At 40.5% G+C, this 72,089-nt stretch overlaps 1 protein-coding gene across 2 annotated transcripts; it reads right to left on the bottom strand.

Moving 5' to 3' along the window:
- Window positions 1-31,233: 31,233 nt before the first annotated feature.
- usp25 (ubiquitin specific peptidase 25) lies at window positions 31,234-71,824 on the bottom strand. 2 transcript variants are annotated; one of them, XM_083927332.1, is made up of 26 exons: window positions 71,630-71,707; window positions 65,312-65,389; window positions 64,337-64,481; window positions 63,951-64,074; window positions 62,549-62,711; window positions 57,763-57,849; window positions 56,366-56,503; window positions 53,515-53,591; window positions 53,262-53,335; window positions 51,783-51,934; window positions 49,295-49,422; window positions 49,108-49,203; window positions 48,764-48,928; window positions 47,859-48,094; window positions 47,657-47,727; window positions 47,326-47,554; window positions 45,570-45,875; window positions 44,809-44,960; window positions 41,503-41,676; window positions 40,597-40,692; window positions 38,660-38,838; window positions 37,935-38,013; window positions 37,667-37,746; window positions 37,213-37,336; window positions 34,851-35,043; window positions 31,234-32,873 (listed from the first exon to the last, which is right to left on the bottom strand). In XM_083927332.1, exons 1-26 carry the CDS (start codon window positions 71,669-71,671, stop codon window positions 32,701-32,703), a joined length of 3,561 nt encoding a protein of 1,186 aa, XP_083783458.1. In that variant the 5' UTR covers window positions 71,672-71,707; the 3' UTR covers window positions 31,234-32,700. The 2 variants fall into 2 exon arrangements, with proteins under 2 accessions (XP_083783458.1, XP_083783459.1); XM_083927333.1 differs by lacking the exons at window positions 40,597-40,692; window positions 41,503-41,676 and having other exon boundaries at window positions 71,630-71,824.
- Between the last annotated feature and the right edge of the window lie 265 nt (window positions 71,825-72,089).

The following is a 72,089-nucleotide window of genomic DNA, read 5'->3' as shown; positions in this document are numbered from 1 at the left end:
TCATATGAAAATAACAGGTTTAATTGGAAATGTAGCCATGGGTATTCATTTATGACAGAAAACTCAGAAACATCTGTTTTTTTCCACATACAAGGCCCAGGACATGGCTCAAGTCATTAATAATTCAATAAAGAATCTGACTTATGATGCATATCATCTGTCATCATTATCTCAGTGTTGAATGACATATTGCATCCAGCTGTCCTTGATACTATTAATCAAAGTAACTTGTGCTAATGACATGATGTCATAAATGTCTTTCATAAAGTTGAAGTTGTTTCCAAACATTCAGTGACATCATGGTGTTGTTCAATCTTGGGTCTCTGAATGCACAGATCCATGTTGGTGTGACTCTGGGTATCACTATGGTTCTGTCTTTAGATAATCACTGGCCACTGCATGAAGAGTGAAAAATTATGTCTCTGTCTTAAGAATATCACTTGAAATCTAAATTCAAACTGCGGTGGCTTAACAGGGGTGCCACATTAACTAGGGTTTCATGCAAACCCTAGTTAACTGCAGTGGTTCCTTTATATACATATTGCAGCAGCGGCCTCTAAAATGATTGCTGCCGATACTTCAGAATTTTATGAAATGTCACATTAACGCACATCTGCGGAGCTGACAGCTCCACAAAACTCAAATGAACAGTTGTCTGTTCTCTCTCCACTTTAAGGATGAGCAACTCGAACAGTGACAGTATGTCAATCACTCGCATTCATGACAACCGACAGCTACTACAGCTTGAGTACAGCATTTTCTCCTTAGGCAGAGTGACAAACAGGGACAAATGCTTCAATGGCTGTTTCCATGGAAACAACACAGGTCCCACAAAATATGACAGCTACACTACAGACCCTTTCACACATGCGCTGCAAACCTGAAATTATCTAGGTTATTACCTAGCAGGGTAGACCAGCCATCATACCCTCTCAGCTCCCTAGTACAAAGACTGTTTAATCGCCAAGTGAGTTCACGTCTGACCAGAGCCGCTCATTCTCCGGGGTATTCATGGAGACTGAATGGGCGTGTTGATGACGTTTATATCATGCTGCAGCCAACAGCGGAGGAAAACAAACCTCTGAAATCAATAAAGAGGGTGATTTACACAAAGACGACAACGGATATTTCTAGCTGGAGAGATGATGGGATTAAGGAATTTCTGTCGGTAAAGAACAACACCAAAATCAAAAGACCGGCAAGATACTCGGTTGTTTACGATCAAACTAAGATCAAGCTCCATCGGTGAGGTGTAATCCATTTTGTGTTCTCCCTCCCGCTGATCTACCCAGGCACCAACCCTTGTCTAAACCAAACAGTATTTCCAGGAAGTGAGCATGAATCTGACATTTTGTGCTGCATGTGTGAAATAGAAACTCCGGACTATATCCGGACCTGATTCTCCTGACATTGCCCAGGGTTCGTTTGTGAAAACGGGTTAGCTTGGAAAATAGCAATATGGGGCACTTCATTTGATGAATTGACTGTTAATCAGACTATCAAATGCGACAAGAATTAGCTAGATAGCACACCCTGGGCTCCCCACTGCTGGGAGATTGATAAGTTGGGAGGAGAGTGGGTGTCAGCTCCAGAGACAGACCTTCAGTTTGCAGCAGTAGAAACTCAAATCCAGTAAGCACAATCCCCAGCGCCGGGGGTCACAGTGGACCAATAGCCAGCGACAGTGCTGGGTCTAACCTGTTAACAGTTTGCTGATCGGACAGGAAGTCTGGACAGTCCAGGATCAGCAAACTTTTTATTAACCCTACCCTTTTCCCCTGCGGCTGAAAAAATCCTAGAGGAAAACCTGAACCGTGTCATTTACTCAGAGGATGCATGTCGGATAGATCTACTGAGAATCCTTTCAGTACAGAGGCGCCCATCCTGGTGGAGTAGTCCACAACACTGTTCAGAACTGGAGGGTCTTGACAACAGAAGCTTGTAAAAGTGTCAACGAGTCAATGAAAGATAATCAAAGAAGTTCCTTACAAGCATAGTAACCAAAAAAAGGAGTGGGAGTCAATTACAGAGCTTAGCACATGCTAGAAGACCAGTTCTACTGGGCAAAAGGTGAGCAAAACTATTTTTTAAACTCACTTGTTTCTTCCACAAGTTTAAAGTATGAGGGAAAACAAGGACCACAGGGAAGATACATGGTTCACTCATGTGCCTAGTAGAACTTGCTAGAAGGAAAACCCTCCCAAGAAACATGATGTGGTCTTTGATCAATTGAACTGCGGCCTTACGTGGGGCTACTGTCAACAATCTAACCAAGAGAAGATGATTTAAACTTTCAGCAAAATGAACCCAACCTCTAATGGCACATCATGCTGATAATCTACGGCACGAATCTCCTTGGTCACTTCACTCACCTTGCCTCCTGTGAATGTGTATGACTGCTGTATGTTTGAGGAGGTGGTTGGAGGGGCTGTAGGCGTTGATTAGCTGCCACGCTTCCATCAGTCTGCCCCAGGGCAGCTGTGACTACTACGTAGTTTACCACCACCCTGTATGTCTGTGTGAATGAATGGAACCTGGACTCTGTAAAGCGCCTTGAGCTATGAGAAAGGCGTTATATAAATCAAAGCCATAATAATAATCAAAACTTTGGCTGGACCTCCTGCTTGAGCATAATCATATGGGGTATCACGTTGGTAACACCCAGCTTTGTGCAGGAGCTTGATCAACACCTGAAGAGGTCTTTGTAAGGAAGTGATGGTTGTGTCAGGGGTTGGAGGGACAAGATGTAGTCAGTCAGACTCCTGTTCTTGTGGCCTCACAGGGTTATGAACTCCTTATGCTGCATGAACAGCTGCATTGTTGCTGCACCCTGGATCAGCATGGCCATACACTGTGTGCCCACAATAGTCAGAAAAACTTAACAAGAGGCATCTTGGTCCAAGCTAAAGAGTGCAACCACTGGTCTACTGTCAGTGAGAAACTGCGGTGTGGCATTAAGAGTACCTCACCTTTTCTTCACATTCACAGCAGAAATAACCTCTCAGATAAAATACAGTTGTGGACTTAGGTAGGTCTGAGATTTGTTACGCAAAATATTTCTTGTTCAAGAGGTAAAAACTGGGCTTTACTGCTTGAATACTAATGTGTGCAACAGAAAGTGTTGTGGACAGAACAGAAGAGACAAACAGGGCTTTTACTCATTGTGTTTACATGCTCTTTAGTAATTTGATCACATCCCGAGTAAGGCAATACTTAGATTTCTGTGACTGTCATACAACATCTTAACAAAGTTATCTTACTTGCATTAAGGTTGTAATCGGAGTATGCACAACTCGATTTACAGAGATGGATTACTCTTCGATCTTTGAAATGACTCTCAACAAGTATGCACCATATAGCCTTGCTTCTTTTTGTGTGCGGGCAAAGCAGAGTCACTGAAGAAAGAGTCACCAGGCGAGCAACTGTGGAAAAATATGACATGCTTATTAGTGCAGCAACAATAAACAGATTTCTAATCGCAAGTATCACTGCAGATAAAATAGGTTGTGTTAAAGCTCAGTTTTACTTTAACATTCCTATTTCTTGTTTTCCTGCGGGTCTGCACAGGTCCTTATGGCTATCAAACACATGGGTGGGGAGTAGCACTATTAACATGCCCTCTCCACAACTAAATATTTCCTTGGAAGAAATACTAAAAAGCTAAATCATGCTTTTTTCTTCTTGGTTGAGTGGCAGAAAAGGAAACCACCTCCTATTTCCTGAAGAAGTCAGATCCTGCCTGCTTTCAGAGTTTCTGTTTTCATCCTGAATGGCACCTCTGTCCTTCGTGGCTGCAGGAGGCTAACATCTAATAAATCACTGCTACTAAGTGAGCTTTTCCTTTCACTGCATGCAAACAGCAACCGGGCTAATTTATAACCAGAAGAGGTATAAAGAGGCTAAAATTGGCTGTGGAGGTCAGGCAGGTTATTTTGTCTTCATCTGGCATGACACACTAAGATAACCTATACATACACCAGATGAGCAGTTTTAATAAATACATGAAATACCTCTGTGGTTTAAATAATCCAGGGTGAACTGCACAATACCAACTGACCAGTGACCCACAAAACACCGTAATCATTTGCTTTAAGCACCTGTACTTCTATGAATTCAGAAACATTTTAACTCACCTCAAATATTTGTTTGTAAAAGGCTCACAAATTACCATTTAACAACTGTAGTGTATGACTTATAGAAATGTAATGGATGAATATCACTCCAACTGATGCACAATAGCTAATTCTGGTGCTCTAAAAACCTATAAAATAGTTTGACACAAAAACCTCAAACCTCCGATTGCCCCTTGACTTAAATCTAGAATTTGAAAACTGTTCAACTTCTTTTCTCTGGTCAAACACAAAGTTTCGTACACAGATTTGTTCCTGAGTTCATTTAGAATATTCAGATTTATTCCTGAGCGATACGATTTGAAACTCTTGTTCAACAAGAAAGTAATCCACAAATGTATCTTCCATATCTCAGTGCTGAGCAGGCAATTTATGCTCCTATATTTTGTCATGTTATATAGCTGAAGGAGCCACCTCAACCAAGACTCTGACTTTCTGACAGTAACTTCCCGAGTCCTCGTTAAGGTGTGCAGTGCTGCTTCATTAGACTGTGACCCACATGCCCAAAATAGAGAACTAGGTTCGGCAGCAGAAACAGTTTGTGTGTACTTAAAAAAAGAGTAGTAGTGACTGAAATCCAGGAAAGCTGCCCAGCATGCTTGTTAGTTTAGACATTATACTGCAGACTAGGGCTGCTCAATTTTATTTTCAATTAGGATTTTGGCTTCGCTTATGAAAACAAGATGAGCCAATAAAATGATTAGTGTGCCGCATTCTGTTTCAGTTATGCTCTCATTTTATCTCAAATTAAAATGTGTTATAAAAGAAGAAAACATTTATCATTTAAAAAAATTATAATAATCATTTTAATACAGTCAAACAACTTAAACACACCAATGCACATGCAGCATGGTTCTGGCTGCAACAGCAATATTTAAATATCCGTAACAAATCTTTAAGATGCATTTATTCTGGGGTCCATGTTCTGCTATTCTTTGCCACTGATGGCAACCACCGGCCAAGAACTGGTTGCCAACAGCAACCTGGCAACTGTAATAGTTTACTGACAGTGGAACGTGGTTTTACTTTATTTATGTACTTAACAACAACAAACCCGCATGGTTCTTTCTCTGAAGACTGCCTGAACGCCTTCCCAACTGCTGAACTGCACATCGTGTTGACCCTGGTCATACATAAAACACTGAACAAGTATTCTTCTTCTACACACTCCTGCTCGTGAGCCTCCCACTCACTCACAGGTATCACCTGGTGGTGAAAGCCATGCAGTGCATCCACAGCATCTTAACATTAATAGCGCAGCCGAGAAAAACACACTGTACCGAAACATGCATGTAGTTTCAAAACAAATTATACTAACAATTATGATACGCACACTACTGTGGACTTAAGTCATTTATATTCTTGATTGTATCAGTCTTTGTGTCCAAACACTTGCATAAAAATGCATTTTACAAAATAAATTATAAATTGTTTATTTAGCTAATTTTCCACGTTTATTATTTTGTTTTTCAGTTGAATAATATTTAAAGTTCAAGAAAATCAAAAACTTTTATTTTATTTTATTTATTTTTATTTTCAAATTCAATAAATGCATGATGTTAAATAATCATGATCTCAATATTCTGTGATTATTATGATTTTTTTTATCTATACAGGGCAGGCACAACTAAATCCAATCATTTTTGCTTTAAATACTACCTTTCACAGGAGATATGAGACTATTAATGGCGGCCGAGACACTTCATTCCAGTGTTACTCAGATAATGAACGGAGGGAGCGAGGGAGGCACAGAGTGAGTCAGGCAGAGAGACGGCTTCTGATTTCCTCCTAGAGACGAGTGAGTGAGGTCAAAACCCCTAACTGCCAATGAACCATTAAGGTGAGACACATAAATCACAGCTCTCAAGTTCAATAGCTTCCTAAAAGGAGTTCACTCACTCAACTCAGCTCGTTTAACAGACTCACGCACACTAGTTCTTGAAGGGTATAAATACATTAAACTATGAAGACTTTTCATAGTTTCTCAGTTACTATCGTGAACTTCTGCCCCTTTAGAAAAACTGAATTTAAGAAAATTATATTTCATTTGAGGTTCAGTAAAGGACAAGTTTGTTGGGGGATTAAACTGGTTAGTTGTTTAAACAGTTTAATCTCAGGCAATGAGGCATAATTTAATAGGTATCAGGCAGTATAATACATTCTATATTATTTCTAACATGGTGAAATTAAATTTAACAGGGAACTTCACTTTCTATATAATTCCTATAATAAATGAATTCCTCATCACCAACATTACTGTAAAATCTACCATAAATATTCAAACAGAAACAAACATGTAGCTTAAACGGCTTTATGCAGCTCCCGTGCTTAACAGGTATCCCTTACATTTATCACATTATGGAGTCATTCAGTCCGCCTGCAGTAACACATCAGTTTGCACTGTCAGCGACATCTACCTGTTTCTAAGGAGATGAACTCACTGTTAAGAATCTGCAACAAGCAAACGTTCAACAACTATATTCACAAAATCTGGATTCACAAAGCAATGTATCCTGGGCTGATCAAATTTGAAGAAGACACTGTGAACTTTGAATCTTAAGTTTCTGTCTGATTGGTTTTGTGTTTCTATGGTGCCATTGCTATAGAATCAATTAGTTTAGAATACAGGACAGAGAGTGTCGGTTCCGTCAGATGGTAAGGGTGCGTCGAAACTTCCCCGCTTAATGTCTCAGAACTGCACTCCACCCAGACGTCAGAATTCCAAGCTCGTGAAAAAGACCACTGATCAATTTCATCGGCTAAATAAATGGCCTCCCCAAAGCTCCTACAAGCCAGATGAAACACGCAGCGGTTTCCAGGTTTTTAAGGCAAGCACATGTTCCGCAGTGAGAATTTCATGTTAAAAAAGTTTTCAGAGCCATTGTGCTGCCTGGGCCGGGTGCCATTCTCTTTGACCCCTACAAATTCCCTTCCCCCAGTCGGCCTCCACTCCACCTCCCTTCTCACTCTACCTTGACCCTCAAAACTTGTGCGAATTCAAATGCACAAAGCCCCTCTTATCACCAGAGCTGATAAACCCATTGTAACAATGAAACATGAACTTGAAACACATTGAAGGCAAATGGAAGAAAGATTAGTCTTCATTTGGATGGTCAAAAACAGAACTGCGAGTCCAACAAGGTAACTGTTGGCAACACATGAATCAAAAGCAATGAGGATTCAAACACAGTGAGAATCCGGGCATACGCAGATGCTACAGAAGTTCAAAAAAGTGCTAAGAGAGAGAAAGAGAGAGGCACTTACCACGTATCCCGCATATCCCGACATCCGAGCTCAAGAATGACAGATTTCTCTCTTGTCTATCTCTGATCCACTTCCATGGCACCCCCCACCCCTCTAAGAGGCAGAAAGCAGAGCGAGTGCGACAGACGGAGAGTCAAACACACAGGGAGAGAGGGAAAGAGGGAGGGGGGGCATTAGTCCTGGTGTGGAGATGGAGGGGACTGTTGCAGCTGTGCACCCCCGTCAGTATCTCCTCAAATCCAAACCTCTCCTCCATGTGTGTCTGCAGCACCGCGGAAAAAGGCAACGGAAACAAAGTGATCCTCTTACACCCAGCCCGGAGAAAGAGAGAGAGAGACACGGGGAGAGGGTGAGGGAGAACGAGAGAGGAACACAGAGAGAGAAGTGCAGGGAAAGTGAGCCAGTTAGAAGGCCGAGGCAGCTGGAGAATAGCAGGTTCAAGTTTTCAACGTTTCCCTTTCTGTGTTTTAGAAGTGGGAGGGAACAAGGAAGCCAAGGAAAGAGTGCATAATACCTTCCAGCTTCTTTCAACCCCCACTTCTCCCTCTCTCTCGCTGTCTCTCTCTCCCTTTTTCTCTCACTCTCTATCACTCTTTCTCTCTGTCTCTCTCTCTCTCAAATATGCCTGGCTGCAACCACCCCCTCCTCCGGGCGCTGGAATGCAAGGCAAGAGTTTCAAGAGGCCCAGTTAGACAACCCTCAGAGTCACTGCACCTTGACCCCCGGGTCAGTCGTGTGTGTGTGTGTGTGTGTGTTTGTGTGTGTGTGTGTGTGTGTGTGTGTGTGTGTGTGTGTGTGTGTGTGTGTGTGTGTGTGAGAAGGAAGGGGAACTTTAGTCCTGTCTGTGTATACTTAAATTTGTGGGGCCAGCTTTGCCTCACAAGATCACATAACTGTACCCAGACGGCCAGTTGACAGTGATAATACTCTGGGACATTTACACCGCTGTAGCAAGTCACAATCAGTGTAACAGTGATTGCTGTTGCGTGCACACAGTTGCTGCCTTCACTCCATAAGAGGAATTGTATAGAGCTGGATTATATGTGGAGAGGATATTACACTACTGACCCCTATTCTTCACGTTTTACATGTTGCTTCCTCTGTTCTTTTAGTTGGTTATTCATTATTGCGTGGTTGGCTAAATCAGGTGTTGTAATAAGTATAGGGGTCATACCTGAGACAGTTTTCTTAATCTTTTGTAGAAATTTAGCTACACATCAAACACCCCACGAATGATAATGCTGATATAAATGGACAGAAGGAAGACATTGTTAACATCACCTCATCAACTCATCCAAACACCACGTGCAACACGGAAATAAAAATATTTCAATGTGCTCCATTTTAGCACTCTAGAGACAGTAAAAGTAACGAAACTGGACTTGGTTTTGTTTGGCAGTCTGATGAAACAAGTTTTTGAAATCCTCCAATCAGGCAGGTTTGCATCATTTGAATGAGAGAAGCTGGTACTGTCTGCCAGTCAGGGCCCAGTATTGTGGCTGTTCTGCATGTAAAAACCTATTCTTCAAATGCATTCAAGTGTCCCAGCTAATACTGGTCTCTCCTGCCCCCCCCCCCCCCCTCCCTCTCTCTCTCTCTCTCTCTCTCTCTCTCTCTCTCTCTCTCTCTCTCTCTCTCTCTCACTCATCTGTACATACTTTCAACAAAGTAAGACATGTTCACTAACAGTTAGAAAACATAACACTCTCACTATATCTCCATATAGTCATAAAATATCATTTAAAATGAATTATGAGTAAATAACCCATATTTTTCTTTGTTACGTTTGAAATGTACGAGTTATAAACATTTTAACATTACTGAAATATGTCATGCTGCATTCTGTGACAAAAACACCAAACAATAGAGCCAGACTGATACAGTATATCGGTGCGTATCGTTGTCTGATATGTGCCCATATGAAAAGCTTTCTACAGAATATATAATGCAAAAAAAAAGATGCTTGGGGTCATTTTGCAATGGTGTCAAATAGCTATTTTCATTTATTTAAATGTTAAGCGATTGACTGATACTGAACAGGATGTTTATTTAGCTATTTGTGTGTTCATGTAGAATTGGTTGACAATGTAATACACTGTATACATAATGTAAAATAATATAGAATAATAAAAATAATAATAATATTCTTTAATGAAGTTATTCGTTTAGAGAAGCAACTCACTTTTGCAGAGTCATATCGGTGTAAAATCTTCCACATAACTGAGATCTATTTTCATGATTTTTCATTTCATCTGTGAATTGTTCCCCTCTTAAATTGGTATTGGTCCTAAAAATTGTGTATTTTAATGCTTTTTACTTCTCCCAGGGTTTAAGTGACTACTTAAGAATGTAAATAAAAAATAACAATCTGGTAATGATAATTATTATAAATCAATAGTCTACATGAAATAACCACATGTTAAAGCCTATTGTTGTATTATTTTTGTATACTTCAATGAAACACTTGAACATTGAAAAGTGTTCTCTCATTTTATCAAGAGCTTTAGTGTAAAATGAACATAACTTACAAGCATCAGAACCTAAGCATCACCCAAATTATGTAAATATTGCTGTGACGCAGTTCAGGTGCTGGTTTTTTGACACTGCGATAGAAATGTTATAGAACAATATTTACAATATACATTTTTATATTGTTTGGACGATAGCCTCATTTTGACCATGCAGTCCTAACAGTCGAAGCTTTTTGTCCTTGCTAAAACTTTGATTCCCATGCTGTCAGCAGGGGGCAACACTTACAATGCATGAATGTAAACTACAATATTAGTGACGCAAGAACAGACTTTTTAATTCTAATCTATGGGAACAGCTACTGATGAATCTTCAAGGAATAAAGATTAACTGGGATATTTTGGGTTGCCTGTTCAATTTGATCAATTTCCCAGACTTGCTATTAAGAACGCAATTAGAAACCCTGGTTGTAAACACAGTTGGCACAAGTGAAGAGTGGAACGCACAAGGTGCCATCTTGGGCCTCTTTCTGTCATTCCTCTGGGTTATTTTATTCATTCAAAAAGCATGTGTTTTTGCAGTATTGTTCTGCTGACAGCCAGCCAGCCACTTCTATTTACCTATAACCCAAAGTGACAGCCATGAACCATGGGCACTGAATGAAGGGTCAGATTTTTCATACCTGTATTAAACAAGAACAAAGCTCTCCATTCTTTTCTAGTGAAAGACTTTGGAATGTTCAGATGGAAACTTCTTTAGAAATATGTTTGCTTGATACAGCACAAATGTTCTTATTGGAAATCTAATGGGGAAAAAAGAAAGCTACTAGCTATCAGTAGTCAGTATTCCTGATTTTTCACTATGGGAGCATTTCATTGGTTAGTAAACCATGTATGCCAATCCACTGTCCATGGTGTTTCTTATCACTCTATTTTTCTACATAGATACAATTTACTATATTAATATACAGTATTAGGTCTATTTCAATGTATCTACATTGAATAGCTCAAACTCCATCCACACTACTACATTTTCATTCTAAAACAGCGTTTCAAAACAAAAACAATCTCCGTCCCCACGAGCGAGAAATAATTTACAGTAACACTACAAATATCACAAGACCATTACATTGTGCGTACATTGGGCATGCATGTGCCGGTGTAAACAGGAAGGACATTGTCTGATGTTACTCTGTAGTTGGAAACCATGGATGTATGAGATGAAAATAGAGAAAATACTTTAGAGTAAGAGCAGCAATGGTGAAAACTAAGAGGAGAGATTTATTTTCTTTGACCAACGACAAGGTCAAACTGTTGACACACTCAGTATAAATAGGTAACAGAGGTGGAAAACAGATCGGGACTTGTTGCAAAGCAAATATGGCGACGTATTTAAGCGGAACCGGGCGCATTATCGGTCGCTGGATGAAGTCATGGCAAAGGGAAAGGAGCACCCACGAAAGAAGGATGAAATCACAGAAGGAATGTCAGCCTACCTAACTGCTAAGACTGACTGAAGTGGGCGTCTGCATCATTGTTTCCAAACGTTCCTGTTTCTGTCTGACTAAAACATAACCCAGGAGTTTTCAAACTAAAACAGGCTCGGCAGCATTTCTAAAGCTCATCTGTGGGAGCAGATCAACCGGACACTGATTTTTGTTGTTGGTGTGCTTTTAACCCCGTATGACTTGTTATTAGCTTGTTGTTAGCTATAGCCACCTGGCTAACATTAATGTCATTGACCAGCAGTGCTTGGAGGCACTGGGATGAAGTGTTCCCAAGTGCCCTGACATCAACTCTGTGCCATAAAAAGACTCTTTGTGGACACACCCCAGAGTCTGTTGCGTTAGTCAAGTCACTGTGTCAAAAAAAAAGACCCATATTATCCCTAACACCTGCTACCTGTACTGCTGAAACCACTTCATAGGAATATTTGAAGGAGTTTCAGAAACAAATCAGTACTGTTTTCACAATTTTTATGCAAATTTTGCCTGCAGCGCCTGAAAAAACAAGTCCAAACACCAGCCGCAATGAACTTGAAACAACACATCAAGTTGAAGCAAGATCACTATTTTTGAGCTCAATCAATTTATCAGCCAGGCACATATCAGTCAAACTTAGCTTGTGGCAGATAAACCATTATATGTCAGCTGATAGGTAAGAAGAAATTCAAGTCCAGAAATGCCAAACTAGGTCATCATGGAATTAGGCCATCATTTGTTTTTGTGTTATCATTTACACCTGTGCTTTTCTTACTGTGACTCGTGAAAATGTCTTCTGTGAACACGTGCATACTTCCTTTCTGACATGGTTTATTGGGACACTCAGGTAGAATGGAAATATCATTAATGTTATTAGCTACACCCGTGCTCTTCCTGATATGACACGAGAACATGTCTGCTGCAAAACTGATCACCTGATATCAGCAAACATTGCATAATGGACACATTTGGTCTCATTGTTTCAAATTGTAAAATGGTCTCTAATTTAAAGTCTTATTTGTCAAGTGGCAATTGTAATACATTTAATATGCTGAGTTTATTCTAGCTTCTTGTTAACAGATTAGAAATTCACAATCATGAAATAGAATTTTGATGTAATGATCAAATGTAAGTATTTCTCATCACCCTCACCATTAGTTTTGTTGTTCTCCTTCCTACTCTTATTCTTCTTTTAACACATGCAGCCTTGGTGCATCACAAGCCTGCTGCTGCCCCCCACAGGTAATACATAGAAACACCAATTCAGTACTTGTCAGTATGAATTGGTTCATCTTCTTCGAAGTGTTTGTGTTTAGGGAGGAATTTGACTTTGTGGGAGTAATTAGACATAATATATTATCTTACATTTTAATATAGCATGATAAAAAATTGCAAGAAATGTAAGATATGCTGCATTCATGTTTGATATCTCACTGTTTCTGTCACTGCCCTGCAAGTCTACACCTCAACCCGAAGAAGTGTCACCTGTTCAGGAGGGAGACATCTTTCTTGGGCCATGTTGTCTGTGGGGGTGTCCACTGACCCTGGTGTCCAAACATCCACTGAGAGTTGACAGCCAGACATGCAGAGATCCATGCTGCTACATGGGTTTCGGACTGGGGGACATCAGCATAGCTATGGTGGGAATTCAAGTGATAACAGATCCAAGAGACTTGGTGTAAAGTGGAAAGAGAAGCGGACCCTGAGAGTTGAGTGAAGACAGCATGTTTCAGAGTTTAAGAAAGAAATGGAAGAAGTGACAGGTTGGTGATTCTTTCCGTCATTGACGAGGATAGAGAAGACAGAAAAGTCTGAGGAGAAGTGAGAGGACCGAGACAGACTGACAGAGAGAGGGGAAGAGAAGGTAGAAGGTGGACTATTGCACGCAATGTTTCTGGATGTTGATTATGTAATTTATAACTAACTCAGAGATGCTTTGTCACTTTGTGCCCATGGTATTTTCATGTAAGCTTACCTGACCCCCGGACCCATGAGTGGACCTGCACATCAAGTGCTTCTCAGTAGCGTAGTAGTGTTATGTCTGTAAAAATGTGTGTGTAAACAAAGCCAACAAGATAAGTGGCTAACAACTCAGTCTAGCTTTGAGACATCTAGGCCTCAGGTCATGATGATAGCAGAAATTATGAAAGTTGAATGTAGTTTATTGGAGACACTCTGGCTACAGTTGTCCTTTCGACTTTAAAATGAAGGTTAGTTTAAGTTAATAACTAGAGGTCACTCCCAGTAAACATGGTATGACAGGTTCCCCTTTAATCTGAGGTTTTGCTCCAATCACCCCAAAAAGTATATTTACATAATGTAAATTATAATATAGATAATAAATATATTATCATATGGATTTCTGTCATCCAAGAAGATTAGTCACCTGTTAACACCTGAGGCAAAACACAAACACACATTCCCCACTGGAGACGCCTCTACCAGCATACTTTCTTTTTAGTGTGTTCTGTCCAAAAAAACAAATGAGTGTTGTAATATCACTGGATAAAGACAGAAAAAAGAAAATAAACAGATGGAAACATTACTTGCCATTCCCTCAGTTGTAGCCTACAACAGGTAGTGACTTCTCCATTCTGATACTTAATAATTAAAGAAGCCAACAGCTACACTAGCCTCAAGAGATGTGACACATTTCCCCAGCAGAGGGAGGATAACCTTGCTTTTCTTCTGTTTGATAAGTCTTCACCAAAAAAACGTATTTTGGGTATGGCAAAAAATGAGTTTGAGTTTGGCAGAACAATGAGCAAAAATGAGGTTCAATTGCTAACGGCTGCTTGATTGGACTTACTCTTCCACTGTTGTGAGGGATGTCAGCTCCAAATGAGACGGAGGAGGGATCCCAAACTCAGTTGGCTGAGGCAGTCATTTTCCTGGCAACTTGCTTATTTCGGTTTTGTTTCATCCCGGCAGCGATAACAATGTGTACAACTGACTAATATGGCTGGTTATGGCCTACAGTTCATATCATGGTATCATTTGAAGCATGGATGGTATACTGTATATTACGATTTATTCATTTTTCTTAGAATTTGAACATAAATGCTTCTGAAGGGATAAAAATATTTGACTGTTCATTAGGTAGGTGTTCAGCTTTCAGTTTTGGGATTCAGATATTCAGGTTTTTTTTACTTCAATACTTTAGAATAATAGATTCCTTAAAGATATATATCTTAAGTGAAACTAAAATATGTGTTGTTACATAGTGTTTCCATTTCAAGTGTAAGAGTGTTTACTGCACACACACATATACACACACACACACACACACTCACATACACACACACGCACACACGCGCATGCGCACACGCACACGCACACGCACGCACGCACGCACGCACGCACGCACGCACGCACGCACGCACGCACGCACGCACACACACACACACACACACACACACACACACACACCTCCCTCAGCAGTCGGCTAACTTGTTCTCTTTCCCAAATGCTGCTGTTTCAATGATGTTAGGCTTAAAAAACCTGCATGATGACTGACATTTACCGTGGTGTTCTGTCAAGATTAAGCTATGAGCAAAATACTTTTTATTGATTATGATTTGAATGTGAACACTGAAACACTGCAGAGCTATCATGATTCAATGAAGGTAACTGCAAGATGCAGTCATGACAGGTGTGAAGCTTAGATCAAGATAAAGGTTGAGTTCAAAGATGGGTGTTAACCGAGGAAGGGCAGCAGACGTAGGGGGGTAGAAAGTTTGGAGAAGGTCTCTAGTTACAAGTTAAAGGGTATTTGCTTCTGATGCACAGTGTATACTTATACCCAGGGCTGTAAACTAACTTTTTGGCTCACCTGCCAAAGGGGCCGGTAGATGAAAGAATCTACCGGTCTAGGACATTTTTTACCGGCTAAATGAAAAATTGCCTCTTTTTGTTGCATATCCATCTGTTTCAGTCCTTTTCATTGAGTTAACAGTATTATACAGCAATACATGCTTAGAAAAGAGGCCAACGTATCATTTAGAAATACATCTTAAAATTATTAATTGAATTTCAAAACATTGCAAATTGAAAACTTTAACAATGCAAAATTTAGGTAACACTGATTAATTACTTATCAGAACTACAGATGGGACCGATCCGATCCAGTATGCAGTATCCTCTGTTTTTGCTCACTGGGAATGCACTGCCACACAGCTGCGCTCGAATCACAGTCAGTGCACCAAACTTTTAAAAAGCGGTGATGCGTACGCTACGTTTCTTCTTAGGGGAACCATTTTCTACAGCGGAGACATCGGGGGAGCTATATCAGTGTGATACACAACAAATCACTGGTTTAGCGGTAACGTTTGATACCGTCAGAATTTATCATTTTGTTGCTACAGTACTACAATGTTTTGCTATAGCATGCAGAATTTATTGCCAAGCACGACCATTTACCCGTCCTGTGGCATGTAGCTCTTCAAAATTAAGTTGCCAGGGAATATTTTAGTTGCATTTGGCGAGTGGCGACTGCTAGTTTACAGCCTTGCTTATACCAGCCTGCCATTTACAGACAAGTTTCTAAAAAAACATTATTATTGTAGTATAATTTTAAACAAATGAGAGAACAGAGGGTTTATTTTCCTGGACAGTGTTAGCTACATTAGCTTACTAGCTAATATAACTAGGTCGTTAATTAGAACCAAATGAGGTGAGTTAACTATTAGTTTTGGTATACATTGATTGCAGTTAAATTTACGGTAAATAAAACAAACCTAAGAAACATTACCTGCTGAGAGACCTGGCATAGAAGTATGTAGGAAAATGAGGAAAAGAGCAGTTGAACCCTGTAAACCTTGTGACATGTTGTAACAGGTAGCATCAGTCTGAAGGTCATGCCTGGGCTAAACACAGACACCACAAAGAGGTCAGCTAGATACCACTAGTTCCTCCCAGAATGAATTATGGGAGAGCTTTGGGGGAAAAACTCAATATGAAAACAAATATCTGTCATGTAAACCTGGTAGTTATTATCCTGACATTTTGAAGCCGACATAAACAAAGTCGTTCTCATCAAAGAGGCTGACCTCCTGCTTGTCTACCAAGCTTCCTTTTCAAGGTTAAAGCCACAGATTGATTTTCATCCTTGAGCTTTACAGACGATTCTGTTATTTTTCTTCATGCTGTTGTTTTTTTGTGGCTCCTTGTCGATGGTTGCCAGTGAAGCATTATCTTAGTAGACAGACGTCAGTATGGGAATGCTAAGAATAAGGTTTTAACAGCCACAGCAATTTTCATAGTGATACAGACATCCATGCAGACAGGTCTAACTACTCTGGCCATTATGGCAGTGGATGAGATGTTCTCAACTTTTGATTGTTTTCCATGAAAGTTGCCTTAAACTGGGCTCTTGACTGCCAAATTTCAAAGTGAGTTCCAATTTCAGTTTGAAGTTGGGGTTTTTGTCAAGTCCTCACTGAATCCAAAATTGATGCTTTTGGCCTTTATTATATTGTTTTAAATAAGTATAAGTATTGAATCACCTACAGAAGAGTGGCAGAGAAACGTATTATTATGAGAATGATAAACAGAAAGATATACATCATCTCAACAATACAGCCTAAATATTTTACTATTTGAATAAGATAATTCAATTTGCAACAAATGCCATATTCCCACTGCATGTTTCAGCTCAACTCGACTTGACTTAATGTTGAATATGTAGAATCTTGATTAAAAGCTATATGTTTTTTTTAAATTATACAGCCACAGGCGTTTTGAGGGGTACAGAATGAAAGTATTGTTTTTCCATAAAAAATATATTTAGTCTGAATTAATATTTAAGAAAAAGTTTGACGGGTTTGACAAAAACGTTCTGTTTACTTTGTAGCAGCCAATAGCGTTGGGCATTGCGGGTTGCCAGGGTTGCCTGTTGTTGGGTGCAGCTACTGTAGGCTGGCACTGGGTGAAATGGAGTTTGCCAATCCTGCAGCTGCGTTATTTGTCCCAGCAGCTGAGTGACCGGACAGACGTGCAAAAACCAGAGTCAACTCCATGGACTGAGATAAAGGAGTTCAACAACATTACGTTTCTCCTTGACTGGTAAGCTAACATTCATGTAACAGCTAACGGTAACTGTCAGTCGAACTCCTCTGCAATACTTGTTGTTATGGTAGGATTTTCCGGCGCAGGCTGATTGCTTGACACACTCGGTAACGAACCTGACAACCCGAATGCTGGGATTATTTTTTGTTGTTGCGACTACAATCTTGAGACACTAGATGGCGGTGTTCTGCTCATTCTCCATATTCAACCTTAAACTGACTTTTGGTACAATTTGTTTTCTCTTTCCACTGTAGCCATGCTGTGTGAAACTGCCATGCAATAGCACTAGTGTGTACATTTCAGAGCGCCCAGCAGCAGTGCATACAGTGACAGACAGTGAAATGATCAGTAAATGTCCAGTGCAGGTTACGGTTTGCTCATGAATAAACGCTGCAGCTCCTCCGTGTTCCTGTGTTTTCCCTCCCAGCTGCTGGACAGAAGTGAAGGGAGAGTCTGTGGGATTAAGCCGGAGCAGTGTGCTGCTCTCCGGCTCTGGCTCCAGACAGAGTACCCTCTGCTCCGCCCGCGTTGCAAAGTCTAAATAAATATATTTATTTGGCCTTTTTATTGGGCATCAACATCACCTTTATGCATGTATTTTGTCGGAAAAATAGACTTGAAGCGTCAATTAAGCCCTAGGTTGCATATACAGCCGTGAGACGCAGCTGAGACGAGAACCTGATGGAGCCGGTGCAGACAGATTAATTAAAATGAGAGCATATGTGATGTGTGAGACGAGTGAAAAACACTTATGAGTCGCCTTTAGTCTAGACACAGGGTAACTCCCTTCAATTTAATCAGCAGACAGCAAGCAAAGACAAACACACTTGCCTTTGGTCTTCAGGAGCTGTAGCATTTATTGACTGGCATTAAACTGTGACAGTGTGTGTGTGTGTGTGTGTGTGTGTGTGTGTGTGTGTGTGTGTGTGTGTGTGTGTGTGTGTGTGTGTGTGTGTGTGTGTGTGTGTGTGTGTGTGTGTGTGTGAGTGTGTGTGCGTGTGTGTGAGAAAGCTGACCACAAATGACAGCAAAACGTAGCTCAGTATAGTTTGTTTTCTCTAATGTTACATACATAAATACAAAGATTTAAAATACGTTTGAAAAAAAAAGATCCCAAATTCTTGAAGGTGCTGTATTCGAAATACTGAAGAAAAAGTTGTGCTGCCTGAATTTAAGTTGTTACAGCCACTTAGTAACCTGGTCTCCAGTCTGCTGACCACAGCTTTCCTCCCCAGCGAAATAGTCTTGCTCACTTATTAGCCTTTGCTAGCTTGCCTTTTACTGGATTACCCAGGAGCAGGCGGCGTCAAGACACTGCCAAGATTGCAATCACTGGAGCCACTTGCAGCCGCCCACTTTGAGCTTCATTTTGGCTCTTCGGAAACTTATGGGTGATGTTACGGAGACTGCGCGTATCATTTAAATCACAGTGTGTGATTACTGAATATTATTGTTCTGAATATCGAGTGCACCCACTTTAAGCCTGGCAGGGAGTCAACTTAAGCGGACTACCCACAGGATTCAAACCAGTGACACTGCAGGGATGTGGTAAGTGTCCCAGAACACTAGTCCACCAGGAAACTCCTCAAGCTTTTGAGTCTTGTTTAAGCATGTACTCGCTGCTGATATATATTAATCATCTTTAGAATTGGATGTAGGTATGTGTAAAACATTTTGGGGAATTGTATTCATAGAGACAGGTCATTTAGGTAGCTCCCAAACAGGGCGTCTTTTATGGAAATCGGCCTGTTGGAAAAGCTACTATAATTAATAGATGTGCGCTCAGCATCTATCACAAGCAACATCAGTCATACAGACAACTTCTTCATAGTTACTGCCAACATCGAGTTTACTGTCACATTTATTAGTCAAACTGTTGATATAGAGAAAGGTTATTTGAGGACAACCTCATAAATACCTTTAACACCACTTATTCCCTTTTCCTGCCAAACAGCCAGAGGGTTCTAAATAAAACTAGATATGCCAAGCGAGTTGGCAGGAGGAACAATGCTCTTAGTGAGTGCCGTCGTGATCTGGGCCATGAGGTGGGGGAGGGAGGGTAAATTAAAGAAGAAAACTGCAGGCTGGAAGGGCTTAAGGTAATGATTTATGGCCTTGGGTTTCAGTGAATGTTTCTTCATATATTAAATGCATCAGTCCTCTTCTTCATTGACTGGAAGCCAAGACACTCGTTTTGCTGATTGTGACTTTGCCTAAATGGGAAATTGCATGCTGATGTCTGGAGTGCTTTCCATGGTATTGCTTACTGCTCCTGCTTTGTGTTTGTGTTCAGGACTTTATTTCGAATTAGTTGCTTCTAAAAGAACAGTATTCAATGCCACTGAAGAGCTACCTCATCGAGACTAATTAAGAACATATTACAAAGGATTAAGCAGTAATGCATTCTATTGCAGGTGTAAAAAGACTGATAAGACTGTATAAAAGAGATGGACATAGCTTCCAAGTCTGTAAAGTGAAACCAATGGTGAAGTGCCTTAAAACTGCGTTATTTGTCCAGCAGGGGGGCGACTCCAATGGTTGCAAAAAGAAGTCAGATTGTAAAGAAGTCAATAGGAAAATGATCCTACTTCTTACTTGATCTATTACCTCAGTCAACATTTTCCTGATGAGTTAATGGTCTCAATGGCTGTAGTTTTAGGAAAGTGGCAAAGTCCGGTCTGAGAAATGAAGCCAACATGGATGTGCCAAAAACTGCAGTTTATAAAGTGGCCATTTGAGGCTGGCTCTAAAACACAGCCCGATGTTAAAATGCCCAAATTTACAACAGAAATAAACATTTTTACAGCGTGGTACAATAAAGCGGTTTTGGTCTTCATATATAATGTCACTGTTCATAACAACTGTATGGGGCAGGAATTTTAAATTACTGGGGAATTATTAATGTAAAAATTGGACTAGTAACATGTGCGTTTAGTTGGTATAAAGGACCTTTCAAGAAGCATGTGCTCCAGTTTCTTCTGTGTGAGATTCTAATATTAATTTATTTATGTGTCAATTATTATTTCTCTGTTGATAGCACTAATGTCAATGTTACACATACATTTCAGTCCCCTGCAGACTTCTATTATTGTCGGAACTATAAATATGCGATCTAATCTAAAGACTATTATCATTATCTCATTGCAGATGCATCAGTGTAATCTAAATCCAGGTGAATTGATTTGTTTCAAATAGTTCCTTAGACTTGTATTAAGTACAGTGTTTCTGAAAAAAAATCAGCGGTTTCCCCCTTTAGCATTTAGCTTAGCGTCACTGAAATAACACTTACTTAACACTCAGTTCCAGCATCTTGTCCAAATATGGTTTCAAAAAACTAGGAAAGTGATGGGCAAAATGTAGAATGCAAGGCTTCACGATTGCAGTACAGCTACTCAGTGGCACATGACGCCAAATAAACTTCCATAGTGAAAAATACCCAGATGATCCGTACTACTTCCACACAGTCGTGCCCATAGAGGGGCCGTACTAGAGACTTCCGCCGGTCGGGCCGGTTACTTCAGGATTAGCGCTCCTTCTAACTTGACTGGGGATTAAATTATATAATCATGCAGCTCTTTTAGACTTTAAAAAGTTATTGGACCGTATTAATCCAATTCTGATATAAACACAGCCATTTTGTGGGGTTTTTGACGTTTTCACAAAATCTGTCCACAGATTTACAGACGTCTCTTTCGCCATGTAAGTCAATGGTGAAAAGTATTTTTGGATTGTTGTAATTCCACTGTTTGGCTTCTGTGTGAAATTGGCTTTGAAGTCCAGAGCACCTTCTGGGGGCCTGAATGGGTATTGTCGCGTTAGCTACGCATTAAATCTATTTCTAAACAGAGCTCTTTTGGCATGTATACAGTGTTCACTGCTTCATCAAAGCCAATGCCATCTTTCTCTGTCATAGGCTCTACATTGATCAAAATATCATTCGTTCTAACCAATGGTTCTAATGTTCATCACAGGTCAAATGAAGTGACACAACAGGTTATGGTCAAACATACTACTACAATCCCATAATCCCCCGTGACCATCTTGTGATGTCATCGCTTCATCCTGTGGCAGTCTTATCAGAGCAAACACATGCCGGGACCTTCCCACATGCGCTGATTGAATGCAGATCATGAACACAGTGCCACACTGTGTTTTTGGAAAGGAGACTGGTGGCCCTTTATTCTTTTTCAGAGTCCCAGGGTCTGTGATTAGAGAGAACACATGGGAATGTTGAGAGGGATGGTATGTCGTATGACGCGACCTCATTGACTTCCTTCCACCCATCTTCAAACTCTCTGTCAATGCTGAGTCTCATGAAAGTTCACAAGTTAGGAAAATGTGTTAAAATGTTAAAACAAAACAAAAGCAAGTGATAGACAGCATGCTCAGTGTTAAGGTTGGAATTAACTTGGAGTTAAAAAGCGTACTGGCAGCAGTCTGCTGCATACAGCGAGATGCTTATTTCCCAGGCAACCAAGCCAGCCGCAACAACCCCAATCCCATGAGAAAAGATTTATGCTCAACATCACTCATTACCACTAAAAGTTGATTAGCGTTGCCCTCACTGACGGCCCAAAGAAGCAGATCTCAGCACTTTGGTGGCGGCTGCTGGGCTGCCAGTAATGAGGCAGTCACACAGCCACCTCGTCTTTTGTTTGTCCTCTGATGGAAGTCTTGTTTGGCCCAGCTGCATCTCTATGGAAGTGGCACCTTGAGAGACTCCCCCTCCTCACGCCAGACCCCTTCTTCCTCCAAGTTTCTCATCACATCACGGTGTGAGGCAGTAGCTGCTGTGAAACACCAGTCCTTGGCACAGAGCCCAGATGGCATTTTTATCCCTGCACAACTTTTATCTGAGCATTAAACACAGCCCAACAAGGGCAGGACTCTCAGAGAGCACCATGAAGAAAACAGGCAGCAATTTAAAAATCCTTTTTTTTTTTTTTTACCTACAGCTATTCTCAAACCTTACTATAAAGAGAAGCTTGTTAATTGATATTCAGATCAAGGGGGATTAAAGACCCACATGAACAAAGACGTTAAATATGTGTTCAGAATGGCTATGTGAACAAGAATTCCCTCGGCTACTTTCTATTTATGACGGCCAAAATTGCCGGCAGCATGAACTTGGAGCAGTCTGTGCTCTAAAAGACTTTTGTCTGAATCAGCCAAGCAGCTGCAGAAGGCTGACCTCCCACAACACACCTATTTTTTGCACGTTTCTAAAGTTTGAATCCTTTGACAACCACAAAATGCTGACTCAACTGAAAGGTGAGTCATTTAACCTTGGAAGGGAAGAAAAGATTGTGTAACATTTATTAGCTGCACATTTGGAAAATCATGCTCTGTTTCTTTTGCTTCCTACCAGCTTCAAATACTTCACCGACTGTCACTGCTAGAGCTATGATCAGGAAACCCGAATGACCCGACACAAGCCTAAACACGATAGTGCCCAATTACAAAACCCACATTTCAACTGCTTCTTTTATTCATGCATGTAAGGTGGATAGATATCCAGGAAATGTGTGCGCACCTGTCCTGATTCAAGCCCTGGGAAATTTTGAGAAATTCCAGCCTGGTGGGCCCAATCGTGGCGCAAGGGTGAGGGGCTGCGTGATGCTACCTGCACATGAACAGACAAACTAAAAGATCGATTGTATTCCTAATGTCTTCTTTATCCATTTCGAAATTTAGAGTTTCTTCTAGTCAGACAGAACAGCAGCTCCGAGGAAGGCTGGAGTACAGCCGAAAATGTCAACTAATAAAAGGCAAGAGGACATCCTCACTATATAACTAACTTGTCTGACTAGAAGAAACTCTAACTTAAACCAGGGTTCATACACTTTTTACCAATGATTTTCAATGACTTATCCATGACTTCTCCAGAACCTTTAACTAAATTCCCATTACTGAAAGAAATTACTATCTCAGCGGGACCACTAAAAATATATATTTATTTACTTTTTTTCAGTTTGGGCTTTCATCAGACAGCACTACATATGCCGTTTGTTGGGAGACTTCTGCCAGTAAGAGTCTATCTTTAAAATATGGAGCTAGCCCAAAGGTGTTGTCAAAGTCATACTTTCGCTAACCTTAGGAGTTTTCCCCCCAGTCACACAAACCACAATACAATATGAACACAGTTAACTTGCCATATGTAAAATAACGAAGTAATAACCTTTATAGTAACGGTAATTTAAAGAATAATGCGTTAGAGCAGTTAAAGTAGTGGAATTACTTTGAACACTGGACAGAAATATATGGTGGAAAAATGGCAGAGTAGATGTAGCTAACAGACTGAACCAGCACCTTTCTGACACAGTGGCTTTCATAAAAAATATATTAGATGAGAAGTCTGACAATCTTCTGGACAGCTTCTGTGGTGATTAAAAAACACGGAATGTGAATTAAATGAGATCACCAATACAGGATAAACCAACCTTAATTTTAACACACATGTATTTCTAACTACAACTAAACCATCTGGTGAGGTGCAAATGAACAGGGTCATCCCTATGTTCGCAGGTCGCATAAGCCTCTGCTGATTTAATTCAGCATTTTGTTAGGGTTAGGGTCAAGTGACCAGATTTCGGAGACAAAATCCGGGGACATTTTTGATTCAGAGGCATAAAAACCTTCAAAACTTGACCAGTATGAAGTCAGTTTGATATTCAGCCTTCATTTGACATTCAGAATAAAAAACTATTATGCATTCAAACCATTTCACTGAATTATGTTAAACCACTCTTGCAACATAAAGACTAATATTCCTTATGCATCACAAGGCTTGTTTTTGAATAATATATTTTGTATGATTTTCAATTATTTCTTTTTACAAAACTTAAATCTAATATGCGTCATTATGGTCTGACCTGGAGATGTCAAACCACTTTGACTTTGGCCTGTGAGTAGTAGGCTGCGCAACTTTACATGTTGTTTGGTCAAAACTTACGTATTTTCATTTTTTCCTATATTCTAGGTTTTTTCATGTTTTCTAACCCTTTTCTGATCTTTCAGTCACAGTGAAAACCGGGGACAGCAGAAGCAGGGGACAGGTCACTGTAAACGACGACTGTCCCTGGAAACCGGAGACGTCTGGGCACCCTCAGTTAGGGGTTATGGTGAGGGGCAGGGTTAGGGGTTATGGTGAGGGGCAGGGTTAGGGTCTACATAGGCCTATTTGCCATGGCATTCGGCACTGATTGTGGAAAAAAATAACAGACCGAGGAACACGGGACCCTTTCTGTGAAAAGCGGGATCTGATGTTCCCCGGTCACATACAAAGTGTGGAATATAGGTGTGTTTCCCAAAAGAACCAGTTCTGTTTCCAAGCGTTAGCACTCAGACAATACATGTAAACAAATCCACAGGAGGCAGCCTTAAAGATACATGTGTGTAGGCCTGTATATATGATATATATATGCACACGTGATGTTGTAAATGGATGTTTCCCCCTCTAACATCTGCAGGTCATGGATTGGGTCTGTGAGGTTTGGATGCAGTTGGAAAACCAGTTCAAACCACTAATTAAGCCAGTCCATCAGCATCATTGACTGTATTAAACTGTTTCTACTCTATAATCATCCCAGAACTTGGCTTCATGCCCCACTTCAAGTCAATAGAAATAATGAGCAAAATGAAGGGATGCTGCTGCCAATAATGATAGCCTAATTAATGTCCCATAAACATTTGCAACCTAACAAGGTCTACTTAGATATGTCTGTCAAAAAGCCGATGCGGAGATGGTTAGAGAGAGGGAGAGAGAGAGAGAGAGAGAGAGAGAGAGAGAGAGAGAGAGAGAGAGAGAGAGAGAGAGAGAGAGAGAGAGAGAGAGAGAGAGAGAGAGAGAGAGAGAGAGAGAGAGCAATACAAACTCATGCCATGTTATTTAAAAAAAAACTAGGGTAAGACAAGGATAACTCATACAATAGAAGAACAAATCATATAACCTATGTACCTATGAAAAGTTTTAAATACTCATAAACAGAGGGGTAGATTATTCATCCTCAGGTAGATAGCGCTGAGTCAGTGTATCAGGAGTCACAGAGAGTCAACGCTCAGACAATGAAGGATGAGTACGGAGAAGAGTATAGGACACCTGCTGCCTCAGTAATACACTATAAAGATGGGCTGAGGGGAAAGTTTCCTCATTCGTTTTTGTCGACTCTGCCTCAGTTGGGATTTGCTGAGAGGCTGGTGGGAGCTGAGGTAGAACTGAGGCCTTGAGACGGACCCAGGTTTTCACTAGGTGTAGAGAGAGTTGTGGTTAACTCAAGTGTGCACAAGGGCAACTCTCCAAATGGCAGTAATGAGAAACTGTTGAAAACACCTCGGCAGCCTGATTTCATTATATATGCTAATACCACAGGAACCAAACCTACAGAGGAGCTGCTTTGTATTTCTATGTATTGCTTAGGGTGGATGTAGACATTTAAATTTGAGATAGCAGAATGAATCTGCTGTTGTTATATATTCTGCTGCCTTTTACACTTTGGGATTAAGGTTGTTTAGATTTTTTTTTATTTTTCTCGACTAGTTAAAGTGTAATTCCGGCGCAAAATCATCGCATGGTCTTTTTCTGCACTTACATACATCAAACAAGCCATCGAGACAGTTTTTTTCCGTGTATAAACTATTAACAGAGAAATCCGGTAGAGTCGCTAACAGCTGGAATAATAAATAAAATAATAAATAAAGATCTGTGTTGCAGAATCTTTTTTTTCCCCTACAACATGAATCATCTCACAATGTATCTGATGATCCTTTGGAAGGGGCCCAACCCCTATGTTTGGAATCACTGGACAGTGAAATGCTGCTTATGCACCGATGTATGCCTACATTTCTGTACTTTTGCAGGATGTTTACTTATAATATACAAACCGGATTCCAAAAAAGTTGGGACACTATACAAATCGTGAATAAAAACTGAATGCAATGATGTGGAGGTGCCAACTTCTAATATTTTATTCAAAATAGAACATTAATCACTGAACAAAAGTTTAAACTGAGAAAATGTATCATTTTAAGGGAAAAATATGTTGATTCAAAATTTCATGGTGTCAACAAATCCCAAAAAAGTTGGGACAAGGCCATTTTCACCACTGTGTGGCATCTCCCCTTCTTCTTACAACACTCAACAGACGTCTGGGGACTGAGGAGACCAGTTTCTCAAGTTTAGAAATAGGAATGCTCTCCCATTCTTGTCTAATACAGGCCTCTAACTGATCAATCGTCTTGGGCCTCCTTTGTCGCACCTTCCTCTTTATGATGCGCCAAATGTTCTCTATAGGTGAAGGCCATTTCAGTACCCGGATCCTTCTCCTACGCAGCCATGATGTTGTGATTGATGCAGAATGTGGTCTGGCATTATCTTGTTGAAAAATGCAGGGTCTTCCCTGAAAGAGATTACGTCTGGATGGGAGCATATGTTGTTCTAGAACCTGAATATATTTTTCTGCATTGATGGTGCCTTTCCAGACATGCAAGCTGCCCATGCCACACGCACTCATGCAACCCCATACCATCAGAGATGCAGGCTTCTGAACTGAGCGTTGATAACAACTTGGGTTGTCCTTGTCCTCTTTGGTCCGGATGACATGGCGTCCCACATTTCCAAAAAGAACTTCAAATCGTGACTCGTCTGACCACAGAACAGTCTTCCATTTTGCCACACTCCATTTTAAATGATCCCTGGCCCATTTAAAACGCCTGAGCTTGTGGATCTTGCTTAGAAATGGCTTCTTCTTTGCACTGTAGAGTTTCAGCTGGCAACGGCGGATGGCACGGTGGATTGTGTTCACTGACAATGGTTTCTGGAAGTATTCCTGAGCCCATTCTGTGATTTCCTTTACAGTAGCATTCCTGTTTGTGGTGCAGTGTCGTTTAAGGGCCCGGAGATCACGGGCATCCAGTATTGGTTTACGGCCTTGACCCTTACGCACAGAGATTGTTCCAGATTCTCTGAATCTTCGGATGATATTATGCACAGTTGATGATGATAACTGCAAAGTCTTTGCAATTTTTCGCTGGGTAACACCTTTCTGATATTGCTCCACTATCTTTCTGCGCAACATTGTGGGAATTGGTGATCCTCTACCCATCTTGGCTTCTGAGAGACACTGCCACTCTGAGAAGCTCTTTTTATACCCAATCATGTTGCCAATTGACCTAATTGGTGTTAATTGGTCTTCCAGCTCTTCGTTATGCTCAAATTGACTTTTTCCAGCCTCTTATTGCTACTTGTCCCAACTTTTTTGGGATTTGTTGACACCGTGAAATTTTGAATCAACATATTTTTCCTTTAAAATGATACATTTACTCGGATTAAACTTTTGATCTGTCATCTACGTTCTATTCTGAATAAAATATTGACATTTGCCATCTCCACATCATTGCATTCAGTTTTTATTCACAATTTGTGTAGTGTCCCAACTTTTTTGGAATCCGGTTTGTATTTTATATACTAGATATGTTTAAATACCTCTACCCCCACTGTTAAGATGGGTACATCTATAACATAAAAAAGCTCTTATTCAATTCAATTCAATTGGATTTCAATTAAATTTTATTTACAGTGCCAAATCATTACAAAAGTTATCTCAGGACACTTTACAGAGCAGGTAAAGACCACACTCTATGACTTATTTATGATTTACAGAGACCCAACAATTCCCCCGTAGAGTACGGTGGCAACGAAAACCTTCACTATAACAGACAGGAACGTCAGACAGACCCAGCTCTGTGGAGGACGGACATCTGTCTTGACAAGATCAGCTTAAAAATAACAACATAGCTCAGGGCTCATAAGCCCTAGCCGTAAGCTTTATCAAAGAGGAAAGTTTAAGTTTACTCTTAAATATGGGGACAATGTCTGTATTCGAATAACACTTGGGAGTCGGTTCCACAGGAGAGGAGCTTGGTAGCTGAAGGCTCTGCCTCCCATTCTACTTTTGGAGACTCTAGGAACGACAAGTAGCCCTGCATTCTCAGAGCGCAGCGATCTAGTGCAGTGATACGGTACTATGAGCTCTTATGAAGTATCAAAATGTGTCATGGTTGACAGTAAGTGTTTTAACAAATGTTTAGGTTCTTTAATGCAGAACAGCTGAAGTGCAGCAACATCAATTCAAAACTCAAACACCCATCCAATAACATGACAGGCTTATTGATGAAAAAAGAAGGCCATAGAAGCCAGACACAATCGTAGCAGACAAGCCGTCAACTGTTGGGCCAACACTGGTACAGAAAGACGTGAAAGAATGCACAAGCTATTCTAACCAGGTCAACAACAGACACAGAGTGACTGTCAGGCAGCGTTTCAGCCTGAGCCAAAGTTATCGGAGTGTGTGCACAAGTTTGACTTAATGTGTGATGTTATGACAGCTGTTCTTCCAAACTCAAATTAACTACCGTAATCAAAACAGGCAAACCATATATGCAACGTATGGTTTTCTCTTCTTCACCCCATGTCTTTAAAAAGCACAATAATACAAGTCTAAATATTTCCATATACTTGACTGTCTCACTGTTAACAGTAGGGGGGTAAGAAATATCAATACACCGGAGATCAAAATTAGAGGACGTATAAATATTTGATTTATTCTGAAATACTGTTATTTTTTATTGTTCTGAATTAAAGATAGAATATCCACTTTGGCTATAATACTGCTGTACTGGCATTTTTTTTTTAATAACCAACCAAGGCACTTCAACAACCTTTATTTTGTGAAAAAACACTGAGTAACCTTTGTGTCAGAAGAGCAGATTTCAACAATGTTTTCTTCTCTAGGATTCAAAAATGAACAGGAAGTGTAGAGGCCACAGCTTTGAATGACTTCAGCACATCTGCACCCACAGGACATCACTAGTTTCTCACACTGCTCTGGTTTGATCTGCGTCCAGATCTAAACCCCATAGAGAATCTCTGGAAAATCCTTGGCAACAAAGTAATGTGTTAGAAACCCACTCCAGTTAGTGAACTTTGGAAGAGACTGAGTCAGAATGGGCCCAGATCAAACCAGAGCAGTGTGAGAAACTAGTGATGTCCTGTGGGCGCAGATGTGCTGAAGTCATTCAAAGCTGTGGCCTCTACACTTCCTGTTCATTTTTGAATCCTAGAGAAGAAAACATTGTTGAAATCTTCTCTTCTGACACAGTGGTTACTGTTTTTTTTTCACTAAATAAAGGTTTTTGTTGAAGTACCTCTGTTATTAAAAAAAAAAAAAACATGCTAGTAGAGCAGTGGTACAGACACAGTATTTCAGAATAAATCAAGAATTATTACTTTGTTCTCTCTAATTTTGATCTCTGGTGTACTTGGGTATCGCAATATTGTGTTTTGTGATGCTGTATCAATTCTTGATCGACGACTATGTTAAACCTGGGGGAGGAAATTTATTTTTTGGCGATGTCCATAATAATCTTTCATCATATTGTAATTCAAGTGTTAATAATAATAATCAATAATAATAATAATAATAAAAGTGTTCCGAGAGCCCCACGCCCTGACCCTGGATAAGCGGTTGAAGATGAGTGAATGAGTGAGTGAGAGAAAACTTCTCCTCCTGGTTCTATTTTCAGGCTTTAGAAAATCCAGCAAAGACTATGTCCAATCACAGGTCAGAGACAGGAAGAGTGTTCCTATTGGCTCAGGGCGGATAGGGAGAGTTGCAGGAGGTCAAATTCTGGCGTTTTCTTTTTACCTACTGCTTGTTTAATGGGGGCAGATATTTAAATATATAACATTATTACATTCAGCAGTATGTTTTCTCTTAATTGTCGGAGAGTTTAAGGTAACTTAAAGGTTACTTAAGATTTATTAGTATTATGTTAAATTACAGCTTATCTTTCTAATCTCTTTAACATTATTTTTGGACTAGTGACGCACGATTTGACCACTAGTCAACTGATGATTGGCTGATTCAGGAAGCTTCTACGCACGTTTATATACGGAGGTCATGTTGCTGCTCATATCCCCGACGACGGTTGGCAAGACCTAAACGTTGTGTGAATAAATATTTCAGCATTGAGCGGACAGTATGCAGGAGCTCCTCTCATTGTTTTTAAGACTAAACTGAATCGATTCTCAGAAACATTATGGACTTTTAATGAAGATGTATGAAATGAGGCTAAATTTTGGTGAGGGAAAATGTAAAGTCTCTTGACCTCTGACCTCAAGATATCTAAATGAAAATGGGTTCTATGAGTACCCACGAGTCTCCTTTACAGACATGTGCACTTTATGATAATCCCATGCAGTTTTGGGTAAAATAAAGGTAATTTTGCCCATTTTACAAATTGTGTATTTGGTGTATAACATTGAAATGTTATCACAGCCATTTGACTCTTCCGCTCCAACATAACGTCTACAGTATATGGTGGTGTCTTCTTTATACTTTGACAGTTACTTAGAATTTAAAAAATCATGATATATTGAATCACAAACCGTTTAATGCAAAAGCACAGATTTCCTTTCAACATTGGGAGACACATTTATCAGGGGGATAGAGTTCTACCCACCAACATTTTTAATGACAAACATTTCATTTCCTGCATTTTATGCACTGATTTATGATGGAAATGTTTTTGGTGACAATTTAAAAATATTCAAAAAATCTACTCATATGACTATTCTATATAACCTATTCTGTTATAACTGTTTTCTGACTTTTAGTTTATATATTTTTCTTGCTTGAATTTCTTGCTGTATTGGAGCAGCTTTTGCCGTGTTTATTTCATTTATCATTGATTTTGGGGTTGCATACTGCCCTCTAATTTACCAGAGCCATTGTTGCGTCCGAGTCAGCGGTTCTCCAAAATAAAAGTCCTCTGTTACTTTCATGTTTTTATTGTGGGGAACAGATGCACATGCTCTAAATGTTGAGCGGGACTTGTCAGAACAGTTTGTGATGAGCATACTGAAGAGAAACATCAGCTGGTGTCATGACAGAATAATGGACGGGTACAGAGCAGGGACGTACGCACGTAAACAGAGCTGTGCAATATACCGGAGATAAAACTAGAGATGATGAAAAAGTTGCCTTTCCCAGAGTGATTTGTTTTCATGGTTCTGAGCGATAGCCAAACATGGCACTGCACATTCAAAACCACTTAAATAGATGATTAGGATCTATGATGTGATGACACTGCTGGTAGCAACATCTTGGAAAGGCTTTTCTGAAAATTCTTGGGTCGTTTGTGGCGATCAGCGATCCTGAAATTAGTAATACTGCATGAAATTAAAAATTACATCACTAAAATCAAAAATCTTTCTAAGCATCTCAAATTGAGTATTTTCTTATTATTTTGGCCACATGCTGTATGCTTTACAGTTTGGATCCCCATGTTAATGAAAGTCTAATTCTAACCAGCTGAATTAGCAGCAGGATCAGAGAGAGTTCTGCGACTGTTCCCTGACCAGAGCCCAGCTCAGCACCACTTTAGGGACACTCCTTACTATGCTGCCAGTAGCTCTGCCCATCACCTAAATGTCTCCTTCTAACAATGATGTGCAATGTAAATAATAATAATGTCAGTGTAAGTTATTGTTGTGTGAGAAAAGGACAAATCAACATCAGGCAAAACATGTGTTTATTTGGCCTAAAAGGGCCATAAATAAAACTTTATTCTCTCGATTTATTAACAAGCCACAGGAAGTCCATGGCTGTCTACCACAGCACTTAAAACATCTCATTCTGGCACAGTCCACAAAGACATGAGACCCATTTGAGATACTCTGAGCTGCTGATAAATCTGAAGGCTCTCTTCTTTACTTTCTTAGAAAAATAAAACAAAACGTGGTAATACTGTACCAAACTGGAGGCAGAGCAGCCAGGTGATCCTTTTCAGGGTGCTTTAGAAAGGGCTATGAGTGCGGTCGGGGAAGCTTGAATCAAACAGCAACAACAACAACAATAATAATAATAATAAACTATGAAAAACCCTCAAACATGTTTTTTTTTGTTTTGTTTTTGCAAAGCTGAAGCAGAATGTGCTTGGCTTTCAACCACTGCAGGATTGCCACTGTTTTTCCATCAACTTCTTTTCTCTGATTCCTTTCTTCCATACCGACAGCCCATCCCCCTTCCTCTGTTGTGTTTTGCTTAAATAAAAAATGAAATAATATTTAGAATGATAAAACCTATAGCAGCAAAAGAGTAACAGAGGAATAACAGCTAGAAGCGAGAGACCCCTGGATTTATAAGGAAGGCATGGGTTAAGAGAGGTCCATGGATTTCTGCCCAGGGCCGGGCCTGTGATGAGGGAGAGGTGTCTGGCCGTCTCTCTCCGTGTTCATCTCCCCTCTGTTGGCACCCTGCCGAGGGTGGCCATGACGCGGCTGAATCGTTCACTCAGCTCCAGGGTGGAGAAGGTGGGCAGCTTGGGAGGGTCGTGGAAGCTTTTGATCTCCGTCGAGCAGTCCAGTAACTTGGGGAGGAAGTCGGTCAGCTTTTCCTGGAGGTTGGCTGCCAGCAGGACGACACACAGGAGTAGATAGTAAATGATTAAGTGTATGGGTCTTGCATAACAATGTGGTGAAAATCAGACTTCTAATCGCAGAAATCACAGGGTAAATATTTTCTACGTGATATCACAAGCAGTTTGAAAGCATGTTCCGCAACAGAAACAGATAGTGGGAAAAGGAATCGGGGTCTGTTTGATAATACTCAGCTTTTCCTGAACAAAGGCCAGGAACTGTGAGAGCAGGCTCTCTGTGCTGGAACATACTGATAAAAGCTGAAGCCCCTTTAATCCCATTTCTCTACCAAGAAATGATTTCCAGGAGCCTTCTCTGAACATTGCTTAGTGCAATCTGACAGACAATCTTTCCACAATGACTCATCCTATGTAGAGCTGAACAACTTTAGTTTACAATGACAGAAAACACAGAAACTGCATTGTTGCCTGAAAAGAGACTCAAAAGATTGTTTTTAGCCAATGGACTGATCAATTCATCGACTTATTGTTTCAGCACCAATTAAATGGCTTCAAATCTATTTGTGCCATTTCTGAAGAAGACGGAAAAATGGGGATGTGGTGATATACTGACAGTTGGCAACGGGGCATGTGAGTGGAGTGGAGCAGTGAGAATTTCCCTTCCTTGCTCGCAGACATTTTTGGTTCTCCCGCACGAAGCTCCGCTCAGCATCAATTCCCCGCTTGAACTAGATTTCACCCCACTCCAATGAAATCGCTCACCGCATGCTCCGAAAATAAAGAAAAGAGGGGTGTTGCATTGATCAGATAAACGGCGCCCACCATGAGGGGAGAGCAGGGGTTCCATTGTACGGCCGCGCTGCAATAACACAGAGACCAGCTCAGGCAAGCTTCAAAGATCGCAAGGTGTGTTATTCAAATTGCTTGTTTTATCAACTGTTCAAAATCTAAGATATTCAGAGTACACTTATATATGGATAAAAAACCTTTCAATTTTAGAGCTTTAACTCACATGAGTTTGGTATTTAGTTGCATATTATATTTATTCCCACCTGTAGAGGAGTAAATGTTGATTAATCAGTTACTACAATAGCTGTAGATCAATTCACTGTTAACCGACTATTTGCTTCATGGTGTTTTTGTTGCAGCTCTAGTTTATAAACACAGTATAATGTAACTGTGAGTGTTTAGTAATGTACTTGTCTACAACTATAACTCATCCTGTAGCCATTCACAAGTGGAGGCTGGTGTATAAACACATGATGAATGATAAGATCATAAAACAGAAAAGTCTTCAAGTTATAACTGTTAATAAACACTTATAACTACATTATAGTGTGTTCAAATGTTTGTATACTGCTCATAAATGCTAAACTGGGGAGGCTAAAGTGATCTAACATGTCGTGTGATCTCTCATATGTTAGACTTTGGGGCCATTAAGTCGTGATGTAACAGCCTTTCAAAATACGATTTCCGGGCCCAAGCCTCATATTTCAGTGCTGCAGTGCCGTGTTCCCTGTTGTTTGAACAGATCTGAGTGAAAAATATCAATGTAATTGTCATTTTACTGCTTTCTTATAGTTGAAAAGGTGTCTCACTGAAGAAAGAAGTGATCTTAATTGTTCACAGGTTTGGCCACTATTGCCTGTTTTGTTCGAGGGAGCACTTGGACTGAGAAATCGTATTTTGAAAGGGGGTTACGTCAGACTTAACAACCACATGACTTTCCCTGAAAAGGCAATTATTGTTGGGAAGCTCTGAAATCATCTTTTTTTTCCAAACACGTCCACATGTGTTATTACAGATAAAACATTTAGATTCTCAGATTCCCGAAGACAAGTGGAAACGCTGCACAAGCTCAAAGCATTTCTATTGTGTGAACTGAGCGGTGGCCTGATTATGATGATCTTTGGCAGGGGTACGGGGAATGTACTAGTAACCTAAGACTTCAACTCTCCAGAAATACCTAATAGGCCATGTCTGTTCCTTTTCTCTAAGGGACTTACATTCCATCTCTTGGCCCAGGTAGGAGCACCAGCGGTTCCTCATGTCCTCCACTGCCAGCAGGTCCCTCTCAGTGTCATGGATCAGCAGCAGAGGGATGCAGGGCACCACCAGCTCATTCATGATGCCAAGGCCAGTAGTCACCTCGGGTTCCTCTGCTGATTCAAACATGGCAGCCGCTTGCTCGTTTAATTTCTATTGGGGGGAGGGGAGACCATGATAAATCTTTAATACATACGTTTATATAAGTTACTAAAACAAATATCTGATACAGCAACATTGATTCCCTGTACATCTGATGTTTAGCATTTAGCGTATCATTTGCCCAAGGCCCTGAGCTTAAAGCCAAACAGCAACCTCCGGGCCTGGAAAATGAAGCCAACACTGCAGTTCCTCCAATGGCCACCTGAGGCTGGCTCCAAAAGGGAGTCAATCCCCATAGACCCCAATAGGTGCCATGCATTAGGGTAAAGTTTGGCCACTGGGAAAGTTTCTTCTCAAATGGACATTTACTCGCCGTGTTTCCTTTACAAAAAAAGCCCCAGATGGTTTTACGAGACTCTGGAGGTGACGTACCACTCTGAATGGGTTTCGATCGCCGGTGATCAGCTGATCAGTGATACAGCGGCGAGCCATTCTTCTTCAAAGTGAGGAATACAGAATTGCTGCAGTTTGATTTAAGGTGGCTTGTATTATTTAACGTCAACTTATGTACAAGCAATATGAAAGAAAACACTCCATCTTAAAAGCTGTCACCCCCCTAGCAGTGCGGTGTGTGTGTGTGTGTGTGTGTGTGTGTGTGTGTGTGTGTGTGTGTGTGTGTGTGTGTGTGTAAATCATGCAGCAAAAGGCCGCAGGTCAGAATCCAACCTGGGTGCTGCAGCACTCATTTTAATAAGCCCATGCAAAGGGCTACTCTACTTCACCGTGTTGTAGTAGCGTTCAGTACTACCACACGTCACATCCTGCTGCGAGCTACATTCAATCAGCAACCAGGTTTCTCTCAGGGAAGAAACACAGCCCTGCTCTCCCACAGGGCCGCTCGAGCGTCTCGCATGCAAATTAGGGGCGTTTCGGCGAGATAGACCCCCCTCATTCCAGGTATTCCACCGTAGTGGAAACGCACCTAATGTAAAAATGTCCAACTTTACAACAGAAATCAACATGCTTACAGCCTTCAGCTCTTCAGGAACCTATGGTTGACATCACACAGACTACCTCCATGGTTTATACAGACTATACTCAGAACAATATTACTACATCATTTCACTTTTCTTGGTTTGTTCTTTTTAGTAGAGTTTTCCATTTGTTCTCAAAGACAAGTACTGCACTAGACAGCTCAAGTACCAACAGTAATCCCACAGACATCATTAATATCACAGAATATCCTACAGCTACTGGAACTAAAGTGGGTCCTGAGGTTCTTGCATGCATGTGGATACAAGCTTTTCTTTCTGTTCTTGGCCAAAACCACCTTGCTGTCACAGACAAACTCCCTGACCTCCTCTCCGAGGAAACGGCCTGTTTTTTTGCAAGCCAGTTTGGAATCTGGGACGGTGAGGCTGGATTTGCAAAACATCCAAGTACATTAACTGTGTCAATGTTAGCAGTGTTTTCAATTAAAACAAGAGCTGAAGGTAAACAGCTGAGCGGACGGAGCCAGAGGTTCTGGCCAGAGATCTAAGATGACCCATCAGGCTGTGCAGAGCTGAGGTTTGAGGTTAGCTGAGGACACGCTTGTGTCTCATGGTAATGTGTTTACACTCGCTGGCCCTCCTGCTTCCTATTCCCACTCCAATGATTACATTATGAGCACAATGCTGGTGTAAGGTTACTGAGTGCAGCAGCGAGAGGGCTGCTAAAGACCAGTATGAGGCTGATCTGACCAAAATACCCTCAGCCCTAACCAATAATACCAGAGCACTGCCCGGAGCTTGGTGGGGGTGAAATGAAAAGGGGGCTCACATCACAACGCTGAAAGGAGTTTCATCTGGCAGTATCAGATGAAAAACCCTCAGTAGAATCTTTTGTGGGCTGCATTCAAGCCAAAGCAATATCTCAGCAAAAGCAATTTGATTATGGTACAACAGCACAGTATTGAAGGGGAAATGTCTCTCCACGTTAGTTTTGCTGAGTCACTTTAGCAAAGGAAGTTTGATACAGAGGAAAGGGAGTGACAAGGAGGCAGGGATCACAGGGAACTGCTGGACACAAAGGTGTCCTTTCCAAAACAGACCTTGTACAGAGGCACTCTTTTGTCCTCTTTGTAACCACTGTTTGAATGAAGAAATGTGGCAAATAGGAATACACATATCCAATCATTTCAATAGAGAATTGACAAGGTAACTGCATGCATTGCCTCACCAGCAAACACTCTCGACGGTAATGGCCAAGAAGCTCCTCATCGTGCCCTCTGTACAGCCCTTTTGACAAAAGCTCCTTGTTGTACTGGTATGAGTAAATTAGATACATCAGAGCCTCCATGTAACTGGCAAGAAGAGATAGACAGATGTTACATTCAGATAAAACGGTATGAAAGCTGCACTGAGAACTTACGAAGGAAACCATTTCACAGAAGAAATAAACCTGATGAACTCTGGGCACAACTCTAAAGCTAGGAGCTGCACACACTAGAAGTTGCTGCCCTCTGCAGGTGACATTTCAAAATTTACTGGCAGTTAACAGATTGGAAGTCAACTGAAAATAAATGTCACGTGCAGCACTAAACTCGTGAGTTAAAGCTCTAACAAAATAGTTGGAGAGTTAAATGTTTCCAATATTGGATATTGGGAGGAGGACTGGAAAGGTGTCACCATACTTTGTCTTCTGGAAGAGCTCCAAGCCAGTCATCATGAAGATGGTTGTCTCACGGAAATTCCGGTAGGACTGATGCCACATCTGATAAAGATAAACAGAAGTTACCTTTGGCAAGTTAACTGAAATTCAAATCCAAAAAGTTCAAATACGAGCAAATACGAGCATTTTAATGATTAACAATGTCAGAACAAAGACGAAGTATAACACTGCATCAAAGGACTCAAATCTACTATTTTAGATAAATAAACCCAGAAGACGCCACTGCTGACCTCATATTCATCCATGTTGACCTCCTCAGGCTTAATTTGGTCCAGTTTGGCACGTGCCACAATCATAATGCTCTTACATCTGTGGGGGAGGTGGGGAGACAGGAAGAGGGACCGGCGTTAGCGATGAGATGATGAGTCACTGAGAGGTACTCCCGGAGATGAAACAGCCCACCCTGCCCCTAGGCCTTAACTTGGCCTAATGAATCACTCTTTAGTGCTGAGAGGAGAAGTGAAACACTCCTCCGGAGGCTCCTATTGAGGCCACATGCACACATAAATCTAATTATCTTGCTCAAAATAGCGGAGAAGGGAGAAATCAATTTTTCACTCATGAATATGGATTGAGGCCAACAAAGTTTTAAGAGATAGTAAGGGACATTACATACACTAATGACATGAACATCACAATGTTAAGAGGTCTTAATGTTTGCCAGCAGTATTAAAAAAGTAATTAATGGATATATCTCCTAAGATTTGTGTTTGAACAAAAGAAAGAGGAGATACGATTAGAAAGGAGTTGCAGCAGGAAAGTGTCCAGGCAAAACACCTGAAACCTGTATGTCAGAGGCAAGCTCTCTGCTGCCTCCTGCTGGTCAGTTTGAGAAGTTAGTTTTATTGAAACGACCTAACTTGATTCATAATACTAAGAACAGAATGCAATTCATTGTATAGCAGATCTTTTTTAAACAAAAAGTTGTTGTGTGGTGTGGGTGAGTGTTACATACCTCTCATCGAAGGCCAGGTTCCTGTCAGCAAACTGTGTGAGCAGAGTCCTCTCCAAAATCTTTTTGGGAGCCTGGTTTTGGATGAAGTAGACGATGATGTGCTGTAGTCGGTAGTCATTCTCAGGAGGTGCGTCCTCTTGGGCAAATCTCAGAAGACGAGCGTACTCCAGCTTTATGGCCTGACCAGAGAGACAAAGAGGTGACGAGTCATGGTTAAAACATGGATACGACTACTTATTCATGTCCCTTTGCGTTAAGGACTTAAAAAGGGACTTTGCAACAAAGGATTTTCTGACATTTTTCACCAGATTACAAGCTTTTGGACAGATGACTGAGTAGATTTCTGAACACACTTATTTCTGCAAAAAATGTGTATTTCATCAGATCTGAGTGATAATACTGTAGGACTGCAAACCGCCTGGATTCTGTGTTCTTTTGGACAAAGCTACTGCCAATTATGACATGTGGAAAACAAAAACTGTGCAATCGTGACTGCAATCTTTACTGTGAATACCCACTGAACCTATAGATTGTCCAGAGTCAGATGCAAACACACAAATTCTACAGTAGGGTAATGTGGCTCCATGGGACTGCTACATGAATGTCAAATATGTTTAGTTGAACACACACATTCACTCGCTCTCTTTTAAGCTCTTTTCTCTGAACTAAAAAAAACGGAAGATTATTCAATTTAACAAGGTTATTATTGAGTCCATTTATGGAACCATTCCCAATACATTTTTAGCCAGTATTTCTCTCTTTCCCTATATGTTTTACCTATTGAGAAGTTGCATATAGTACTTTCACGTTTCCTCAGTTTATCGCTTGATTTCATAAAGGGATAGTTCAGCTTTTTTAAAGTGGGGTTGTATGAGCTATTTATCAACAGTCTACAGTAGATGAAGGGTAGCACGCAGCCAGTTTGAAAAAGCAGAAATGAGTACTGACGAAGAAGCTGCTGTGGAGGGGGAAGAAGCTGCAGCAAAATGTGCTTGAGTCACCTTAAAAATATCAGTTTAAATGTACACTACATTTAGAATATTTTCATTGCTTTACCTCGTGATCAAGACAGTCCTATCCTTTTGCACTACATTTTCTCAACGTATTCTACTCATAAGCACAACTGTGGCGAGCACTGTATTATTCTGCAGACCAGCGGTTTGAGTCTAGACTTTCTGCGGTTTTATAGAATAAACAAATACAAGAAAAAAACATGAGTGATTATAACAGTGACGATTAACTTCAGTTTACTTTGGAGACAAGAGGATCCATTTATGAACCCGAGTATACAGAAGAACGTCTGCAGAGATTGAACAGCTGAAAGAGAGAGAGGACACTTTTGGAGGAGAGCCTGTTTGACAGTAAGGTAGAGTGGCGTAAATGTTCTAAATATAGCAAACTAAAACTTTTAACTAAAAAAATTATTTTTTTTAGGGGTTTAAAATACGTTTGGAGCGCTGCCCGTCCACAGCAGTACATTGCTGAGCTTCCGTGTCTGCTTTTCCAAACTGTCTGCGTGCTAATCATCATCAACTGTAGGTAACACATCGACTATGGATAAGCGACCACACTTCAAAAAAAGCCGAACTATCCCTTTAAAGAGATCTGAGAGGTAAGTCCTCGACTTAAAGGCATAGGCTATAAGCATCTGAAAACTTAATTCCCTAAAAACAAAATTATTTTGGCAACATCAGATGTGTTGACTGGATGAGGCAGATTTCAATAATCTAATGTGCTGCACAGAGAGCTGAACACCGACTTGTAATAGTCACTAAATGCTGTTAAAAGTTACTGTAACATGTCTCAATCTTTCTCACTGCAGTGTAAGAAAGTACACAGGAGACGACCAAGAAACAGATACACATGAATGAGAAGGTGGACTGAGGTGGAGTGAGTTAGTGCTGAATGAGGAGAGGAGAGGGAGAGATGGTGTGTACCTTAAAAAAGGCTGCCTCAGGCCCATTCTTTTCATACACGCTGCAGGATTTGCCAATGGCCATAATTATACCCTGCATGTTGGGGGTCATCATTGCCTGCCCAGGAAGCAGGAAGCATGTCAACAAAATTATAGGTCCGTGTGACAAACTGAGCAACCACTTTGTTATGTGCTCTGAGGCACTGCAGTAAAGCATACCGGGGCATGCCAGTCACCACGCAGCAGTCCATGCATTGGTTAGAGTGACACGGTTGTGAGGGACACAGCCAGTCGGTTCAATGGCACAATGCACAGTCCTCACAAGGATCATGTGTGAAAACCAAGGCAGCCATATGACAGCTGTGTGTGACAGATAGTGAACAGTGCAGGAGTCAGGCTGGAATACAGATCAGCAGCAATGCACTCAGAACATACTGGCCTACAACTACTGCTGGAATCAAGCCAACCCAAAAGAAAAAGAGAAACTATGATGCCATGAAATCTGTGTTAACTATTATACACACCCCCTGTGGATGCATGTGGCTTCATGTATCGCCGAAAGGTACGTATCAAATGGACAACATACAGCCCGTGTTGTGCTCTTTTTTCCACTTAAGAGTGACTTAAGAGACAGCTTTCTGCAAAAGGTCAACCTGTCTACGTGCCAAGATGCAGACTAGCTCAAAAAGAGACTTTTCACACAAGAGTAATAAAGGAAGGCCAACAAAGAGGTCCGTCTTACTGCGCAGCATTTTCAGCCTCAAGCCAATCCTGAAATCAGCTGGTGTAAAGGGTCAGATGTTCTCAGGTGTGAAAAGCCTTATGCAGAGCCATGTGAATGGGCTATGATGCTCTCACTCCGTATATCAAACAGGCACAGACTTCTCAGTACAAAAAAGGAGAGAAGATTTGTCTGGGCGAGGGCTACCTCGTCATCGTACCCCCCCTCTTCTGACTCAATGACAAAGGTCCCCACATTAGGAATGGCCACCTCTACAGTGCGCTGGCCAGGGGACTCATCCTTTGTGAGCAGGCCAGGAGGAGGGGTGGAGGGGGTGCTCACCTGGACCTCAGGCTTAGGGGAGGAGGGAGGGGGAAGAGACTGTAGAGAGAATGGGACAGATGAAACAAGAAGGACAGACTACTGATGAAAAGGAACATTACATATAGAGGAGAAGAACAGGAAATATTAGAAAAGTAGACCTAAAAAAAACTGGGCTCAACAGATCAAATAACTTTCAATCCTTGTTCATGCTCACTGAGCACAATTGTGGACATTGTGTTGTAAACTTGAATAAGCATGAAATAGGGATTGAAGGATAGGTTCACATTTATTCAAGCATGTTTTAAAACAACACAACGTTTTTTTAGTTGCTGTTATAGTTTCTCCTCTCCATATGGACCGTAAAAAAAAAAAATCCTTTCTAATATATTTCAAATAAAGTAATGGAGGATAAACTTCATATTTCTCCTTTTGTTCTTCTTTTGTGGCTTTGGCAGGCTGAATTAGTCAAGAAGATATCTTAGGGCGCACTCACACTGTCCATCCGTACTGTGCCCAAGCACGTTTCACTGCTAAAGTCTAGTTCGTTTGACCAGTGTGAGTCGCGGTCCGCTTGCCGGTCACGGCCCGTTTGGGAAAGGTGGGCTTTTGTAAAGCACGTCTGCACATGTAATTTTACGTCAATTTATGTGCGCCTGTTCAGACATAGAAAAAAAGAAGGACGGACCATGCGCGGACGTTCCAAACAATTGCGGCGAAAGGTTAACGTTGGTGTGATGCGGAGGTGGAGTGTTTACTGCAGATTTGGTCGATGAAAAGATTCAAAAACAGTCGACAAGACGCACCAAAACTCTGAGGTCTGTGGAAAGATTTGTAAACAAAGCGACGCAACATGATGACGTCATCAATGCGTGTGACGTGTTAAGGCGTGATGATGTATGGACAGCAAGAAGCATTCGCCGAGGCCCAGGCAGTGCGAGTACAAATGGGCCTGGGGCGCGGGGGGAGAGGGAGGGGAGGACAAGTACCCTAAAGCACGGGGCACGGTTCAGACGGACAGTGTGAGTGCGCCCTTATAGTATATTTAGAAAGACTTTATTTCAAATGTACTATTAATGATTCTTAATGCATTTGATGATAAAATATTTACTGGATGCAAGTCTGAACAACATTTAAATGTAGTATGGTTTGTATAGCCTACATACGGCGGAACATTTCATGACAATTTGTAACTCAATTGTATTATTAGAAAGCCATGTAATATTAAGATTGAACACTCAATGGCATTATTCAGGAAAACCTACATGAAGCGAGAGACATGGGAAGAGCTGTCGTCACGTCGCGTCGACACATATTATATATCAGAGCTACATGAAGTCAGAAAAACAGCTGCAGAAAATATATCTGGCGTTATTTTAAATCACATTCCAGGAACTAATGATGTGCGGATTGCAGTTATGTACGCAGGCACCGCAATTAATCCTGTCGATGATAGAGCGAATGAGTGGGTCCATAAAAAATAACATTCTGATTAACAGCGGATGGGTTGTGGATTTGTGAAAAAATACATCATTAAAGAAAATATTAATTACATTCAGGAAATGAAGCAGAGAGCAAAGCTAAAGAGCTGCTGTTTTCATAAGGCAAATGCATCGGCGTGCACATTTACGCACCAGGAACAGCAGCTTCATTGGTAATTTCAAACACTTTACTTCTACAGATTTTTGTTTTACTACCTAAAGGGATGCTTTGTATAGAGATTAACTGTGAACGTTCGCATGGAGAGATGAACAGTGTTGGGCTTCCTTTTGTGGAACTATTGCACGGAGCACTCCGTAAAACGCATCTCTAGTGGGGACCCTGTTAGTGTGCTATTATCCCTCACAGCAGCTCAGCAAAGATACTGTACTGTTTTTAAACATTTTAAACCTATTCTTTCAACCTGTATTAACTGACTTTTTTTTGTCACTTGGGCAGTGGACACAAGCTGAACACAACTATACACTGACAAACTGTATTGTAACCTTTGAGGTTATTATAGTGGACGTGTTAGCAAACAGTTGCTTATTTACATATCCAGCGGTTAGAGCAACATCAATTCTTTGTAGCTGTATTGCTCTCCACAAACTCCTGTCTGTCTCTTTAGCTGCCAAATGCTCCACTTTGTTCACCAGCGACTCTCGGACTGTGTCTGTCTGCTGTAGGTGCTGAACAGGCAGCAAACAGAGGGCTCTTAAGAGCTTTTTTTGCTGAAACAGCCGCCTTCTGTGACACTATGAGAGTGGAAAGAGAATCTGCAGGTCACAAAACCAAAATGATGGGCTAAACGTCTCTATTAAGCCGTATAGAGCATTCTCGGTGAGCCATTGTTATGTTATAGCAGCTTTCAAAAACTGTATCGACACTAATATATTATATTTTAGGAGCAACAATTACCATATTTTCCACACTATAAGGCGCACCTAAAATCCTTCAAATTTCTCAAAAGCCGACAGTGCGACTTATAATCCGGTGCTCCTTATATATGGACCAATATTGAGCCACAACAGGTCTCGCAACTACGGTGAGCAGCCGCCGACTCTATTTTCCCCTGTAGAAGAAGTAACGCACGGTGCATGTTGAGATATATGACTGCGCGAAGCGTGCCGTTTCATTTCCATTTGTGTGTTTGTGTAAAGACCCTAAAATGGCTCCTATTAAGAGACACGCTTACGACGCAGAGTTTCAACTCCAGGCGATTAGTCACGCAGTAGAACACGGGAATAGAGCAGCAGCCAGAGAGTTTAACATTAACAAATCAATGGTGCGGAAGTGGAGGAAACAATAACCATATGACTGTTTTGTTGACATTCCCTTTAGCACAGCTTCATCTAATGGATGCATAACGTAACCCCAGTCTCGACTGTAGCGTCTATTCTATGCGCCTTATAATGCGGTGCGCCTTATATATGAAAAAAGTTTTAAAATAAGCCATTCATTGAGGGTGCGCCTTATAGTATGGTGCGCCTTATGGTGCGGATAATACAGTACTCCAAATGGAGTTTAGTAACTCAACGTGGGGAACAAAAAAGGGATGAAAGAAAGAACAAAATAAAAATACAGGTGGATGCACTTCAGTTTGGTGATTAATATTAACAAACGGACATGTAAGACAGACGGAAGGCACCTGATGGGTGACAATGAACGTGGTGTGAGAACGGTGGACTGCTTGTTTTTGCGTGGTTTACATACAGCGTTTAACAATGCTTCGGGGCCTTTCTCCTCTTGCTCAGCAGCAGCAGCAGCAGCAGCCCTAGAGATGGCCCTCTCTGTGTCCTCCTGCAGGTGCTTGGAGTCATTTGTGGGTGATGGCTGCTCCATGTACTCTGGGTCCTGCTGGGGTACTGCAGGACAATACCGTTTGAGAAACACAGAAATGCATGGTTCTTTACATTTAGAAAAAAATATATTCACATAAGCATTTTGAAATGTTTGTCACCCACACAGAGGCCAAAGTGTACTGAGTGTAAATGTATCTGTGTTAGTGTGAGCATGAGGTGATCCACAGTGTTTACTAATATCCAGGATCACATGTAGGAAGCTCTGATTTTGGACAGGTGTCTACATTCAAATGTAGTTTAGGTAATGACGGCAGTCCAGGATAATGGATCAATAGGGTTTCATTTGTTTGGTTGGATTACAACCAAATAAACACCTTTCACTGCCTAATTTAGCCAATCATTATACTGTGTGTCCACTATAATAACATATCAGATGCATTTGAATGCTATGGGCTGAATGATGAACATCTAAGATAACTTTAGTATTTGTATCTATAATATACACTAACATGCCAAAGGGAGTTGTATGGCTGCACACCAATATTTCAAGGTCTTTTGCTCATCCTTTCATAACTCTTAAGGGAACCAGATTTTTTCTGTATTTATATTCCTACCAAGTATTGATTCTCAATAAAGTCGTCTACTCTATTTTCTGAGTGTCACGACCCTGACCTGTGTTGTCTGGAGGGCTGGCGTCAATGCTCATGGGCTGAGGGGAAGAAGAAGAAGTCGATGCAACCGAGGCAGCCAAAGCAGCCGAGGAAGTTGCGGCTGCGGCTGCAGCTGCAGATGCAGCTGCGGCTGCGGCTGCTGTGGCCAGGGCCAGCTTCTCCTGCTGGGCCTTGCGGACCTGCAGGGCGTCCCACTCCTCAATCTCCTTGTCAAACAGCTCATTGTCTCCCTTCACATACTGCTTCAGGTCTGGGGGCAGTTTGTCCATGCCGCTGAGTATCTGTCCAGTTTCTTTATCAAACTCCTCTGCACAGACAACATAGAAAGACAATGGTTGTAATCAGGGTTCTAAATAAACAACCGCCAACCGTGGGTAAAAATTCATTATGGCGGGTGTTTATAATAACTTACTAGCCACTTTGGTCGGTAATGCACAATATGAGGCATTACATGCATGATACAAGGCTCTGTTCTCGGTCATTTATCCTTGTTGCTGTACTTTCTACATTTCCCATGGACGCTGTGCCGTAATGCTACGTGATGACATTTCATACGCCCATTGGCTATGCGTTGTTTTCAGTGAAACCAGCATGAGAAACCATAGAAACGAACAGAGCGTCCAACAGAAAACCCAAGAGAGCTGAACAGAGCCAAAGCCGGAAAATAGAATGAAAGAGGAGGGAGTTAGCTAATGTTAGTAAAGTAAAGTCAAAAATTCAGATTAAACTAAATGACTAAAGAGGAGGGAGTGAGCTAATGTTAGTAAAGTAAAGTCAAAAGTTCAGATTAAACTAAATTAATAATCAAATGCATTCGCTGTGGCATTTATAATTGCTCTCATTTTCACCGGAAAAAAATTGGCTAGTGGAAATTCTGACTGGCTGTTGATCAAAAAAGTTAATTTAGATCCCTGGTAGTAATCCTGTCTCCAAGACGTGTTAGCCTATTGCTCTAATGAGTGTTTTGTTTAAATCCTTTCAACAGAAATTACTATTTATTTTCAGTGCTACAATCTTGTTATCACCCCGTCTATATGAAGTGAAGAATCCTATGCTTTGACAGGAACTCTGTCATTCCCTTTCAGCACCAGGTCTGAGCTGGAAAAACTACGACAAACTGTTCTGGAGGAAAGATGGATCAGCTCCATTACTATGATATAACTGAGCTAATGACTGATATTTTATTCTGGTGTTAAATATAGCAAAAAGCTCAGGGGTAAGACCCTGTTATTGCTAGAGGTTTAACGCGAGGCTACTATCTGTTTATAGCTGTATCCGTATTTAAATTCAGAGAGAGACGAGTTTGTTATTTTGCTTTTCACCATATATCAACAGAGCATTTTTCTCATTACATGAGAAAAACATTTTGCTCCTTCTCTCCTGACACTCGCTCTAGGGAAGGCTTTTCACATTTTTACTTTACCTTAAGGCCCCCACAGGTTATCTACATGCTTAGAAAGGGAGGGGTATGCAAAGGGGTATTCAGTTAGTTGCAATATGCAGCCTCACCACAAGATGTCCCTAAATTCTACACACTGTACTAAACATACTAATTAATTCAAATCAGACAGTAAAAACATCTCCCATGACTGAATCAGTCTTTCACCAGACAAGTAAGTATCAGCTGTTTTCTTATGGCCTGTAACTGTAGTCAAGTCCAACAAGTTTTTTGACAAAAGTGGCTGAATTAATAAACAAATATTGCATCAAAGATACATATGGACTCTACACCTGGCTAAACCCTGATCCATGTGTACCTTCTATGAGAAAGGGCTTCTTGTCGTTGATATACATGAGACAGTAGGCACTGGCGTTGCGGTAGCCTCCAAACGAGTCTCTGACCAGCTCCTCCCAGGACGACTTAGTGACAGAAATGTCATTGTACTTCATCCAGCAACGCTGATGTGGGTCATAGATGTAAGCCCAGTAGTGGCCTGCATTGGCCTGGCCTTCATGGACAAGCACTGCATGGAGCCGGTATGGAACCTGCAACAACATAGAGGAGATTTAAATTGCTGCTTAACAAATAGAGCAGTTGATGGCTTATTTTGTGGCAAATGTGACTGATTACAGAACAGTGCTACTCACCTGCATCATAGATTTGTCAGAGTACATTAACTCAATAGTTCTGTGGATTCTGTTTATACTACCCTGCAGATCTGGTAGAAAGAGAATCACATACAATCTATTAATAAGTGCCTTTTGCAATATTACAAATATGGGTAATTAATGCTGAAAGAACAACAACAGAGACAAGCATAAAGGGCTGCAAATAGGAGGCAAGACCCACCACGAGTGTCGTTTTCCACTTCACTCCTCCAGCGATGCAAGCAGCCCTCGAGCACCCTCAGCTCCTCTTCAGTGATGTGGCGTGGGGCAGGGTGCATAGGGAGGTCTGGAGGTAGCCGGGACTGGGTAAAGGGCTTATGAATGGGTACTCTCTGCTGCTGGGCAGTCGGAGCTGTGGTGGGACCTGAAGCAGAACCTGAACACTCTAGCGGAGGCAAAGAGTCCTGCTCTGCTGTGCTGCAGGGTGAGAGTATTTTAAATGAAATAAGAAAATGTATATATAAGAGTCTGGGTCTTTAATATGACAATGGCAGCCTTTTTGTATTAATGCTACAACAATGAAAAACAAATTCAATTTTGCGTAGCTCAAAAGGTGGACAGGGTTTGTATCCTGAGAGTGGCTCTATTAGAATGTCCTTCAGCATAGTGTCGCTAAGTATAGCTAAGGCTGATGGGAATTAGTTTTGCTGGAAACTGATTATAAACCAAAGTGTTATAAAAATACTGACTCAGGGTTTTTCAGCAGAAACGTTGTTGGCTAGTCCCCCCCTAACCTAACCACTCGAGGGACTAATAAAGGTGTGTGTTCTAAAGAAAAAAACAACTTAACTGAGTCTCAAGGTGAATGATACAATATGTAATAATACAATATGTCCCTAAGGAGTTGGTAGAGACCAAAAACACCTGCTAGGTGCTCATAAACATGACTCCAAATGAATGTTGCTCTGAAAATACTGGATTTGTAAAAACAGAGCTTTTTTTTAACACGTTTATCATATCAACTTTAAAGATGATGGTATGTCAATGTTCAATGTGTTTACAACAGCCACTAAGATAAATTTTTTTTTTGTTATTTCATGTTTACATAAGTTACCTAACAAACTGTCTATCTGTTATGAAACTTGCCTTGGTGGGGGCAGCTGTTGTCCTGTTGTCCCACCAGGGGGCGCTGAAGAGTCAATGTCTTCCACTGGTGAGGTGCATACAGGCTTACTGGAGGCAAACTCCATGGCATACTGGAGGACATCTGCCAGAGGAAACCTCTTGGGGCCTGAGCCATAACTCAGATACCTGAGAAAGAGTCAGTGTCAAAGAGAAGCAGGGAAGCCAAGGGAGAGAGAAACAAGAAAAGAGGGCACAGTGGCAGACAAAGGGAGGACACACTTAAAGTGAGAAGTCACTCTGCATAGCTGTCTAGAGAGCTTTGTTGACCTTGGCTAAATAAACAAATATAGGTGGACAAATAGTACCTCTCCAGTCGCTGTTGAAGCAGTGTCAAATGCTCTTTCAGCCTCCTGATCTCCTCCCTCTTGATCCTGGTTATTTCCCTGTTCCTGTCCATGTACCTAACAACAAAGACAACAGCAGGGGCTTAAGACCCAAAGAGACTTGGGATTCATTGTTATTTACTCCAGAGACAAAAAATATTTCTATTACCTGTCCATGTAAAGCATAGAGGAGAACTCGAGCTTGTTGTGGATCTTCTCAGGTCGCCCCAGTGCTTGGTTAAACTCAAACCGTGACAGTTCAAAGGTCAACACAGGAGGGAGTTCTGTGAACCAGTGCTGAAAGAAAATCAGATGTTCATCATCAGATTAATTATCGTGTCAGAATATAGAGTTTGGTTGTAAAAATAATTGTAATAATCTATTTACTTAATTTCTTCATTTGCTCAGTAACATGCAACACCTTAACTGTAATTGTCTCCCAATCAGCTGCAATTTTCAAGACAAAACAATGTCCCCTGTCACACTGTGACACAGGTGAAGCAGTTCCTTGAAGGTAAGTATATTGAAACAATAAAATGTTCAGTGCAGAGTCCAGATCTAAACCCCATAGAGAATCTCTGGAAAATCCTTGGCAACAAAGTAATGTGTTAGAAACCCACTCCAGTTAGTGAAGTGTGGAAGAGAGTGAGTCAGAATGGACCAAGATCAAACCAGAGCAGTGTGAGAAACTAGTGCTGTCCTGTGGGTGCAGATGTGCTTCACAAAATAAAGGTTTTTGTTGAAGTGCCTTGGTTATTTAAAAAAACATGCAAGTCGAGCAGTGGTATAGACAGAGTGGATATTCTATCAAATTCTGAACAATACAAAATAACAGTATTTCAGAATAAATCAAGTATTAATAATTTGTTCTAATTATTAGGGGAACTTGTGTCCATAAATGAAAAGAAATAGGGACAAAGGGGACAATTAAGGGTCAGTCATGTTTGAAAGAAATTACATTTTAAAGAAAACATTAATACTCTTGTCTAAAATTAACATACAGTATGTATAAGACACACATGGAGTGAACAGGGACCATCAATCACACCAAAATCATATTTTCCAGACCACTAATAAAGTAGCGAATAAAGTACCAATAATGCTCAGGGTTCTTACTTCAGCACCGGGTTTCGGGGTAAGAGTAAGCCGCACCGGTGCACCCAAATTATTTTTCACATTTGGACACTCTAATTTTCATTTTAATCTTAATAAAAACATTGTGATGTCATCATTTTGTGCTCATCATCTCTGCTGACCGTTTCCCTGGTGGAAACCTAATATTCCTATATGATGTGGATGGAGTGTCTCTAATGCTCCCTCCCTTCCTATTGATGTCTGGAGCTTTTTCACAGAGCTGGGTGACATGCTCATCTGTGTACTGGCCTGGTAATTAGCTGCTCCTAGCTGCAGTGGGACAGTGTTGGCTAGGCTACAGGTCACACCCAGAATAGCACAGGTGTCACATAAGGGCAAGGAGGTCAGTCCTTTGGAGAGGATCCACCACATAATCCCAAATGTTGAACTTGATTGCCTCCTCTGCCAGTGTATTGCAAGCCTACCAGGCCTAAGATGACTTCCCGCCGAGTCTAAGCTTCTGGGAATTTATCTTTTAAAAAAGAAAACACCATTTTTAAGATGTAAACTAAAGTTATAGTTATACAAGTAGTGCCCTCCTTTCAGGATCACTTGTGAACTCTGAAACCCTGGTGGTGACTGATGATTGTGTTGTTGACTTGGTCTGTTGCTATTAACAAATCATTACTCTAGAGCACAAACTGCGTTCAAATTCATTCCCTTATTTACTCACTCACTATGCCTTATATAGTGTTAAATAGTGCACTATAGGGAATGACCCAACGAGATTCCGGACACTACACTGGAATTTTCTAACAAATCGTTTTGTCAGTAGTTGCACCGGATATATGTGTGACGGAAGCAGGTGCGTGCAGCATCATGTAAACAAACGGAGCTGTAAACCCATTTTTCAGTCTGTTTATGATACAAACCTGCACTCAGGAGGAAGGTCAAAGGTTGTATTTATGTTGCATGTTTATTTCAATGTAAAATCCGGAATACATTGTTGATAATTCAACATTGTTAAAGTGTGGTTTTGTTAACAATGGTTGTGTGTCCTGGTTACAAATTGTAATAGCACACAGATCATTTATTTCACGAGGGACTAACGGTAGTCAGCTTGAGAGGAACCGATGTTGGTAACTACAGTTAGCTCTCTGGCTACAGTTAGCGCCTCTTCTGCTTCTTCTTCTCCTCTGGTAAAACACAACCGCAATGCATTGTGGTATGCGGGAGTAAAATGTAGTGTACATCGCATGAACACTCAAATTACATGTGCATTGTGGGTGTTTTATAGGGGACTATATAGTGAATGAAATTAACCAGGGATAATTCAAATTCCACTACAAAATGGCGTGCACACTCTATAGTGCACTACTTCTGTGATAGGGACTGATTTCGTACACAGCTTATATCTTTGTATGACAGTATGTTGATGCATAAACATAATGCAAATGTTTCAAAAGCTTGAGCTGCGTGTGAACAGAAGAAAGACTGTTGGGAGACTGTATTTCTGTTAGGAAATAATTTTGACAAGAAATGCATTCCTGAGCAGTTCAGTGGAAACATCTGCTGGCACTGACCTCTTGTCCAGACCTGGCAGAGTTCTCTGCTGAGTGCAGGGACTCGATCTCCCCCTCAATCATCGCTGCCTCAAGACATTCGTGGAGATCCTTGAAGCCATTCACCTGCAACGGGTACTGCCCAAACATCTCGGTGTTTTCAAATTTTTTACCTGTTGAATTAACCACACGACCATAGACATAAACAGATGAGCAATGACCTATATGAAAGAGGGTTAGTGTTAAAGTTAAGACGTAGATGTATGCTCTTTTTTTAAACCAACTACTTAGAGCTGTGTCATCACCATGTGACAGAGAAAGAGAGTGCATATCATACATCATATGACAAACATAGGTTAAAGGTGTGCCAGGCGTAACAAAAGAGTTGGAAAGGCAAAGAGCGTGAAAAAAAAAGCAATAACAGGAGCCATTTCACACCCGTTTGCATCCAAGCGGATTTTTACTTGTTCAGCAGTCATCTCACTCATCATTAAACAGCTGCACAGACCTCCCTGCATCAACTACCGATGAGAAGCCCCCTTCCCCCCCAAAAAAGGAGAGGAGTTGCTAGCGGACATGCAGATGAGGCATTAAGGTCATTATATGCGCAGCAGAATCCACTGGCCCAGCTTTTGGTGGCTCTAGGCCAGTATTGTCATGCATAATAAGCGCAATGTCAATCAGCCATCAAGGTCTTCCACGATCAATGCAACCGCTCTGCTCTTTTAAATTGACCACATCTCATTAAGACAAGGTCATCTTTCATTACTAGGGGCAAGGACTTGCTTGCTTTCTGGCTGCTGCAATCAGATCATGCTAACGTATTATCTCTCTGTGGTTCTCTAATTTACCCTCACTTTCTCTCTTTAAGGCTTATTTCTGCACCCATTTTGTGAGTAAATAGAGACGTACGTTATCCATCCATCGTCACTGCCCTCATGCGTCCTTTACGTTGGAAAGGACTTTGAGCAAAACATCCTCTAAAGGGCGTCGTTCAGATTAAAAAGTTACTCCAATAAAGTTTGAAAAGAAAAAAACTTTGTAACAACAACAAACGATGGAGGAGATAACCATCCTGCGTCTGTTGAGAAGTAGGCAAAATGGCTGGCAGCGTTTTAGACGGCGGTGGTCTGTGAGACACTCAAGACATCCTAGAATGTGGACGGAGAATTCCAGACATTGGTTTTACAGATGAGAGAAATTGACGACGAACGCAGCTTTCAGTATTTTTAAGATGTCCGTCGGGGGCTTTTAATGACTTGCTCGCTCCTGCCATTTACACCACTCTTTGTGTACAATGCCCGACACTGCCCCCACGATTTTCAGTGGCACTGCAACGTTTGATCAGTATTGGTACGCATCCGTGAGCTTGCAGGATACGTGCAGAAATAATGACGAAATGCACAGAGGACGGACAGAAGGCCCTGCTGTATCCAAATGCATATCTAACATAGAGCATAAATGAGCCTGTATTGGTTTGGTTTTAACACCCCATCTCACCTTCCAGGACACCCACAGCAAGGAAGCGACCATAGAAAAGCTCCACCATGGGGTTCTTTGGCTTCTCACCCTCCCTGAAAGCAAAAAAGAAAAGAAAAATTTGTTCACAGGGGGCAACACTGATTCAGTTCATGGAAACGATGTACATTGGATTTTCGGCTTCAAAATCTGCTGCCCAATAACACCAACAAGCATTTGTCTCCTGTATGTTCCTTCCTTTAACATTGACGTCTGAATAAAGAGCTGTGGTTACCTGTCTTCTTCAGCCTTCATCTGGAAGGCGTCCTCCAGCCAGTCCAGCAGCTTGTGGGTGAACTCGCTCACATCCTGCTGTGAGATGAAGAAGTGACCAATTACCCATCTGCTCATACACACTGAGCTTTCGATATAAGATGACTCATCTTAGTGAAGGAGTTAGCAGTTTGCTGAACAGACCTCAATGCAAGCTGGTAATTCAGGTCAATGTCTATCTGACTAATACAGTAGTGACATGACTGATGAGTGCAGAAGGCACAAGGCTGACCTCAGTTAACCTCTGCAGCGGCACTAGCTTAGTGTGAATGCTTATGTAAGGAGAAGAGCAGTTGTGTTTGACATGTTTATGTCACATTATAGGATATGTGCACAAACCTAGTCAATATTGTTTTTTTGCAAAGTTCAGAGGGTGGGTTTGAGGATTAATAGATATAGATAAGAGAGGTTAAGTGTTTCGGATTCAGTAGAGCTGAGTCAATAGAACGACAATGATATTGAGCAGTCGAGCCTCAGATCAAATGGAGCAGGCACAAGAAGAGGATAAAGGGTATTAATATATTTGCAAACAGCAGACAAGTGCTTATTTTCTAGAGGACAAAGCAGTTATGAATGATATCAACACACACAAATGTTTCTAAAGGAATTCTTCAGATTTGGTAAGTGTGATAGTCTCTGAAACACTCATGTAGTAATGAAAAATTTGTATAAAGGAAAAAAAAGGGAACTGCACGACTACTATTTGTCATCGTTATATAACCCATGAGACTCAGGAAGTATAATTAATGCATCCATCATCCAATATCTTGTCTCTAACAGGGTCTCAAGGGGGCTGGAGCCAATCCCAGCTGACACTGGGCGTGAGGCGGGGTACACCCTGGACAGGACGCCTGTCTATCACAGGACACACAGAGACAAACAGAGACAGACAACCATTCACACTCACATTCACACCTACGGGCAATTTAGATCGACCAATTAACTGAACACGTGCATTTCTTCGGACTGTGGGAGGAAGTCGGAGAACCCAGAGAGAACCATGCAGACACGGGAATTCGAACCAAGAACCCTCTTGCTGTGAGGCCTGAGTGCTAACAACCATATCACGTGCCGCCAGAATAATTAATTTCTTTACAAAATAAAACAGATATAGATATGGTAATAATAAATCACTTGTAAATGAAACCCAATAACATATAACATAGAAAAACAACACTCAAAACAATGTTCTGTGGTTTAGTGAGCAGCAAACATTAGGCACTTGCATATAGTGACTGGAATCCTCATCTGGCTAAAGGTGGAAGCATCAGGAGAGAGTAATGTATGAATATTGGCATGGTGCACTAAATCAATCAAACCATATTTATGTAGCACCTTTTTACGCCGTCAGTGAAATTCAGGGCTTTACAGATGATTGACAAGCTGATAATAAGACCGAAAAACAGTTGCAGTTGCTGTGGGTTTCCTCAGTCTATTTAGAGGGATTTGGTTATCAACTGTATCAACAGCAGCACACGGGTAAAGTAGTACAACAACTGAAAGTTTGACATCTGACTGAAACATTGATAAGTTACTGGTTGAGTTCAGGAAACTATCAAATTGCATGAAGACCAATTTCTCTAGACTGTACTGAAAATTGGAAGACTAGTAGTAGTAAAACGGTCAGATTTGGACAAGCAGAATAATTCAATGTATTTACTACTTTAGCCTCTCAGCATCCACCAGTTCAAACTCCACTGTAAAGCTGTGTGTTTCTGTGTGCTATGTCTCTTCTATTTCATCATTAGGAGATTCTTATGTAGCAAGAAGAACTTAATCTCTCACTTGCTTGCCATAATGACGTTCTCTTTATTTACAGGGTATCTGCATGTTTCAGCGAGTCATATCAAAGACTTTTTAAGACCTTTTTAATGCCACCTTGAATGAGATTTAAGACTTAAAACACTATAAATATAGGCGATGGTGAAGAGATCCCAAGCATAGTGTGTGTCACTCAATGAGACTCATTCAATTTTACTTTTTGTCTGTTTATTGACCAGAAAAGACTTGTTGACGCTGCAGATTAGCTTGCTTCTGATGAAAGGCCCTAGTCCAAAACGAGTTATATAGGCCGGCTTGTGCTTTACAGAAGTACATGTGCTCACGATTTGTGAGTCAGGGAACATCAAACAGAACAGAGCTCCTATCCCCTCATCGGAGTTGTAAGACTGGTGCTTGACACTGTGTTTAAAATCCACAAAACCTCTGATTTCAGTATTGGTGTCGCACCAAATGTCAGTGATAGTAGCAGTGCAGACCACAGTCTGCAGCACTGGCCCCGGGGCAGAGACGCAAAACTGTGACATGGCTGGGGTCTGTTTGTGGCTCCTGGCAGCGGTTTTGTGCTTTTCGCACTGAATGTGGCTCTTCAAAGCCTTAATCCCCATGGTGCCGAGTTTGAAGGTCGTTTTGCACAGAATGCATCTGGCCTCTTCTTGGTTGGCAACAGACGTGAGCCAACTCCGAAAAACTGATGTCGTCCAAACAACTCAATAAATTGGCACTTTCCCATAGTCCCAGACTAGCTAGCACTCATGCAGATAACCATTTATACCGGCAGCTAGAAAAGAAGGTGAGTCCCGCGAGAAAAAGACCATAACATTAAATAGTCCTGTCCGACAAATTAAAGACCTTTGAGCAATGTTTTTAAGACCAGCATAAAACATTTTTAATGAATTTAAGACCTTTTAAGGCCTTAATTTTAGATGCATGATTTTAAGACTTTTTAGGGATGTGCGGACACCCTGGTTGAACACTGCCTGCACTAAGTGAATGTTATTATGCAGAGCAGGTTCTGGCAGAAAGAGGCTTACCTGCTGCGATTCACTGGACTTGAAGGCGTCTTTGAGGATTTCCACAGCTCGTGACGGATCCACATATTTCCTCTTGGACCCCACCATGAGGGAGAAGAGGTTCCTCAGCTCCTGCATGAAGGGCAGGTTTCTGTGCTCCTGGTCAAAGTAAAACAATCAACTATTTAGTGAAGATATTAGTTCATATATATATATAAATATATATATATATATATATATATATAAAATACATACAGTATATTTGTAACCTACTGTTACAGATGTATATCATCAGCAAGAACAACTGTGTTGGGGCTGAGTTCCAACGGCAGGCCGAGGACATTTCAAAGTATTGGGAAACAGACACATTGTTGGTTTTATAGAATTGGAATATATCAACTAAAAAATTAGAATATCACCAGCCTTAAAAAGTTCTACTACTCTTTTACTTTTAATTTACTTTTGCTTCAATTAAAAATCTTAAGTGGGCGCTGAATGAAGATTTACCAATTAGTTTGTTGTGATTTCAGTTGTCGTTTGTCTTAAATATAAAGCATTCTCATTTTCTCAATCGTTTTTGCTGTCTTTTATAATACTTTCTGAAAATATTCCCAATTTGCTATTATTTATATGCCACAATTGAGGGGTGTGGTTTGGGAGCTACGGTGCTAGCTGTGGTAAATGAGATGAGCAGCGAAAGATATAATATATTGATTGATATCGATTGAGACACTTTTACACCGTATTTTTTACAAACTACTTGATCCAAATGGAGGTCAGGTGCATTCTACAACACACTTATTTTTCTGTGCTGGCGAGTCAGGGTTGCTGATGTAAAGATTAGATTCTAAGCTCTAGCAGTCTCATGCTGCTACAGTAAAGGGTCAGTGACCGAGGAAAGGGAGGGAACTGATATGAAGAGAGGACTGCCCCAAACCACACTTCCACAGAGGCTTAGACCAGATTAGTGACATGCTGCTAACCCTAGGGTGAGCCCTCAGCATATTTTTATTTGTCCATATTTGACCTACTGATAACTATACTGCCAACATAGTGGTGACTGTGACTAGACACATTTGAGCATCTCAAATTTGAAAAACCTCCAGGACCAATCAAAACACACTCTCTGCACGTTTATTTCTGATCTGATGGAGAAATCTCAAGGTTCAAACATTGCATAAAAGGTGGGAATTCTTGCATCTTTCTAGCAGTGAGTTACTCAAACGATCAGAGGCAAAACGCTAAGCTGCCGTGACCTGAGGGCATGATCACACTCTGCTGAATGGTGGATCACAGCTCCTGAGGGTCAGCCTTCAGAACTAAAACACTGCTAGTTGTGAGAAGCTATTGAAGGGCCATAAACGCAACTGATGTGAGGCCACACTCAACCTCAAATATAGGGGGCGTTGAGGTCTTACCTTTTGATTGCGAGGCAGGTCATGGACTCGGGCTGGCGGTGAGTAGTTAAGCACCAGCCTCTGGAACTCCAGCAGGTTGAACAGAGACTTGAGGTAGAAGAGGGATAAAGACATGTGAGTGAAATCCAGTGGCCTGCGTATATGGTTTCATGTCAGAGCATAACTAGAGATGTTCCAATACCAGTATTTTCTAAGTAAGTTTCCCCCATATGCATCCAGCAGCGGAGGTGCGCCACTCAAGGAATTTGATTGCCGCTTCTGAATTTTTTCGATTATAAATATTTATTATTTAAAAACATTATTATTACTAAAAAAAATGAACAAGATGAGAACGGTCTCCATCGGTGTCCTACCAGCACACGAGCATCAGACTATAGCATCTCAATGATGTTCTGTCCACACTTTTTCATAGAGGTATATGTGCCATGCACGGCAGACTCCTAAGCAGCGCCGTCACTTCAAAGTGCTACAACACATTTATTCAAGTTTAGTAGTAAAATGAGGAAGTCATCGCACTGTAACAGAACAGCAAATGAAATCACTTGATTGGAACAGGTGACTGACGCAGGAACGCTTTCATCTCAGGCGATATACGGATTCCCTCTGAGACAGTTATGATCTGTTAGTTAGGCGACATTACCTTCATTGAGGAAACAGCATAAACAGGCCCAATGCATTCTGTTTTTCATTAGTTTGCTCTGTAGAATGACATACAGTGATCTGACCTTCACATAAAGGGACTTTATGGATTTATTCATGAAGACAACTTTCATTTAATTGATCAATAATTTGTTTTGGTTTAAGAAAATAAACAATGCATTTAAGTATAGTCATTTTGTACCTGTATTGTGTCTTAATATGAAAACCAGAAATTTGTTGCATTAAAATAATATGAACTAATGTTAAGAAAACAAACTAAAATAAGAGTGTGATAATTGACTTGTCATTTGCATTTTCATCTAAAAGCCTATGACTATGGCTAAATATAAAATAGCTGTCAAAATAAAAACTGGGGGATAAAGGTCACTGATAACTGCTTGTTCGTCAAATCACATTTTTTCAAATTCCAGATGACTGTGCACAGTAGTTCTGTATGTACTTGGGTCCAAAGAGCATTTCCCGGCAGGGTGCTTTGCAGGGTCACATTTTTTCCCTACACCCAGGCTCCATCTCCGCTGCTAAAAGTCCATCCTAGGGGAAACGATGCCAACACCGGAACATGGGATACAGAGTACCGATCCGATACCAGTGTGAAATAAATAAATACATTATAATATATGATTATATTCTTTCTTAATGTAGGGAGTAGTGTTGTCTAAAAACTTGATACTTGGAAAAAAAAGCAATACTAAAAATGAGTATCCGATTAGATACTAACTTGCAAAAGTATTGATACTGCAGACAAACAACTGTAAGAAACAAACTGTAAACTGTAAAAACTACAGCTCCTTTCTCTGAGCACATGAACGCTGGTTCATCACGTTTACAACACTGAGCTGACTGAACACAGCGAGCTCTGCTACTGGAGGACCTTCTCCACCAGTTTTAGTAGAAAATGAACAAAGCAAAAGTGCTGTTTGGAAGTATTTAGCGTTACGAGACGTTAATTCAACCGGATGACCCAATAACGTGTCATATACCAACTCTATTTAATGAGAGATAATATGGAGTCCCCAGAAACACAGAAGACAAACAGGATTGTAGCTGACTACATTAGCATGGAGCAGATCCCTGTTTACACTGTGGAGAAACCTGAATAACAACAACTTATTCACCGACTGAATCCAAGGTTTAACCTCCTTCATGGAATCATTTAATGTTCACAGAAATCCCCGAGCTCTACAACACAATAAAACAAACAAAAGAGTTTGAATATATTTGTCATATCTACGCCCTACAGTTAAGGGGTTTCTCTTTTATTAGCACTACATCAGACAACATTTTAAAAGGGTTGTTATTGATGTCTGTATTGATGTAATAATTATTTTTAAAATCCTGCCTTTATCTTTTTTGTAAATTACTCCCCCCCGGTATCAAAAATGGTAGTGAGTATCGAGTGTTTTCCTGGGTATTGGTATTGACTTTGAAATTCTAGTACCGTGACAACCCTAGTAGAGAGGCTCATCATGTAATGATTTAAGACCTCTTACAAAGTGTGGCCATCCACTCTGAAAGCAGCAATAACTGCCGGAACATTTCAACTTTTAATAATTATCTACAACACTTAGTAAACTTTTCCAGCATCACTCTATCTCTACAATAAAACAAAATGTGGTAATAAAAAGCTCTCTGCCATTACATAAAGACTTCCCTTCTAGTATTTCCAACCTATGTAAGCCAATCTGTCACAATATTTCTGCCAGCTCTACTTCATAAAACAGAAATTAAAGATAGATTATACACAAGTAGAACGTAAACTTGACCCCTTTACTTATTACTTGGAATAATATGTAGACAGCACTTGTTGCATCACACGATAGAAGTACTGAAAAACAACCTGAGGTGATGCAGGAAAGTAAGGAAGTGCATTATGAATTGTTTTGCATACAAAATCATATTAAACTTTCAGATAATCAAACTCAGTTTGGTAGGAACAAATGCAGGAAAGCAGGAAAGTAAGGAAGTGCATTATGAATTGTTTTGCATACAAAATCATATTTAACTATCAGAAAATCAAACTCAGTTTGGTAGGAACAAATACTACACACATTGGGGGACCGTATGTTCAACTTCTCACACCAGCGACAGCCATGACAAGAGCCACTTACACTCACTTCTTTAACTTATGATGATTAATTTTGGTTTTCTGCGTGAGAACTGAACATAACATGTTGTATATCTTGTTTTAAGAAAAAGTTGTTTACTTCTGTTCTTGCACTTAGTGCAGCAGAGTCAGGGTGGGAGTTACATTACTCACAGGGGCCAGGCACCATGTGATGGTGTATCCAGTGTTCATCTGGCATATTTCAGCTCAGGTCACATTCTACCACCGACTACACCAGCATACAAGAGACTAAGTCTTTGTGACAGCTGGGCTACACTGTTCCAGCCTCTTCCAGCATGTAAACATTTAGATTAAACTCTTATCCATTACTACTAAGGATGACTGTAGCAGATTAAAGTGTCAATTCCTGCATCATTACAATTACATGCAACTCAATAGGAACACACTAAGAAATACAAAGATGAAAAACTCAGTCTCAGGCTTTCTCTTATCTCGTTAGTACAGTTTCTTTTTACCGGGTTTAATCTGTTGAAGTCCAACATATTTAAGGGTACATCCGCACATCGAAAACAACCTTTTCTTTTTACTCTATTGTTCTGAAAAAGTATTCTGTCTACACAGACTTGGTTCAAGAATTATCTGCGTCTACACGAAACCAGTGAAACCGGCTAAAAACGCTGTAATACACATGCCAGGCCTGGATGTGGCGCTGTAACTGCCACAGAAATACACCAACAACGGAGAAGAAGAGAGAGAGACTCTGTGGAGAATACAAACACCGGAGAGTTCCTCTCCAAATCTGAACACTTCCCAAATCCTCCTCCATCCTAGAGAGAAATGTGTCACTGTTTCTGTTATTAGTGGAGACTTTTGTGCTGTTTTGGACTCTGATGCACCGATCACTCTGCAGTTAGTGTCCTCAACAAGCAGAGGGGGCTGATGGTCGACCAAAAACATACTAAAGTTGTGCAGTTACAAGAAAACGTGTCTTCATGAGGACGGGCCCTTAATCTCTACAGTTGGCCATTGAAAATATTTTGAGATGCCATGGCACTTTTGCAGTTACATTATGATGAGGTAGTCACGGGAAATGCAATGCTTCAGTAAGCTTGACACTGACCAAAAAATGAAGGCTGATTTAAAGATGGGTGTGGTCTGAACAAGGGTGCTGGAAGTAGAGGGGTAGGGGGTATTGGTATTACACTTTACAGCCCTGGCCATCTTTGGAGATAGCATCACAACCGTGTTCGAGTTTACTACTGTGGACATGGAAACGCTCTGATAAGCTTTTGGGTCAGGAGTTGTCATTTGCGAACTTGCGTGGACCATGTTTCAGGCCTAAAACCGCATTTGCTATAAAAACCAGAACAGAAATCAGCACATTTTGCTGCTGTAAAAAAAACATAAATATGGTTTGACCCAGCAACTGATTATGGTTATTTGTTATTTTAAACAGTTCAAAGAGTTTTTATTATATTTTATCTGAGAAAAGGCCTATAGCAAACAGAAGTTATTCGATTTTAAGAGGGCAGCTGCACATCATAATTGAAATGTTATGAGCCTGATTGGCTTACAATTCTTTTCTTGTTTGTTCTCAACTAGTTTTTTTTAGTTTTATTGTATCTGTGAATATAAGCTGAAGGAAATTCTTCCAGGACATGTGGACAACAGAAACCCTGTTCAGGGCCTTCATAAGTTTCCTATAGCCAAATGAATTAGGTGCAGGCAAAGTACTAGAAGAAATAGCAAAAAAAAACAAGAACAATTTTAGAGCAATATCACACAAAAAAAAAAATGCCTACAGAAAAACTCTTAAGAAAGGGGTTTCACTCATTTTTTCAAAAGTCAAGAGAGAGTGTGTGTGTGTGTGTGAGTAAATAAATACATTCAGTTGTCAAACTGAATTCTGACATGAACAAAGGGTGTAGGTTTTGTTTCAAAATTGGGAGGGGGCCCATTAAGTGTGAGTGTGTGCGAGTGCGAGTGCGAGTGCGAGTGCGAGTGCGAGTGAGTGAGTGAGTGAGTGAGTGAGTGAGTGAGTGAGTGAGTGTGCGTACCCACCTGTATGACAGCACTGAACCAGCAGGTATTGCCAACATTTTTCAGCCCCACGGGGCAGGTGTCTATCCTCTTCCTGTCATGTGGGTTGGGTGAATCACTCCACACTTCTGTGTGTGTTCGCTTCAGACTTGCCTTGTTCTCTGCGATGCTGGCCTCCAAAACTCTAAAAAAAATAAAAATAAAAAAATAAAACAATTAAAAAAGGCAGTGAAATGTTTTTTTTTCTACCAAATGTTGAAGTTCATTCCACAGTGGGGTGTGTGTGGTGGTGGTGGTGGTGGGGGGGGGGGCTCGCTCACTGACCCTGTTGCAGTTTATCGTGCACTGTATCTCCAAAAAATTAAAGTGCTATTTTTAAATGTCTTTCATCACATCCTTCTTATGTGTCAAAAAACAAAAAACAAAGCCATGTAACAATGCTCGGAGCCATAGTTAGCCATGAGAGGAGCTCAGGTCAATGGTTCACATCAGTTCAGTCAGAATGGGGTTTAATTAAACTGCAAGATTATGCTTCAGTCAGGTCATATAGGAGTAGTAGGGGTTGTGATTTAAAATGAAATATTCATATGGCTTTTATTCTCCCTTATCAGGACAAAATAAACTAATCACGTGAATTACAAGGTAGGTGACCATTAGCAATGCCTCAGATGGTGAAAGAAAGGAAAAGTATGAGGTTAAAGTGGTGACTTCAGATATTCACTCCATTCCATTATTCCACCTTAAACCACAAAACTAGTGTGGGAACATTTTCAAGACCCAAATTCAAACCTGCGTTACTTTCAAGGCCATTAGTACGGTTGTTTACCAAAGTTTATTCATCACTTTGACAGAAATGATTTGTTACATGTAATTATGATGTGATGGATCACTCTTGGAGTTATTGGAACTACAGAACACTCTGTCCACTCACAGTTGTACATGGTGTTACAGGGTGAGGCTACTTTTACATGATAAACAATCTTGAGTACAGATCAGACAGAGAGCACATAAACCCCACAACAGTCAAATGTTGGCCTGCTATCAAGTTACTGAATTATTGTTAGCAGTTATAAGTAACAGCTGATATGACCTGCCACCGGCGACATCTGTCATTTTAACCGGTGACAGAAAACAGCCAAACAAATACTTTTTCACTTTCATACACTCATTTTCACTCATATACAGAGCACATAGCTCATACTGAGGTGGACAAAACAGAGTTCAGTAAAGAAAGGATCTCATTTTGATCAACTTTATTTGACTAGATTCGATCCATTCAAATATGCCCGGATCAGCCTGGGTGTCAATGCTTACAACCGGCTTGGGATATCCCTGATTACAATAGGGGGCATGTGTTTTGTGCTAGATGTTAGGTACAGAATTTCTTGGCATATTTGTTCTCAGTGAGTAGCGTTGAGCCTGCCTGCTGATGGCCTGCTCCTCATCAGTGATGCCAGTCTCCCTGAACGCCCGGTTGGACTCCTCCAGGCTGAGGGCGATGGCCCTCTGCAGGTCATCTTTATCGTCCCCAGTCAGGTCAATCACATCTGCATTAAAAAAAAAACCACACACACACAAAAGCCTCAAAGTTTTATGCTAGTTTAAGAAACATTCAAAACCCTCTATATTTTTCACGTCTTTAAGGAACTACTTTTAATTACCTATGATGTTTTGTGCTATCACAGTATATATATAATAATCAACATAATATAATAATAATAAATCAACAATAATAATTTCTTATTTCTTTGAATCATCCCTGTGAGGTCTCTTGAACTTCCTTGCCAAAAGTTTAAGTAAGCTGCTCACTTGTGTCTGCCTGGCTGCCCACGCTGATATATCTGTCGCTAGCCACCTGGGACGTCTGGTAGTAGGTTGTCTCATCTTGTTGAGGAACCTTGGCGTTCTTCTCTGTCAAATAAGCCACAGCCTCGGCCAGGTCTCCATTGCTCACCTACAACAAAAAAGTGTATGCTCGGTATGAACACAGGACAGTAATTAGCAGGAACACTTGACTAGAAGTTGAGGCCTGTTTCAGCTCAAGCTTCCACATACTTTTCAGCTTTAGTTTCTTGGTAACACCTGAAGATATTGGCTGTTTAGGATAACTAACAAAAGTTAAAGAATACAACTGCTCATCTAAAAATAGACAGCAAGTAGGCTTTGGCGGTATCAAAGTAGGGCGGTATACCAAGGTATTTAGTAATTCCAACGCCCTGGTGAAATGTCAGGACGTTATGAAGGCATGTAAAAATAGATATCACCTCAAGCCTAACAGCAGGATTGACAAAATATGTGCAAAAAACAATGAAACTTAATCACGCGTTATTACATTATTCTAACGTAAAACTGTAATTGTATGGTTTAGTAGTGACATGCAGAACTTCTTCAATCTCTGGGATGACCAGAGATTAACGTGGACCAGCAGTTTCATATGAAACGGTCAAGTGTGGATTTGAGGTAAAAAAATCTTCCTGTTGTCCTTACATGAAATGGGTCTTACGAGTGATATGTGATGATGTTTCTGTGAGAGCGGAACAGCTGCTGATGTTGTGTTTGGAGGAGTTGAGAAAACAGCTTGCAAACACTGTCTCTACATTAGGAAATATCCGAGTGTGTGTGTGTGTGTGTGTGTGTGTGCTCGCGTGTGTGTGTGTGTGTGTGTGTGCGTGCTTGCGTGAGAGTGCGCGTGCGTGCGTTACTAAGAGACAGAAAGACAAACAGCAAGAGAACAGTGTGTATACTGTATGTATATATTTGTAACGTATGTGTTTCGCGGTGTACCTGCAGGGCTTGCTGAAGCAGCTGAACATCTGTGGTGCCTGTGACCTCCCTCAACTGGTTTAGTAGCGTCTGTTGGTGCTGTTGAAGAGAAGAGAAGAGGATACAAGGCTGTTTAGAGCAGAGCATGATGGAGAGAAGGGGCCAGTAGTTTAGAACAAGTTCAGGTTCTAAAAAAACAAAAACTGAAACCACAGCTGAGGGCAAAAAACAATAATGAACTTACTCATAAGGCTATTACACACCTATAGTGAGAGTCAGGTGAATAAAAAAAGCTACCGTATGGAGTCTCAACAGCTCTAAACAGCTTTATTTGGGTCCAGTATTGTGGGGATGCATCATATATTGTCTGTTGATATATTCTTGATTTATTTAAATTCTTAACAGTGTTTAAGTGAAGATTGATTGACCATTAATATTAGAGCTGAAAGATTTGAAAAAATGGCTGACTCTAACTGGGTTTATTTTAAGTGATAACAATGATTTTTAATCATTATTCTCATTTAATGATGTATTAAAATGATCATGGTGTGTCCTTTTTGCGAAGATCTGTACCAAACAAGGATTTTTTTTCATAAGTCTGTAGAATATGACTTGTAAGAGGGCATCTCTTTTAAATTCAATGTTCTAAATCTACTTTTTATTTATTTTTAAATTAATTTAGTCAATGTTCTAAATCTACGTTTTATTTATTTTTAAATTAATTTAGTCAATGTTCTAAATCTACTTTTTATTTATTTTTAAATTAATTTAGTCAATGTTCTAAATCTACTTTTTATTTATTTTTAAATTAATTTAGTCAATGTCAATGTTCTAAATCTACTTTTTATTTATTTTTAAATTAATTTAGTCAATGTACTAAATCTGTTTTTTTATTTATTTTTAAATAAATTTAGTCAATGTACTAAATCTGCTTTTTATTTATTTTTAAATGAATGTAGTCAATGTACTAACTCTACTTTTTATTTATTTTTAAATTAATTTAGTCAATCTACTAAATCAGCTTTTTATTTATTTTTAAATCAATTTAGTTAATGTACTCAGTCTACTTTTTATTTATTTTTAAATTAATTTAGTCAATGTACTAAATCTGCTTTTTATTTATTTTTAAATGAATTTAGTCAATGTCAATGTTCTAAATCTACTTTATATTTATTTTTAAATTAATTTAGTCAATGTACTCAATCTATTTTTTATTTATTTTTAAGTAAATTTAGTCAATGTACTAAATCTGCTTTTTATTTATTTTTAAATGAATGTAGTCAATGTACTAACTCTACTTTTTATTTATTTTTAAATTAATTTAGTCAATCTACTAAATCAGCTTTTTATTTATTTTTAAATCAATTTAGTTAATGTACTCAGTCTACTTTTTATTTATTTTTAAATTAATTTAGTCAATGTACTAAATCTGCTTTTTATTTATTTTTAAATGAATTTAGTCAATGTCAATGTTCTAAATCTACTTTATATTTATTTTTAAATTAATTTAGTCAATGTACTCAATCTATTTTTTATTTATTTTTAAATACATTTAGTCAATGTACTTTACCTACTCTGTAAAGTGTCCTGAGATAACTTTTGTTATGATTTGGCACTATAAATAAAATTTAATTGAATTGAATAGAATCTCTGCAGCACTACAACACTAGTCAGAATGGTATTTTTACACATATTCTGCCTTTATCAAATACTGCACCTTCTGCCATTTGGATATTGCACCAGTCCATGTTGTGAATTTAATCACTCAATTAATTGTTCAGCCCTAATGAATACTAGGCATGGCAAAAACACATAGTACTATAGAACAAACAGTGGACTGCATCTGTCTCAAAAGCATCAAGAGGTAAACGGTGAGAGGCAACAGGCTGCTTTACCCTCCAACCAGAAACTCAGCTGCAGTAGCCATAATCACAGAGCAATCACAATGTTATAAATTCTAATTTAACAAAACTTCTATGAACTTGAAGAACTGATACATTATCTCATCTGAACCGTATCTAAGCTGTCAATTCTTGGCCCTATAACTAGGGTCTGATGACCTATTGATGTCAAACCCAGCTGGACAGCATGGCCTAATGTGGAAATGCACTTAGTGTCAATGTCCAAAAAAGAAGTCTTGAGACTTGAGAGGAACACAGACGGTAACTTTTAGAGGTGCAGCAGCCAACGGAGAAGACCGTCAGTTCAGTAGAGTCTACCTTTGGTTTAGGACGCATTGCTGTCGTTGTTTTCACAAATCAAAGATTACCTGCACAACACACAGCCACAGGCAATGGAAACTAGTAAAGCTTAAGAAAATGACAGAAATACTGGGGCTGCAAAAAAACTATTGTTTTCATTATCGATTAATCTGTGAATTATTTTCTCACTCAATTACTTGCTTGGTGCATAAACTGTCAAAATAATAATATGATAATCTGGAAATGACACCAGAGTTTGAAAGTGAGAAGTCACAGCTGGTGAACTAAGCGTTCATATCATGTCTTTTTTTTTTACAGTTTTGATGTAAAAACAGTTGTCAACACCTGTGCATAATTACATTGTGCAAACAAAATATCTGAATCACTGTACAGGTTAAATTAATTAATTAATATATAAAGTTATACAGAGCGACTAGTCATACATGCGCCCAAAAGATTGTGCACTGCAATTATTTTCAGATTGTTGGGTGCCTTGGAAATAAATTGGACTCATTTGATTGTGTATGCACAATTCCGAATTTATAGATTATTTCATTATATATCCAATAGTGACACACTGTTGACACAAACCAAATTCTTATTCCATTAATTATTTGAAGATGCTGGCTCAGAGAGACTACTTTAAATTGGTTTTTAGTAAATGTGGATCTATACAGAAAAAACAGAACTCACTGAAGAATATTCATTATCGTCACAACAATATTATCGTCACATCAAACCAAGTATTGGAAAACTTGCATTTACATCTGAGCACTGATGGCTCTTTCAAAGACATCAGGACGACATCTGTCCTACTGTTGTATCCTGAAGTAAGGACCTCAAACCTCCTATTCGCTACAAGAGTTTCTGTGCGCTTTCAAGAGCAAAAGTGCTCTATTTAACCGCAGGAGCAAATGTTTTTACAGTCACTGGAGAAAGTGAAAGGACAGCTCACGGCTTTGTTCGAGTAACGACATATAAATAATGCACTAAAACCCTGACTGTGCTCATGGCTTACTGGACAAGGACTCACAACTCAGCAACGAGCCTAATACTCATGAAGCATGTTAGGTCAAAGTAATCAACTGGAAAATGACAACATGACACTGTTCTCTACCGGCCTTAGAGTAGAGGTCTTCAATGTTTTTTAGACCCAGGACCCCTCCACTGTATTCAATTCAATTCAATTTTATTTATAGTGCCAAAGCATAACAAAAGTTATCTCAGGACACTTTACAGAGTAGGTAAAGACCACACTCTATGACTTATTTATGATTTACATAGACCCAACAATTCCTCCATAGAGTACGTAAGAGAGACGGAGCAGGGACCTCCTATTGTATAACATTGAGTTGAATAATGAACTGGATCTACAATAACGTGTAGGGCAGCCTTCCACCTATACACATACAAAACTTTTGTATGGTGCATATACTGTAATACTAAGCTATTAAAATAATGATATATATTTGTACATGTTTTAATGTTAAACATACATGCGCTAGGCACAGTGAATCGTTAAGCTTAACATCTGTAGATGACAACCTTACCTACAGGCCAGTAAGCCTATCATCAGTGTTGTGCAAGTTTGATTTTATTTTTTCATTAATCGGTTAATTTATCTTTGCTAATGACACGTCGAAAGTTAATGTATATTTCCTGACATTTTCATAAAAATAAAAAAAAGAGTTCAAAAAAAGTTATCAAACAATCATTTGTCAGCCCCCCTGCAGTAACTTTGAAGACCTCCCCTTAGGGTCAGGAACCCTTGTTGAAGATCTCTGTTATAGAGGAAGTGCTACTCTGACAAGTCACTGAAGACCAGGGGTTTTCAAACTTTTTAAGCTTGAGACCCAAAAGAGAAATTTGGTGTCATCCCAGGACTTAAACTTACAAAATACATCATGACTTCACGTGATCAAGAGTGATGGAATCACAGAAGTCACACCCAATGTTACCTCAGCCAGAGAGCGTGAACACGTTTCAGGTCAAGGTTCACGAGAAGAGAGAGAAAGGGGAGATGAACAGCTGCACGCTCAGCATCTGAGCTGAACAGACCAGCAAAACAGAATGCTGATAAAAATGGGTCCGCGACTAGCTTTGGTTGCGACCCTACCGTTGGGATAGACTGCAGTAGACAATGACAAGTATTACGGTGGAAGCCTGACAATTTAATTTACAAGATATATGCAATGTTTCTTTTAGGTCATCAAACCGTTTTGATCAATAACTGTAACACTAAAGAAAATATTTCAGGTCAGTATACCTGCCTGTGTTTGCAGTGTGGCGATCCTAAAGAACTCCATTACTAAGGCATTCCTAACATTAACTCATGAACTTGTAAAAGCTTTATGTTTGATTATGTTGAAAGCAGTGGACACACGTAAACATAAAGATGATCGTGTTCTGGTCGTGTCAGAGACTGATGGATGCCAGTTGGTTGGCATGGAGGATGGGGGGGGGGGGGGGGGGGTCAGTGAAGTGTGAGGGAAGTTACACCTGTGAGAGATTTGGGCCAAGTCAAGCACAGGACACACAGGGCACGCACACACACACAGGGCGCACACACACAGGGCGCACACACACAGGGCGCACACACACACAGGGCACACACACACGCACACACCTGGCATGGCTGTATGTCACACTGGTCATCAGCCATTAGGAGGCAGCTTGTGAATAACACATAACTCCCTGCATGGCACAAGGAACTACTTTGGGACTTTACAGCAGGGAACACGCAGGGGCATTCCCAGCAGTGCATCTATGATCATGTTATCAGGGCTGCTTGGATTGTGCATGTAAAGGAGTAGCAAACAAAAACAAATTGCACAGACAGAATTACAAGTTCTTCACCATGACCTCATCTCACGATCTACAGGCCCCTACATGAAAACCTGCACCACACCCTGCTCCCACGAAGCACTAACGATGGAACTGAATCCCACCACACGCTCATGCACTGTCAAAACAAATCAGACCTGAACAGCTGTGCATGCGGTCTCTAAAAAAACAGTTGGTTTAAAAACCAAGAAAAAAAGTGTTTACTTATTTAGTGTACTAAAATGTTTGCCTACGCTCCAGACTTGACTGTCATCATCCCATCAGATATGTACCTCACACTGCGAACTTATGTTTTACGGTAAGTGAGCCATGTCAGGCGTGGTTTGATACACTTTAACACTATGCTACAGAACAGAGATACTGGATTGCATACAGCGTGGTACGACTGGGATTGCATAACTCTTATGCAAAATAATTTACATTGGGACTAGCAGAGTTAGCAATATCAGTCAAGTTGTTGCATAACTCTCCAGAGCCGTGCAACGCTGGGCACGGTGGTCACTAAATCCCAGAACTGGAATTCAAAACAACAGCATCGGACCCTTGATGCACTTCGGTAAACTGAGCATGATAAAATGTAACCTGATGATCCGCCTGCTCGGTTATGAGCCATCACACACTTGGCTCGCTGTCTGGCTAACGAGTCCCCGCCAAACACCGAGGCTGTGTTTCTACCGTCGCCTGTGGCCATGCTTTGTAAACAAAGATATCAGATATGGGATGGGTCACCTAGGAAACATTTGCACACCCAAACACGGGGGGTACACTATCTCAAACTATTATCGTAGGAGGAAATGTCTTCAGCAAAGCGCCCCGTGAAAACAACACTATGCTATAGCTGGTTAAATACTACGAAGTTGATGACACTAGCGCAACGTTAGATGTGTCACTATCAATTGTCCCTGTTTATTTCAACTGACGACACATTTAGCCCAATATTTATACTGTAATCACGGGAAGTATCGTCCGCATTAATACGTATGAACTGCTAGCTTCCGACGTACACAAACGACGCTCCGGTTAACGTAACTTTAACGGGGGCTACGCGGTTCCGTTAGCTTCCGTTGGCTAACAGCAAAATATTGGATAACGCCAACGCTAGCACAACGTTAGGCCCAGATTAAATATATCTGCTGGCGAATAAGAGCCTGTTCCTTGACAAACGGCCGTAAGTGAAATAAAACGGCAGCTCAACGTTAACCAAACTAACCAAGACGCTGGCTGAACGACTCCGCGGCTACTTAGAGCCCTAAAACGGTGTAGCTATACACTGAGGCTAAAGTGAGCTTGTTACCTTCTGAGAGTGCTGCTGGAGGACATTCTGCTCCACGGTCATGGCGGGTTCAGATTAATGTTGTCAAATTCAAACCTGGAGTAGCAAAACGCACGGGATATGTGTGCACTAAAGCGAATTAAAACACGACACTATGATGTCCCCTCCTTCACAAGCGACATCACGGGCGCCATGGCAGAGTGACTAGCGCAGGTCGTCAGCAGGCATGAAAACATTGCTCTGCCTTGCCTGAGCTCTGGGATCGATTACTCACGTCTGTCTGAACTGCATTTACGTCACCGATCGGATTTTGGGGAAATCATGGCTTAAAAAATAAATAAAGCCTAAATAGATACATACAAAGAAATGGAATTAAATCGTGGACTATATTATAATATTTCCTTAAAAAATATTGTAACATATCAGCGGTATAAGTACATATCTTATTATTAATAATTTGGATAGACTCAAAATAATTTCG

This window comes from Echiichthys vipera (genome assembly GCF_963691815.1).
Source record: "Echiichthys vipera genome assembly, chromosome: 14".
Lineage (NCBI taxonomy): Eukaryota > Metazoa > Chordata > Actinopteri > Perciformes > Trachinidae > Echiichthys > Echiichthys vipera.
This window is presented reverse-complemented; position numbering and strand designations above follow the sequence as displayed.

Bases quoted from the DNA above. Each gene is read 5' to 3' on its own strand.
- usp25 (XM_083927332.1), bottom strand. From the start codon at position 71,671: ATGACCGTGGAGCAGAATGTCCTCCAGCAGCACTCTCAGAAG. The intron at 62,712-63,950 runs GCAGGCTCAACG...TATTTTTTTTAG, and splicing joins GAGGAGCAGGCCATCAGCAG to AGTTTTGGAGGCCAGCATCG. The intron at 38,014-38,659 runs GTATGTAACACT...CCTCCCCCACAG, and splicing joins AACCTGGCCTTCGATGAGAG to ATGTAAGAGCATTATGATTG.